Below are 62,668 nucleotides of genomic sequence, written 5' to 3'. Positions count from 1 at the left end.
ATTTTCCACCAAGGGACAAAATGGAAATTTTAGAAAAGATTTTTTTGACCCCATTTGACTTATTGGAGTATAATTTGACTTATTGGAATATGATTTGAGGTTTAGAAGTGAAAAAATTTTAATTTCGGTATAATTTGGAGTATAGGGGTAAAATGGTAATTTTGCCACTTCATGGGGAAAATTGTAATTGTCCACCACCAGGATATTTTTCCAGCACATGGTCTTCCTTTGTCTTCATCTTTGACCCTTGACTAAACATGTGGTGGAGATAAAATGTTTAAATTTTTAAAATTTTAAAAACGGGCCAATGACATGATGCCATGTGTCATGCCTTTATTAATTTATTATTTTCCTTTTTAAAAGGCACAAAATCAGCCCATCTTCCACCCCATGGCCGGCCAAACCAGCAAGAAGAGAGAGAAAACAAAAACAAAACCCTAGAGAGAGAAAATCAAAGAAAAAGTGTGAATTTTCAAGGAAATTAAGTGAAAAAGGTGAGATTTTTTCTATTAAGCTTGAGTTTTCTTATTCCCAAGCATTTCTCTTTATTTTCCATGATTAAATTACATGTTTTCATGATGAATTCAATTCTGAAAAAATGGGTTAGGAGAGAGAAAGTTGTTGGATTTATTTGATTTTAATTTATGTTAGTGTTTTTAGTTAGTTTAGCATATTTAGAAACAAAACAACAAGAAAAGAATTTATTTTCTCCCCCAACCATTAATGGCTGAATTTACCATGTAGTGAGTGAGGATGAGTTTGATTTTATTCTAGGAGAATTGGTTAAGGAATGATGAATTATGAGCCTAGAAAAATAATGGGAATTTTCGGAGCAAAAATACGAATTTTTACCCACTAGGGGTATTTTCGTAATTTGCTGTTGGGACTGATAATTTGCACCACACTGAGGGACATTAAGTTAATTTGGGTGCAATTGAGGTATAGAAACTGAAAAGAATTAAATTGGAGTTTAAACGGACCCGTTAGGAATTTAATCGGGTGATAAGACGAATTAGGCCAATACCGGGTTTAGATAGTTACCAGTGCATTTTTGCATTCCATATCATGCATTGGTAGTCTAAATTAGTTTAATTTTGATTTAGTACCAACTTGGTGAAACTCTCGATTTTGTACTGTGTCAAGGTGGTGAGTCCTCCGATAAAGGCAAGGAAATTGCATCCGAGGACCAGTAGACAGAGTGCTTCGAAAGTCTGCATTCTAGACATTGTGAGTAAACTTACTGTCATTTTAATTATCTAGGGTGGTTTTTAGATGCTTTCATGAATTCTATGGAAAAAGGAATTTAAAAAGATAAATTTTCATGTTTTATGAATAAATGAGTTTCAATGAAATTAAATTATAAATTGTTTTGAAATTAATAGTGATTTTGAAAAATAGAGTACACGGAGACTGTTAATTGTGGCAATTTGATTGTTTAAATTAACTGGCTTATGATAAATCGAGCATGATTGGCTAGTTGGCAATTGTATTGAAATGCGAATTGTTTGGTTACCTTGAAAAACTACGAATTACAAAATTGCCATATCATGTTATTGAGTTTTATTATATGGTGGATTATATATTAATTAATCACTGCAGTAGGGGGTTTCTGTGGACCAGCCTTTTAGAGGGGCACGGTAAACCCCATTATATTCTTACCTCGAACGGAGAGGCGCGTAGGGTATCTCCTGGGGTAAAGTTTAGGGTTCACTTCACGCTAAACCACCACGTGAGGGGGAACTCAGCCAACGCCAAGGAACGGCTATGTTTTCAAAACAAAAACATGATTTATGTGAAATGTGAATTTTAATAGCCTTGGCGGTCTCGGTAGGATGCCTCGGCCAAGGTGTCCCCGAGAATGGATTTATGGCACAAGCCTAGATTTTTATGAGATTCATAAGCCTTTTTACGTATTTTGAACGAGATGTGTTCTAATTGTATAACCCAGTTTATGATGATTTACTTTATTGTCTCCATGTACTCAACTCTAGATATTTATGATGATGTCTGTTTACTCATTGGGATTTTATAATCTCACCACCCTCCTTTCCACCCATTTCAGGTTCAGTATAGACTGTAGATAGCTGATCTCATCGAGGACTACCATTGGATCTGCATTTTCCAAACCGTAGGTTCACAGTCCTCTTTACTTTTGTTTATTCGGGGGCCCTCTTGTTATTGTAAATTAAATTAAATATTTTGGCTTACTGTATTTCAGTATGTATAAATTTATTTAGCTTTTACGCTATAAAAATTATTCACGTATAACTCTATAAATATTGTTTTATAAGAAAATAGAATATTTTCCTTAATATTTCTTTTATTTTCTTATTATATTCAAATAACCATAATTTCATTTTAAATGAAGATTTTAGACTTTTAAACTCATTTTGAATATGAATTATGTGTTTTGTACTTGTATATTACGTTTTAGCCAGTTTCAAAATTTTTGAGGAAAATGACCAAAATACCCTTGTGAGACGAAAAATTAATATTTTATTTGTTTAAAGTTGGAAATAGCTTAAAATCTTTTAGAACACGATATTTGACAATGGTTGCTCACAAGGGAACAGAGAAACTGATAGTAAAGCCTTGCGGGGTTTCGGGTTGACATTTCGGGTAATAAGTGTCTACCGGGACACCGCGGCGGTTGCCACGGGCTCGAGGGGAGTATCGGGTCATGACATAGTGTGTGATTTGTTCTCTATCTTTGTATTTCACAAAAATAAAAATTTTTAGAGTTAAAAATTTTCACGATAGAGATAAAAATTTAAAATCAAAAAAGAATTTGACAAGAAAGTGAAGATTTATTGAAAAATTATTCAACATCAATGTTATTGCTGAGATGAAATTGATTTGGATGAAAACATATTATCCAAAATCCTCTAATTTGAATAATTAGCTTTTAGGTTATTTTATTTGTTATATGTCCTGTAATCATGATAAGAAATGTATAGCATTTTTTTTTCAACATGACATGTAACAATATTTTTTTTTCAACACGTGAACTTGAATATGAAGAGGTTTCATTAAAAGTAATTTTGTTAAAAAATCTTTTCACTTGACTAAAATAGTTAAAATTAAAAAAAATTATTTTCAAAAACTCGAGTAAAAAAAAATATCGTCCCAAAAAGATATTAATTAAGACTACATTTATTATTGAGGTGAATAAGTCTAATTTGAGTATTTTAAGCTTGAATAAAAAATCAATTCTTGAATTATATCAATTTTTACGCAACTAAATTTTTATTTTTTTATTTTACTTCAACAAGTTTTTATATTTTTATTTATATTCATAAAAATTCTTGATCTTAACAAAAGTATAAAAGTCATTAACTAAAATCAATTGACATTTCTAATCCATGTGACATATAATATAATTGAAGTAATTAAAAATTTACAACTGAAATGATCCAACAAACCAATCATTATCTTTCTTGTTTTGATTAATTTGATGTCAATCGAATTTTGCTTAACTCTATGCATAATAATCTGCGGGCAAAATACTAATTTATTTAGTTTAAAACTACCATTTAGTGGAGGATACGATATGGTTCTCCTTCCAATTCGAAAGCTGGGACTCGACATATATTCAAAGTCTCAAAGCTTTCTCACTTCCTCATAATCTCTAAACACATGAAGAGTAGTTCTTGAATTTCTTCCCACTGGCATGGTTCTAACAGGTTTCAGAGTCATCTATTAATTCATTAACAGTGGCAGTGGGTTACATGTAGCGTTTGACAAGGTGCCTCCACAAAACTATCATCAAACCCAATAACAAGCATTCGTACTTTACTGCTAACACCTATCCTCCACCACATCCCAACCTCTAAAACCTTCCTAGCTGGTAGAATGCTACGGCACACACAAGAAGGGCATGCCCATGATTGCCCTGTCACACGGTGGATACACAAAATATATTTACCTGAAGAAGGAAAAGGAAATGACAAACATGTTTGGCTTGATAGTGGAAAGTTTTGGTGATGCATTTGGCTATTCAAAATTGGAGATCGGTCAAAATAGCGTGATGAAATTCTTTAGAAAGGTAATGGATTGAATTCTTCCATACACTATTTCTAATACGAGGCAAAATGCCACATGTTGAATCCCCCAAGCCGTTCCGATTGTTAAATATTATCTCAATGGCGCTGCAGTATTCTGAAATCTCTCGAACAACTTTCTATTCAATCTTAAGGATTAAGCATTATAAAATTAAATAAATTACGCGTTCCTTGGTAAAGTAGGTTTGTGCTTTCTCACACGGATTACCGAAATTTGCTAAAACGCTCGTATCAAAGTATCGTCCGCGGACAACTGACGCCACGAATGCTATCCGTTCATCACTCGAGGAATCCAAAGGTCGTCAAACTTTGATCTTATCGGACGGTTCGAAACTGAGAGTCAATCCGTGATTCAACCCATCTCCCGTCCTTTTTCCAGCGGCCCCCGCGTTAAGCTTTCCGTTTCCTCGTTAAACCTCATTTCAACATCCTCTCTTGAAAATTTTCTACCTCGATTCGCTGTAGATCCAACTCTGCACCACCGAGTCGAGCCATTCAACTCCTCGCGAGTTGGCGTCTCCGTTTCTTTTTCTCTTTTTTTTTTCCCCTTTACCGGTTTTCTTTCTTAATTTTTCAGTCTGCTATGTAAAAGCCTAGGGTTATTTGTTCGAATTTCTATATTGGATTTGGAAGATTCTTGAGATTCCATGGCTAGGGTTTTTAGAAACTGGGAGAGACTGGTGCGAGCTACCTTGGACAGAGAGCAGCTCAGAAATGTGGGTCAAGGTCATGAGAGAACACCGAGTGGAATCGCCGGTGCGGTCCCACTCCCACCCTCTCTCGGTCGCGCCACTAACATCGACGCCATCCTTCAGGCTGCCGATGAGATTCAAGTGGAGGACCCTAACATTGCTAGGATACGTAAGTCTTTTCCTTTTTTTCCTCCTCATTTTCTTGGCTTTAGTGCATCATTGAGGTTACTTAATCGTGTGTCTGATGGTAGTATAAGTTATATACTTATCGAGTGAAATGGCTTGAATGGGTTTTTGAGAATAAGCTTTTGGTGTTTGATTATGTTAAGTGCGGTAGATGTTTGAGAATGTTTGCTCGAGCTGTTAATTTGTTTGAATAGATAGTTAGGTACTGTACAAATGATCGAAACCTTCTTGACTTTCTTTAGCGGTTGTGTTGTTTCTTGCTTTGTGTGTTTGGTTAACGAAATACTAGTGAGCATAGACTATGTCTGGCCGAGCTAACTTCACGGGAACTTTTTTAATGGATGTTTTGTTGGTTCGAATGTTCTGATTGTACATGATTGCATATTTTGATTTAGAATCAGCAATAGCAGTACACTAGTACTACAGAACAAAAATAGTAGAAGCTTGCTTGTGATGGCAACTTCTGTGTCATAGAAATGGCTATTACAGGGCAATATGGTTCAGATTGAATGATCTTAGGGTCTTAGTAAGTTTTTATATATATTCAACACTGTGATATTTCTCCAGCTTTTTTTTTATAGAGTTTCTTATTTTCTTCCCCCTAAAAATGTTACTTAATAATTTTTCTCTTTATATTGGACTTTGGCTTATTTCATTTTCTAAGTGATAGGGATATTTGTGGCTACTCTGCACATTTGTTTTATTACATTTCTGAATCCAAATTTATTTTTGTATTGATGATATGTTTGTATTCTTTCAATTCCAGTTTGTGAGCAGGCATATGGTATGGCCCAAAATTTGGATCCAAACAGTGAAGGTAGAGGTGTACTTCAGTTCAAGACTGGTTTGATGTCTGTAATTAAGGTACTATTAAATAAGCTTTGGATGTTATGTGTATTTTCACATAGAATGGAGTTTTGTTTATAATTAATACATCTAGTTTACAATGATTTTCCACAATCAGTGGCTCTATCTTAGGCTTCTGAGCAGTGGTATTGTTATATGTTGGTATGAGTTATGTTTATCACTTATCAGTATAAGATCCTTCTTAGATAACATTTTTTTCAATTTGCCAATATGTTGACTTCCTTGGGGTTCTGAACCCCCCTCCTTTTTAACCTGAAGACTTTGCTTCTCATCAAAAGAGTAAAGTATCTTTGCCAAGTTGTTCTGATTCATTGCCATAATTCCATTTCTAATATCTATAGTAAATTGCATCTATCTTCATTTGGGGCAATTACTTGTTTGTCTAGAAATCATGAAAGGTCTAAAGTTGTTGAGATATAAGATTTTAACATTCTATGAAATAGGATCTAGGTGGTAAAACCTTATCATACGATATTCTCTAAAACTCTTCTCTGCTATTTTTACTCCATTTTATGTTTTGCAAATTGCTCTATCGTTGGTTCTTGTACATTAATTATTGTCTATTCTATTTGGGCTCTGATTATATCATATGTGATGTGCAATCATGTCTGAGTGTGAGTATGTCCGATTTGATGTTGATATGCATTTTCTTCATCTACAATTTAACAAATACTTCTAAATTTCTGAACCTTGGGTGTATTTCCAATCAATTTACTTTCAAATTCTTAATTCTGGTTCATATTCATTTTTCCTGCAGCAAAAACTGGCCAAAAGGGATGGTGGCCGAATAGATCGTAATCGTGATATTGAACATTTGTGGGAGTTCTACCAGCTCTATAAGAGACGGCATAGAGTGGATGATATCCAAAGAGAAGAACAAAGATGGCGGGAATCTGGAACCTTCTCCACTAGCGTGGGAGTATATGGGTAACTTATGCCACTCTATTAGTTTCCTTGTTATTTAATTTCCTCATGTCTGCATATATTTTTGGCAATATTTAAGTACTAGAATTGGGTACGGGATTCTCTTTTTTCAAACAACTGGTCATGAATTAGAATATCTTTGGTGTACCTTAATACTATTTTATGATTGTGTATCATATCTAATGATTGATCTCAGGGTTCAGTGTATGGAAACTATTGTCAATTAGTATTTAAACAAGGTCAGAGGGAAGGTTTAAAAACTGTGGAGTTGGTAATTCAACATAGGCTATTAAATAGTTACCTCCTTGTTTAAATAGAGTACGGGAGCTCAGCTCCCACATTCTAGTTGGTCTTATGTAGCATCTATCTGTCCATTAAATTTTTGTCATGGCTAGGTTTCTGCTTTTTCTGTTGAAATCTTTTCATTTCATGATTTTTATTATTGTAAATTTTCTGTTGTGAAATCTCTAGCGCTTTAGGAATGAAGAAGGTCTTTGCTACTTTGAGGGCCTTGGTGGAGGTCATGGAGGCACTTAGCAAAGATGCAGAACCTGATGGGGTTGGAAGGCTTATTAAGGAGGAGGTACATGTGATTAACAACCACTGAATGTGGGCTTCTAGTGAGCATCTTGGATATTTTCATTAATTGTCATTATGCCTTGCAACTATATTATGCAATTGCAGTTTATGTTTTCAGGACTCTCTACATGCAGCTTATAACGTGTCAAATGGAACTTCCTAGGCTATTTGGTTTTTATTTATTAGATGTTTGCCAGGAAACTGTTACTAACAACATGGCACTGGTTCTTTGCATTGACCTCACGTTTTAGACAAATTTATTCTTAGAATAAGGCGTGGTCTGTCTTTATTTTGTTGAAAAGTATATTATATTTTCTGTGTTTTTTTCAGCTGCGAAGAATTAGAAATGCTGATGCAACTATGTCCGGTGAACTGATGCCCTACAACATTGTTCCCTTAGAAGCACCCTCATTCACAAATGCTATTGGAATTTTCCCTGAAGTAAGTCTAATCTTTAATCAGTTAAGCTACTTCCTTTTCCCCCAATGTTCATTAGAATTTCCTATTAAATTGGTGATCTAGAAGTTTTATAGTTACAAATTTGTTGTTGCTTTATTTATGGTCTGAACTATATTTACATTCAAATATGTTTCCTGTGCTAATCTGTATTCTTCTGTGTGTATTGTTTGGTTAAATCTACAAATGGATCAATTTCTTTATGCTAATCGTACCAGGTTAGAGGTGCAATATCTGCAATCAGATACACTGAACATTTTCCTAGGCTTCCTTCAAATTTTGAGATTTCTGTACAGCGTGATCCAGACATGTTTGATCTTCTGGAGTATGTGTTTGGTTTTCAGGTTTGTGTCTTTGTATACACAACACACAAAGTATTTCAATGCATATTGAATTGTGGGTGAAAATTGCAATATCTGTAGAATTATTCTTGCTCTTTCTATTATTTGCATTCCCACTGTGGCTCGTTAGCATGTTATGTATTGTTTTTTACTTGTCTTCGTTAGTGTATTTCCCCCTTTCCCCCATTGTGTTTTTAATTGTTCATGAAAATCTTGCATGTATGCAAGTTGTCATGTTATTCTAAAGCTCTCATAAATCAAGAGTTGTAAATTTTTTTTTTTGGGGACATGGCATTCTTTATTTGCTGGGCCTTTGCAACAGTTGTCTGGAAGCTTATTTCTGACTTCTGACTGCTATTGTGGAATTGGCTGGTGGGATGCCCTTTGACATGACCAGTCGTGTCGGCAGTGTTTGGGGCCTTTGAGCCACATATGTCTGAAGTGGAAGTAGAAGGTTAACGTGATTATCTAGCTGATAATGTTATCACTTAATGCGGAGGATTGGCATGGCCACTTGATCTAATAATCTGTGCAGTTTTCACATAGACTCCTATATTTGATCCTTTATACTGTGTATGTTAAATTAACCATTCCAACATATTATGTTCTTTTTTGGGTACAAATTTCAACTTATTTTATTTGTATGATAAATCATGGTGATGAAGTAGATGACCAAATCGGCTTTATGATTTATCATTGGATTGGTAGAATGCAATACAAACTTAGTCTGTCTTTTGTAGAAGGATGTTCATGTTCATTATAACCTGGACTGTTAAGAAATATTGAAGTATTGACTGATATGTATTTATTATGCTATGAATTTTAATGAAGTGTTTGATATTTCATCTATTCCACCATCAGTTGATCACCATCTTTCCAATTCTTCTTTGATGATTAACTTGAATGTTTCATTTTTTTTTCCGCAGAAAGATAATGTACGGAACCAGCGTGAGAATGTTGTTCTTACTATAGCAAATGCACAATCTCGACTTGGCATACCTGTCCAAGCTGATCCGGTAAGTTCTTTAGATAATCTATGTCACTATTTGATTAGGTATCTTTCTGTCCCCTTTTTCTTTCAAAAGAATATAAAAGAGGCTTTTGGTTCTGTGTTTTTCCTTTCTTTGTTGGTCATGTCTCTTGGTCAAATATTGATTCATACAATCAGAATAGCATTGCCTTTATAGCACACAACACTTGCTGTTATTGGATTCTTGAAGGATACTCCTGATGTAGCTGCCTTTGCTCTAAAGCATCAAATTCTATTTGCATGTTATGGGCAATGGGATGCTTAGCTTTTCAATATCCTTGAAAACTGAACCTTAATAGGTTGACTTTCTATGGAAAGCGTTTTAACTCTTACTGCCTAATTATTGGAGATTGTTGAGCTGATTACATGTAAGCATGCTAATTTTTATGCATTGCAAAGGTTTTTTTTTTTTTAATCTGGATGGCTAGATTTATAGGGGTGTTATTTCACTGTTAATTGATCACTGTTGATTTTTTTTTAATGAAGTTATAGAATTTGTTAAATCCTTTTTTTGTGGATTGAGTGCCTTCGAAGCACTTAAGCTCACCCTAATTTACCAAAAAGCATCTTAAACAAGGGATTGGAAGAATTGGTTTAGATACTCTGTTAGGTTAGGTATTGCTTTACTCAGTTTGGATCTACTAATCTTGTTTGCGTTGTGTTCTTGCTATTGTTTTTAGTTGTGCATTTTAAAGAACCTGGAGTTAGCTGATGAAATCCTTTTTGTTATTAATTATGTTTCAATCTTTCCAGAAAATTGATGAGAAGGCAATTAATGAAGTTTTCTTGAAAGTGCTGGATAACTACATCAAATGGTGCAAATACTTGCGGATACGGCTGGCATGGAATAGGTTGCTGCTGCAACCTTGAAACAGTTCAATTTTTTGTGTACTGATACACTTGAGTACTTTTCATTTATGTTACTAGTTTGAATCTTACTTTGTGTCCTGCAGTTTGGAAGCAATTAATAGGGACAGGAAGCTCTTTCTGGTTTCATTATACTTTCTCATATGGGGTGAAGCTGCAAATGTCCGTTTTCTTCCTGAGTGCATTTGCTATATATTCCACCATGTGAGTTTGTTTTTCTTCCTGAGTGCATTTGCTATATATTCCACCATGTGAGTTTGTTCAGCCTCCATTGATGCTATTTAATTTGTATCTATCATGTGCTTTTTTTTGGCCATAATACAGAAAAAGATTTTATCTCCGCATGATAAACTAGTATTGCCATTTAATTAAGGAAGTTGTAATTTGCTATGCAGCTATTTATATTATTGTTTCTTACTGTACAAAATCACTGTTTCCATTTTTGGATTTGGAGTGGAACATCTCATGCATCAGTTTGTGATTCTGTCTACTTTCCTGAAAATTGAGTGGATTTGAATTCTGTTTACCTTCAGTTTGAAAATTTAGAAGAGTGCTTTGCTCTGTCTCTTTCTCTTGGTTCAAATGATATTAGAGAAAGTGAGGAGAATTTGTCAAAATTTTGAAGTAAATATTAATTTATGTATTCAAATTTTACTTTCTGATTGCTGATGGGGCAATGTTATTATTTTTGGTTTCCAGATGGCAAAAGAGTTGGATGCAATATTGGATCATGGAGAAGCTAATCCTGCTTCGAGCTGCACAGCTGAGGGTGGTTACGTGTCCTTCCTTGAGCAAATCATATGTCCTATATATGATACAATGGCAGCGGTCAGTTCTTTCTGTACTGTCTATCCATCCTCTTATTGTTATCGATCATGTTAATGTTTGCAGTGCATATATGCTAACCTGGTTCTGAAAGTTGTCTTTAGTGCTTCCATTGAGCCTGGCCAATGCTCTTTGCTTTTTACTATTTTCGTTTTCAATCATGTATGTGTGTTCTTTCTCTTTTATCTCTAGAATTAGTGCTGTTCCTGACTATGAATTATTCTGGGATTCTTGCTTGCTTAGAAAAATTCATCATGAGGTTACTCTTAACACTAGACCTGAGTACAATCTGATTTTCCTTTTGATATACATGCTCTAAATGTTTTTGTTAGTAATATTTAATATGATTTTATTGTTATTTGTTCAGGAGGCAGTTAGAAACGGTAATGGGAAAGCTGCACATTCATCATGGCGGAATTATGATGATTTTAATGAATACTTTTGGTTTGTTACTGTGTCTCTTGAAGGATATGAATTTCTATGAAGTTTGGCACATTGATATGCAGTTTTTCTAATTTTGTTCTCATTTATATAATATGTGTATATGTATTTATATGTACAGGTCACCTGCTTGCTTTGAATTGAACTGGCCCATGAGAAGGGATTCTCCATTTCTGATGAAGCCTAAAAAGTGGAAAAGGGTAAGTTCTGCTGATGATTTCTGACCGAAACTACTCTCTATATGTTTTGTTCTTTTAAACCTTTTATTTTACTTAAAATCTCTTATAAGTCTACATACTGGAATTTTAAATCTTAATATGGAACAAAATGAATTCATGACAGTTGTAGAGAGTAGGAGATGCATTATATGGAAACTATAGAAATTATAGTTGTATTTCTGGTATATAGGCTTAAGCTACTTACTGATAGTACTCAGAATATGGTTCTAAATGGAGTATAATGGTGAAATATGATTGATGTAGATTACCCCATGCACTAGGAAAAGTTATTGTTGTTGTTTGCTAATCTGATGAGGGATTGAATTTCTGTATTGAATTTACATTTTAAGGGGATGAATCTGTGAAAGCTGTTGTTCTCTGCATATTGAATTATTAAATTCAACTTGTTTTCTCAATTATGCTTGTAGGTTTAAAAAAATGAGATACTAATCTTTTAGTTGTAAACATTCTGATAATCCTTAGCATGCAGTAACTCTTTCTGCTCCTGCGGCTGCTTCATTGATTTATGTTGGATCTCGTATTGTCATCCTTTACTGTGACTATCCACTTATAATAGCCCTTTGCCTGTCATAGCATTTTGGTGCCGAATCCCCTTTGCTGTGCAAACAGAAGGTGAAGAAAAAACTAAAGAACTGCCAAAAACACTCTTTTTGTTTTCTAATCTTAGGGTTTTTTTTACCCCTACAGACCCATTATATCCGCATTGTGTACTGGATTATTGTCTCATTTGGCATTTTTTTCCCCCTTTACCATTTTATTACAAAATAGGCAATGCATGGGTGTTGGTTATATGATTTGTAAATGCTCTTTAATGGCTTTATAAATCTTTCTTGTTGGATGGTACGTATTTATGTTTTATTATCTTTTTATTTTTTTACATTGTATTTGGTGTGAGTTATGAGACTAAATTTAATTTTATATACATCTATTGTTTGTACTTTTGGTTCATTCTGATATATTGTGAACAATGCATATTTTAGCAATCAGATAGTTAATGTGCCTTTAGTTACCAACAATTATTTGACTAGATATTGATATTGTTGTTTCTTCTATTTTTCTTACTTTGAGTTTGCAGACCGGTAAAAGCACCTTTGTTGAGCATCGAACATTCCTTCACTTGTATCGAAGTTTCCATCGTCTTTGGATCTTTCTGGTTTTGATGTTCCAGGTAGGTTTTCTGCTTGCTTATATAACTTCTTGTTGATGTTGCATGTAGTTTGTTCATCTTGAGTAGAAAATTTTATTGGTTGCTTATTGCTGCAGGCATTGACAATTATAGCATTCAGAAGAGGGCATATTAATTTGGATACCTTTAAGATATTACTTAGTGTTGGACCTACATTTGCTATTATGAACTTCATAGAGAGTAAGTTGTTGGCTCTTATTGACGTGCATCCTGCAATTATTAGAAAATATCCGTGTTTGGTACCTCTTTTTTTTTTGTATAAATTCTCTTTTAATTTGGATTGTTTGCATGACCTGCTTATGTTTGGGCTTAACCATGTGTTCATTTGGTTATTTTTCTGCTTGATTAGGTTGTTTAGATGTCCTGCTCATGTTTGGGGCTTACACCACTGCAAGAGGCATGGCCATTTCCAGGCTGGTTATACGATTTTTTTGGTGTGGCTTGGCCTCTGTGTTTGTAACCTATGTTTATGTGTAAGTCCGTGATATCAATTCTTGATTGAAATGATCTCTCTTGTTGCTAGTATCAGTTATACGTTTGCATCCTACTTATATCTTCTTTTATTTACGTACATGCAGGAAAGTTTTGGAGGAAAGAAATGATCGAAACTCTAATTCATTCTATTTTCGGATATATATACTTGTATTGGGTGTGTACGCAGCCTTGCGTGTGGTTCTTGGCTTGTTACTGAAGTTTCCTGCATGTCATGCCCTCTCTGAAATGTCGGATCAATCATTCTTCCAGTTTTTTAAATGGATTTATCAGGTTTGTTCACTGTTTCTTACCTAGTTGATATGATCAAATGATTAAGGAATGGATGACTTATTTTATTTTATACAATAATTTTCACATTTCAGGAGCGATATTATGTTGGGCGTGGACTTTATGAAAGGATGTCTGACTATTTCAGGTTTATTTTTATGCTTTATTAAAATCAGGAGTTTTTTGCGTAATGTGATCATTTAACATGCTTGCTCTGTTAATTTTATCTATTACATCATCAGTTTGTTTTGTTTTGGGAACAAAAGATTTCATACAGCTCCTTGTCTTGATTTTTTGTGAGAGGTTTTTTACTTTTTGTTTTCTGTGGTGCCTCTAACAATGTAAATTTATCATTACTTTGGCTGAAACTGATGCGATGATTTTGTTTGCCCTGTTCATTTGGAGTTTATACTGATCACTATATGGCTGTGGTTGTCCTTAGTAGATTGCTGGTCAACAAAATTTTCGTCATTTATATATACTTTTTGCAATGTATGATGTTGGCCATGTTTTTTTGTCAATTTTTGATGTTGCTTTGATGACTTAAAGAAGGCCTCTAATAATTGTCTGTGTGAGTGCTTTCCCCCCCTTAATTTTGTTCTTCATTGCTGCAGATATGTCCTATTCTGGTTGGTAATATTTCTTTGTAAATTCACATTTGCTTACTTTCTCCAGGCAAGTAATTTAGTTGCTATCTCACCTTCTTTTGCAATAGAGTTTGTATAGTGTATGGTGGACAGCTTTCAAGTCTGTAGATCTGAATATCTGACACTAGTTATGTTTGATCTTTACTGAATTACAGATTAGGCCACTTGTCTCACCAACAAATACCATTCTCGATCTTCCAGATTTGCCGTACTCTTGGCATGATTTAGTCTCAAAGAGTATGTTCGTCATCCATTTGTTTTTTGGTGGCTTGGTTTTCTAAAGCACCAGCTTTAGATTACTGGAATCTTATTTCGCACTGTTTTTAAAGACTGTTTTGTATTAGGTAAAAGTTTTGCTATTACAGGTTAGGAAGATGAAAATTAAATTATCTCACAAACTTAATTGCCTAATTGTATAAATTAGAGAGTCTCATTTGGTGAATAAGTGGTTAAAATCACTGTAGGGATTGAGAATGTGATCTTTTTTGTTAAGCCTGTATGGAAATGGAAAATTGACTATATGCCTCAAAATTTTAAATCAGACTTGGCCTCTGCTACCGTGAGAAGATAAAATTTACATTTAATGTGTCCTCAAGATGCATATCTCATGCATTCAACCCATATATGTGTGGTCTACAACCAATGATTAGGTCCCATCCATAAATGTTTTATCATTATATATTTGGGTCATATCTTATCTAGGTTTAGCCACATGGTAACATATATGGTTGTATTTCATGGGCCTCTACGTTCTCTTTGGCTGTTCAGATTCCAGGTTATATATCAATATACGAATAGTTCTTATATGATCTTTTATTTTATTTAAAGTTCTAACTACTTTTCATGTTTCATTGGGGTGTACCTTCTTCAAATTAAAGTTTATATGTGTTATTAATCTGTCTTGTAATATTTTTCTACAGACAATAATAATGCCTTGACTCTTGCTAGCCTGTGGGGTCCTGTTATCGCTGTGAGTACATTTCTGTTTTAAGCTTATGCACCTGCCATTGGAACTTGGCATTGGCTGACTAAATACATTCTATACATATACCTAATTGAACATGGAACATTGTTAAAAACAAGTAGGTCAATGGTTCATGTTAAATGCTCTGTACTTGGGCTTGTGCCTGAGTTTTCTTGCTTGTCCCAGTCTATGGGCTTTCTCCTGTTCACCTGATTATTTTCAAAAAGCCTTATATATTATGAAAAAATTTGGACAAGTGTCATGTATTTAACTTGTCAACCATAAGGCATTCTTTTTTTCTCCACCTTGTCTCCAGATTTATATCATGGACATTCACATATGGTACACTTTATTGTCGGCAATTATTGGTGGTGTGATGGGTGCACGGGCTCGGTTAGGCGAGGTATTAAACTGGCATTTTTCTATTTTCTTTGGAATAATCTAAAAGTCTGATCTCTTTTCTTATTATTCTTACTATTGCTAAATGTTGCTTTTATCACAGATACGCTCAACTGAAATGATGCATAAACGTTTTGAGAGCTTCCCAGAAGAATTTGCCAAGAATCTTGTTACGCCTCAAACAAAGAGGTAGTTGTTTACAACTTGGCAATTTTAAATATAAGGCTTTAGGCTCAAATGTAGGAGTACCAGATTTGATGACCCTTTATTGAATCTCATCAGTCATGCCTTTAATTCTCTCTCTCTCTTTTTTCTTTCATTTTTGTTCCTTAAATGTATTTTTGGAGATAAGATATGGATATTTATTAATACTTATGTCCTGTGTCATATATGTTTAGAGATATGAATCTCTATGGATATGTGAATCACTATGGATATAAGATTCAGCTAAGTATGAAGTAAAAGGCATATTGGCTTGTTAAAAAACAGAAGGGGAGTAGACATAATGATATATGAAATATTGTTAGGTCTCTCCTAATTGTTTTGCAGACTATGTTCTGGAGTTAATAAACCAGAATTAAATGCTGAGAAATGAAGGGGCATAAAATAAAGAAGAAAAAAAGGGGCTAACCTCAATTTATTCTCTCTCTCTCTCTCTCTCTCTCTCTTTCCCCTTAACTTGCTGCTCCTTGTTTCTCTTGCTTGTCAACTTGGTGCTCATCTGGAATGGTTGAAAAATCACTAGATGTCATCTCTAGCCCTTCCAGCCTCCAGGCATTTATGCTGCATTCAACTTTCAAATTAACTATCTATAAAAATTGAACACCTTCCCCCCCCCCCCCCAAAAAAAAAAAAAAGAAAGTACTTAGCTTGACAATGAGAGAATATTTTCTGACTATTTTATGATTTCAGATATTTTTGTGTATTATATATGTGTATTCCCTGTAAATCTCTTTTTAAATTTTTTTCCCTTGTTTGTGCTTGTGCAGGATGCCATTTGACAGACAAGCACCTGAGGTGGGTCATGTATCTATATTTCTTCACTTATTCTAATTTTCTAAATTCATTAATGTAATTGTGTCTTCACAAATTTTTACTCTGGGCAGAATCTTGATTGATTAGATTGTCTTTGTGTGCAAATGAATCTTTTAGGGTGAGTTGATGAAGGTTTATCCATGAATGATAACTTAGATCAATTTAACTGGTCGATTGCTAATGTAGGAATAATTAAGTGGTTCCAGCATGATAACTTTGTAAATTTTGGATTTTGAGTCTATGTAAAACTTTCAAAGATCTTTTCCACGTCGTAAGCTTACAATATTGGCATTTGCTTAAACTGATCACTCCATATAAACCTTCATTGGAGCTGGACAAAAACTCACTAATTGAGGCCTCCTTATCTCTGGCCAACACAAAAAATTCTTGAAGTTGATATTGTGAAGGTCCATCCCTGCACTGAAAATCATGCCGAAATGGGAGAGTGTAACTCCCCACATGAAAAGACACATTAGCTGACTTTCACCAGCCTTTTCTAATTCACTTCCAACCACTAGCACTGTGAGTTTCTACCCTTCTCAGATTTCCAACCAATTTTTTTGTCTTCACATTGAGCAACAATCACAAAAACTTGAAAGATGGTCTTCTTTCACAATAAATCACCCAATATTTGCATATGCTTCCTTGGTCATATGGTCTGGTTGAAAAGTTTTTATAATTCTGACTGCTATACTATTTCTTCCTAGGGTTATGCTGTCTAAAAGTGTTAAGACTTTTTAAAAAATGAACTTTTTTGTGGTAAGAATGTCTTTATTATTGTTGGCTTTGTTCATTTTGTTTGAGCAGGTTTCTCAGGAAACGAACAAGACACATGCAGCTCTATTTTCTCCGTTTTGGAATGAGATAATCAAAAGCTTACGTGAAGAAGACTATATCAGCAACAGGTAAATTATTAAGTTGGGCTTTATTATTATCATGCTGGTTATGTTCATTTTGAGACTGGTACTAATTGGTCAATCTGCAACTTTTTATATTTTAAGGGAGATGGACTTGCTTTTAGTTCCCAGCAACAGAGGAAGTCTAAAATTAGTTCAGTGGCCTTTGTTTCTTCTAAGCAGTAAGGTGTGACCTGTTAAATATTTACTAAACAAATAACTCCTGAAAGACATTGGTTCTATACTAATTTCTCTCACGTTCGTGGGCAATAAATTTTCAGATCTTATTGGCTATCGATCTGGCTATTGACTGCAAGGATACACAGGCTGATCTTTGGAATAGAATATGCAAGGATGAATATATGGCATATGCAGTTCAGGAGTGCTATTACAGTATTGAAAAAATTTTACATTCCTTGGTTGATGGTGAAGGGAGACTCTGGTATGTCTTTGCAGCTGCATGCTTCTTTTAATATATTGATGTCTTATCTTATTAGGGATTACATTTAAGAGCTTACCCACAATTACTTAGCGTGCCCTTTACCTGCATCCTTGTTTATGATAGGGTTGAAAGGATATACCGTGAGATCAATAACAGCATCTCGGAAGGTTCACTTGTCATAACCTTGGTTCTGAAGAAGCTTCCTCTGGTTCTGCAAAAATTGACTGCATTGCTTGGGCTGGTAATACTAAAACCTATTTGCATCATTTTGTTATTCCAATCACTGGTGCTAAAATTTATGTTACAATATGTGAGCCATCTCTGTGTCTTTTGCATTTTATTCTTTTACTTCTCGTCCTGTTCCTTTTTCTTTGTCTTTCCCATCATTGAAGTGGTATTTTGGTGTTATTAATGTTTTTTTTTTAATTGTATTAATATATTTGCAATTTATCTGGTATTGCAGTATAATTTGTTTGATTGCTCTTTTAATTTTTATCTATTGGTATACCAGTCACAAGGCAATATTACAATGTCAATGTCCCTTCATAATCAGATATTGTGCATAATTAATTGATTTTCAATGTGCCTGTTACTAATATGTAGTGAAGTCTGTAAAGTTGTACATCATGCTCTTTTTCTAGTTTAACATATTCTGATGATAAACCTTTGTTTCATTTAGCTAAGGAATGAAAAACCTGTAGAAAAAGGTGCTGCAAATGCTGTGTATCAACTATATGATTCTGTTACGCATTACCTGCTATCAGATGATTTGAGGTAAATTGTCTGATGCACAATTTTTGATGGTATACATAAAGTAATAGTTAAATAGATTTTCATTTCTGAATCGTTTAGTGTTTAATGTGATACATCAGGGAGCAGCTTGATACATGGAACATTTTGGCAAGAGCAAGAAATGAAGGTCGTCTGTTTTCTAGAATAGAATGGCCCAAGGATCCAGAAATTGTAAGCATCCTTCAAACTTGATAATGGTCTCCCATTTTCGGCTTACTATTGTTGCTTTACTTGTACATTTTTTCTCTTACAGCGGGAGCAGGTGAAGCGACTGTACCTTCTTCTCACCGTAAAGGAGTCGGCAGCTAACATTCCTAAGAATCTGGAAGCAAGGAGAAGATTGGAGTTTTTCAGTAATTCATTATTTATGGACATGCCTTCAGCAAGGCCAGTTTGTGAAATGATACCATTTTGGTGTGTTGATGCTAATTTATCAGAAAAACGACTTAGATTTGTTTCTGGAGGATTATCTGTCTATCGAACTAATTAAATATTTGTTTGTTGCTTGAGGATAGTGTCTTCACCCCATACTACAGTGAGACTGTGCTTTATAGCTCCAAAGATTTGCGGGAGGAAAATGAGGATGGAATATCTACTCTTTTCTACCTTCAGAAAATCTTTCCAGGTATATTTCATTTCATTATTATCTGAAGTGATGTTATCTCTTCCTGTCATAATGTTGTTGTCTGTCAATATTTTAACATGTGAACTAAGTCAGACTCTTTCTACTTCCATCCCCCTTTTATTGCTTCTAGAATGAATCTTCAGCTGGTGTTCCCGTATCGTGCAAGAATATACATCGCTTTTCCAAATGTTCCTGTTGCATATCAGTTGTGTTACTGGAGATGTCTTCTAGACCTTCACATTCCATGTTATGTTACTTTTACGAGTCCTTTGTTGTGTACCAAATTGTTGATTATGTTTCAGTATCTGTATGGTTGACACACTGGGACTTAAGTGGCTATTTGAGAGTAAATTTTGGCAGTGTATGGTACCATGTGATGGTTATCATATTATGAACGTTGAATGCCTACAAATCTCGAGTCTGTTAGCTTTCTTGTTGGGTTCCATCTTAACTGTAGTATGGCTTAAGTCTAGGTGTAAAGGAATAGAAACTCTCTTTTTCCTTATTTGGTTACAATGTCATAAAAGGAGGCAAACAATCATTCTTCCCTTTGCCTCAAAACCCCATCTTTCTTAGTCCCCCAAATGGGGGGAAGCAAAAGGGAAAGGAAAGGGGCTAAAATTTTCGTTGTGAATCAAGATTTATACTCCTATCCATTCTTTCGTTTCCAAATACTTATACATTAGAAGGGCATAGTTGTAAATGTAAATATCAATGTATCCTTGCCATTTCTTTTCCTCTCCTTATTCACATAATAACATATGATTTTCTTTTCATTCCTTTCCCTTCCCCTTTCACCTTATCAAAACAAGGCTGTCATAAATCTTTTCTTTTTCTTTAAAATCCCTCCATTCTCTTTCTTTTCCTTCACTCATTCCTATATGAGCGTGGGGTTGGCTTTTTCTTTTTCTGGTTATATAGGTTGGAAATTATTATAGTGATCAAGGCATTTTGGCAAAACTATGAAGTTACCTATTTCTTTGTTCATTTTGGTCAGTTAGTTGATGGCAGGCTTGAAAGGCTTCATCTCTTAGTTATACAGTGTTTCAAATAAATACTAAGGTCTTTTTTTGCATCTGAACAGCATATGTGTTGTTTCCTACTCTTAACTGCTTGATGTTATTCAATATTTCCTTATTTCCCAGTCAAGTTTCTTAGCATGCCATGTTGGATATAAGATTAGAATAAACCATTCAAATGAACTTTAAAGATCACCCATACACAATTACTGTGGTCTGATGAATTTATTTTCTAAGATAGATGATTCTCTGCACTTTGAATTTGGGTTTGGAGATACGTTTCTGGTTTTGAAATTAATTTGACAGCAAATAGTGTGGAAGTTTCTTCAAAATTGGGAAAACAATTGAAAATTGGAATTCCTTGCACTGTTGTGGGAATCATAATTGGATTTTGTGAACCAAATTAGTTCCTGAGTGACAATGCAGGCAGGGGCTGAGTGGGGCAATAAATAGGGGTAGGAAATTATAAACCCTGCCCGTAACATACCCCATTGCCATCCCTAGCTGTGGTTCTAATTATAGTTGTGGAGTTATCAGGTTTGCTTGCTGAGCGACTTGTGCATGCAGTTGAGGGTTTTTTTAATTATATATATATATATATATATATATTTGGTGATGTCTTTATCTGATAACTGTCCATCTCCTCCTGATTTTAGATGAATGGGAGAATTATTTAGAGCGGGTTAATGAAGGTAAGTCTACCGGGAATGTAGAAGCTCAAGAAAGTACGAGTGAATTGGAGCTTCGGTTTTGGGCATCTTATCGAGGGCAGACTCTTGCTAGGACTGGTTAGCATTATTTTATTATTAATGCCCTTTATTTCGTTTTTATGGAATGCGTTCTGAATTTTCTTATCTCTCTAGTATTATGTGAGATTGTCAAAAGGCTGTTGTACTTTCAATATGTTACCTCTCTAATAATCCTAAGTGACATTTGAAATGCAGTTCGTGGCATGATGTATTACAGAAGGGCATTAATGCTACAAAGTTACCTAGAGCGGAGATCTTTGGGAGGTATTCTCTTCAAACTTTTTATAATGACCTGTACTATATAAGGGTAAGACATGATATGCTCACACTATTTCATCTTGTTTAATAGTGGATGATTATTCTCAAGCCGACTCACTGACAATTGAAGGATTTGAATTGTCTCCTGAAGCTCGAGCACAAGCAGATATAAAGTTCACTTATGTTGTTTCATGTCAAATTTATGGTCAACAAAAGCAGAACAAAAAAGCTGAGGCTGTTGATATTGCTCTTTTGCTACAGAGGTATAAATTTCTTAAACTAATGGTCTATTTTATCCAATCCGTAGCAACCTTGTCAACTATTTGTTAATTGGAAGCAGAGTAATAGTTCCTAATATAAATTAATATAAGGTTGATTCAAATGGCCCACTGGGCTGTGCAACTAAAATTCAGTTGCCAAGTAGTGAACAATGTTAGGTTCATTCAAAACTTGGGTGCAAAGTATCAGGCTTGCTTGTCTTTCAGATACTAAAAGAGATTTGTTGCTATTAGTATTGTCATCATGCCATTTCTTAATACCATGTCATCTTCATGCTGCTGTCTGCATGAATTTTAAATTCTATAATGTACTCAGGATCCTTGATTAAGTGTTACATGTCATGGCTTTTGTGACATTGTTGTTTTCTTTTTTTTCATTAGGAATGAAGCCCTTCGAGTTGCTTTCATACATGCAGAGGAGAATGTTGGAGCTGAAGGAAAAAGGGAATTTTATTCGAAGCTCGTCAAAGCTGATATAAATGGGAAAGATCAGGTTTGATGATGACTTCTTTAGTCTTGTCTTTGTTTAAAATCCTTGTTTGGAATGGGTTGACAGTACCACAGTAATGCATCATTCTTCTACATGAATATTTTGAAACCACTATTCTTCTACATGAATGTTTTGAGGCAAGATAGTGGATGACTTGAATTCAACGTGGAACATCTTTGTGTATGGTTTGATGTCCTTTTGCTTAATCTCTAATCATGTGGATTTCTCATTCATTCGTTGCACATTGGCAGAATTTATTTGAAAAAAAATCCTTTTTTTGAATTCTAATTTCAAATGATGGTGGAAATACAGTAAGCATGGTGCTAAACTGAAAATGCAATAATATTCTTTTCATAATGTGTTGAGGCTTTTCAAAATAGCTATTGTTGAGATTGGAGTTTGTGTCTTTCTGTTTGCTTCCAAGATTGCCGCTATCTTTGTCATATTTTGGCCTCAGAAGTCAGTAGGCTATTTTTCTTATCTTCATTTAAATTTGACATTATGCATATGTACAAAATTTGAATCTGTTTCAACTTTTTTGAGCTCGTTACTTCGAAAATGACAGCTTACATACTTGTAATGTTTTAGCATGTGTCTTTCTTTTTCTCTGTGCTCTTCTGTTTTGTGAATGTTTTCACACTTTTTTTTTGAACTGCTTCTGCCATAGAGTTGATTAACATGTTGTGGTATTAATAAATGCGTTCTTAATACAATGTGTTTTATTTTTCCCCCGCTAGCCATGATAGGTTTTTTTTAATGAGGCCTTTATAGTGCCTAGTCTAGGAATTCTTGTTGATATACTTCTTGCATTTAATTACTTCTGCTAGTTTATTGCCATATAGTTGTTTGCTGGTGCTTATAGTTTGTTCTGTTTATTTTTCTATTAATTATACAATTTTTTTACAGTTTTATTTTCTCTCCTAAAATATTATTGATGAGATTTGTTTTTCACTGCTATTTTGCTCATAGCTGTGGTAAAGTGTAATGAAAGAGCTCATCCCCTGTTCTTTTTTTCTTTATTCAGGAAGTGTATTCAATTAAACTTCCTGGAGACCCAAAGCTTGGAGAAGGGAAACCTGAAAACCAGAACCATGCTATAATTTTCACTCGTGGGGAAGCTATCCAAACTATTGACATGAATCAGGTAATTAAATGTTATGCGCATTCTTATGAGTTCTAGTTTTTTTATTTGCAATTAAAAAGATGTAATTTAATCTTCATCTTTGTGAGTTTCTTTGGAAGCTGTTATATATGCTTTTTCTGTCTTCTCCTGTTGGTTTTTAGCATTAGTGTAAAAAACAAAGAGTTTTTCTATAGTTTTGTTGTATCCAGAGAGCACTAGCTCCACTTCTCTATATATTCTTAATGTGATGGAATATGCAAAAAGGATTTGCACATGATCGTGTTGAGGACTTTTGATTGCTGAATTATTAAGGCGTGCTCGCTTGGGTACTTTATTAGCTTGATTGGGATTTTTGGTTAACTGATTAGTATGCATTATTGTGGGATTTGTCACTGGCTGTTGTTGTGGTTTTTATCATGATTATGAGTCCTTGGTGATGGCCAGGAATGTTGGACTTAATATAAAACTGGTGTCTGGCAATTTTAGATTGTGTGAATTACGGTTGGATTTGAGACTCGATCTACTTAAAATTAATCTCGTCAAGGTTGCATTTTATTTGAGGTGCTGGTAGATGATTTAATAATTTACAGCCCAAGGAAAAATGAACATCAATACCAATTTTTCTATTAATGTGGTATTAGTTTGTGCTCAATACAGTAGCTTTGATTTCCATGGCTGCCTGGTAGGATTTGGATCTCGGATTTGTCTGACATCAGGAACATGTTTTATTTTTGTGAATGTTTATATTTCATGGAAGCTATCCAGATAAGGTGCTGGTTATTATTAACGAAGGCTGAAGCTGAATTAAGCCAACATAAGGATTTCTAATTTTGTTGGATGTCCAGCATTTCATATATTTATATCATTTTTTCATTTGTTGTTTCTAGCATGCTTCAGTCCTCCTTCCTGTTAGTTGTTGCATTACTTTTCCGTGGATACCTTGCAGCACTTGGCTTTCATGTTGGTTTTATCCATCTTGTGGCATTGTAGAATGATTTAAGAAGTAATCTGTTTGCTGACCTGCCCTTGTCTTGTTCTGTAGGACAACTACCTGGAGGAGGCAATGAAAATGAGAAATCTTCTTGAGGAATTTCGAGGAAATCATGGTCTTCGACCTCCAACTATTCTTGGTGTTAGAGAGCATGTTTTTACAGGAAGGTTTGTGTTGCTTTTCCATTGAAATAAATTTTATTTTGCTGTTTATTTTCCTAACGCATCGTGATGTGGATGTGTACATGCAGTGTCTCATCTTTAGCCTGGTTCATGTCTAATCAGGAGACTAGCTTTGTTACTTTGGGCCAGCGCGTGTTAGCAAGTCCTCTAAAGTGAGTATATTTACCATAAAAGGCAACTCCTGATTTGCTTATATTTCTACTCTTGAACTTGTCATTTGTGTTTATTGCCCAAAACTGAATGGAAGAATCGAAAAGAATTGTTAGTAGTGGGAGCGTTGACAGTAAAGAGGAATTCAATGTGAACATGTCATGTTGCTAAGGTCCTTATATTCTACAGTCAAGGGGACCCTCTTTGCAAGCAAGGATTTAGTTTAAACGTTTTCAGTTTCCTCCACTATCTTTTTGCAGCTATAGGCTTTACTTTAAAATCTGTTTGGTCATATCAGTTGTAAGTGTATATTATTTTTTATTAAGACAGTAAATGATTCTTGTGCAACACTGGGGAGCTTAGAAGGATGGCTGCAATAGAGAGTGAAATTCGGCACTCATATGTTTGACATGGTGCTCCTATTATCTGGTAGTAGAAGAAGTAAAAATTCACCCATAGAATTTTTGAACATGAAAGATACTTTACCACTTTTTTTCTATTAGTACTGGTTCCATATCTAGTTTTGCTGATTTACTTATTGTTTGTTCCCCTTTTGGTATTTGAAATTGAGGAAATATACTCATTGTCACCTGGATATATGGACCTTTTGCCTGGCCTAGTGTTCAGCTTTGTTTATTTTGTCTTCTTAAATTTGTTACTCTTCTAGGAAAAAGTGTCTTAACACATGTTTCATTCTGTCTTTGTATTGTTATTCTTCAAGGAAAAGTGTCTTTACACTTATTTATATTATTGCTTTCATTATTTTAATGTATAATATCTTACTTGAGTGCTGGGCAGTGGCTTTTTGTTTTAATCATAAGAATTTTGTAATTTCCATTGATTTGCTTGAGCTTTCTTATGAGCCATTATGTTAGGTTCTAGCTTGTTTGTCACCCTGCACTTATCTGCTGTCTTAGAAGGAATTTTATAGCACGTTACTTATGTCCATTTTCATGTGGAAAAAAAATGCAGAGTTCGTATGCATTATGGGCATCCTGATGTATTTGATCGAATCTTTCATATAACTCGAGGAGGGATTAGTAAGGCATCACGTGTTATCAATATTAGTGAAGACATATATGCAGGTAAGCTTGGAGGATGGCAACTGTTGGTTTCCATTTTTAAAGTGTACAGTTTTTTCAACCAACTACTTCAGCTAGTTTCTTTTCTTCTGCATTTCTTTTTGCAGTTATGTTTTAAGGCCTAGCAGACCTGGTACAGAAGAAGTATATACAAAATACACACCTAAAACCATCTGAAAAATGCAAATAGGAACTTAGAGAAGATTATGCTATTTAAATGGAAATTAAATATTGGGATTTCATTCTTGGTGGCAAGTGTCTGTGGTACTGAAAAATAAACCCTCCCAATATTTCCTTTCTTCTTTTGTCAGAACTTCCTTTCCGGGTATTTGAGAATCAATCACTGTAACTGGAGTCACCCAAGCCACTCAGACAAAACAAAAACTAATGCCTGTAACAACTAAGTATGAATTAAAATTTCTTAGACCTGCAATGATAATTAACACATATCTGTAGTCTTAATGAGATTGTCAACGTGAAAAATTTACCTAGAGCCAGTACAAACCGAGAAAGGGAGTCTAACATTGTTGCTTAAAGCTTTTTTTTCAGCCAATTTATGATGTTTAAATAAAATTTGTCACAGGGTTCAACTCCACATTGAGGCAGGGTAACATCACCCATCATGAATACATTCAGGTTTGCTTTTCTTTTCATTATCTGTTTTTTGGCAGGGGGCTAGTACATCATATTTTTCTCTTGAACCCATCTTTATCTAGTTTCTTGAGATTCTGCATTTTAATGCAGGTTGGAAAGGGAAGAGATGTTGGATTGAACCAGATTGCTTTATTTGAGGGGAAAGTTGCTGGAGGAAATGGAGAGCAAGTCCTAAGTAGAGATGTATACCGGCTTGGACAACTTTTTGATTTCTTTAGAATGCTATCTTTCTTCTTCACGACTGTTGGTTATTATGTCTGCACAATGGTATGATCGCTCATGATATTATCTCTATGTCATTCTAAATTTGGATTACATTGCCACTCATCAGACTTGTCTGATAATAATTTTCATGAATGCAGATGACTGTCCTTACAGTTTATATATTCTTATATGGAAGAGTTTATCTGGTAATCAAAATTCTTCTTTTCCCTTTCAGCTCTTTTAATATGTTACTTTTCTTTTTAACTTTTTCTTCATAAAGAAGGCAAATTAGTTAATTAGTAATTAAGATGAAACTGTTCATTGAGTTTCTTTTAATTTTTATGTTGTGCAAAATTTTTAAAAATAAAGAAAAAAGCTTCTTCTCTTTTTTTTGAAAAGCAGAAGTAATTTTATTAATAAATAGCTGAAATACAGACATCAATGAAAATAGGTCCCAACACATAGCCAATATGAACCATCCCAAAAGGACAACTCCAAGTTTGTTACTCAATACCTTACAAAAAATTAACTAATCTAAGTCTAATAAGGCTAAACCGATCAGATAACAAGAAGACAATCCACAGGGCTTCCCAAGAAATTGAAGAGTCATTCTGTCAAACATCCTTAGCCCATAAACGACAACTCATTAAAGCACATACTATTGGAAATTGTCATCCCCCGAAAGCAGCCAACTTCATTCTTCATTATCAGCTTCGTTGCCTCCCAGTTAATGGAACAATAACCTACCTTCAAGGAAACACCATTATAGAGTCAAATCCAGGCTATAAAATTCTCAGTGTGATTCGCTTTGGCCTTAGCAAGCCCATCCCCATTAAAGAATCTTGACAGCCAATTAATTCCATTCTATAGGATGCATATGAAATATTGAAAATTTGGCTTGGTTCGCAAACAACTATCCCATGGATAGGGCATTCTGTCAAAATTTCTTGAAAATCTTGGTTGTATTGCATCTAGTGGTTGCTCTTGCAGCCGTTAGCTCTGGAGATCTATAGGGCACTGGGTAATCATTTATCCAACGAAAGCCACCATATAGAACAAAAAATCTATCCATCAGGGTGGAAAAGTATGCTTTTCAAATGAAAAGAATGTACTTCAATATGTTTAGGCACACAAATAACTTTTGTTTTTGGTTTTATCTGGTTTTATTTTGCAAGCCAGTGCTTCATACATACTTGTTTGTAACTGTATTTGGTCACATGAGTTGGTCCCTCAACTATAGAATGGGCTTAATTGGCACATGATACTGATGCAGCTGCTCTGTTAAGTACTGATGGTTTTGTCAACTTGTGTCCAATTCAACTAGGCTTTATCTGGACTTGACGAGGCAATCGCTAAGCAAGCAAGAATGTCGGGTAATACAGCATTGGATGCAGCTCTGAATGCTCAATTCTTGGTCCAGATTGGAGTTTTTACTGCAGTCCCTATGATAATGGGTTTTATACTTGAAATGGGATTGCTGAAGGTTTGTTGATCTGATTTTCATATGTATATTGATATTCTCAGTTTAGGAGTGTTGCCTTGCATACTTTATTATTCTGGATTATGCTATTTTTAATAAGTTATGCATTAAACTTTTTACATTTTTTATTTTCATTGTCCTTGTTAAGCTGCTCTATCTTTTTTTTTTGGTTCTAATATGTTCAGCACCGTATAGGTTTTGTTATTCTAATTGTCTTTTGGTTGGTTGATATGCAGGCTGTATTAAGTTTTATTACGATGCAACTTCAGTTATGTTCTGTCTTCTTCACATTCTCTTTAGGAACTAGAACTCATTATTTTGGACGTACTATTCTCCATGGTGGTGCAAAAGTATGGGTTTGCTTTTAGTCGTATATTTATCAATTGTATTTCTTGTCTTGCTAATTTAATTGATGTATTTTCATTTTTTGAAATTGCCCCAACAGTATAGAGCAACTGGTAGAGGCTTTGTGGTACGTCATATCAAGTTTGCTGAAAATTACAGGCTTTATTCAAGAAGCCATTTTGTTAAGGCGTAAGTGAATACTTTCTTGTTGAAAATCTGAAAGTATCAATTAATATCATTTGTCACAAGGAAAAGTTGAAGCGGCAGTGGGAACCGAGCCGGGTTGATGTTATTTATATTAAAGATCACATCTGCTTTTATTTTGAAGCTTTCAAACTTAATTTATCTCAGGCTTGAAGTGGCATTGCTTCTCATTGTATACATTGCATATGGTTACACAGAAGGGGGTGCTGTTTCTTTTGTTTTGCTTACTCTTAGCAGCTGGTTCCTTGTCATCTCATGGCTGTTTGCCCCTTACGTATTTAATCCATCCGGTTTCGAATGGCAAAAGTAAGTAGCATAGCACATAGGTTTTGCTGTTGTAGCTTTTATCTTCAACCTTTGCAGAATTAATTATAAGATGTCATTGGAGTATAATTACTGCAACTGTACTGTTGCCTTAGGTTTCTATTGTGTGGTTATACTTTTGTGATTTGATGAACAGGACTGTGGAAGATTTTGATGATTGGACCAGCTGGCTTCTGTATAAAGGTGGAGTTGGGGTGAAGGGAGATGATAGCTGGGAGTCTTGGTGGGATGAAGAACAGGTTTGTTGTGATGTCAATTAGTTCTTTAGTTCTCATTTAGTTTCTCAGCATTTGACATTTTTTTTTTTTGCAACACCTTGTGTGGAGTCTTTATTTTTTACTCAAAATTTTTACCTTTATTCACCTAAAGAGGATTTTTTTTTTGAAAAAAAGTTTAATTAAAATTGTTAGCAAGCTATTCTTGAATCATGTTGTACTTTTCATGCCCTGTTGAAGATGTTTAATTTTCTTTTAACCGTATGAAACAATTATTCTCAGAAGGAGCTTTTCTGTGCTAGATTCTCTTCTGTACCCACAATTATGTAATGAGGGACTTGAAAAGTTGCTTCAATGTTTTCTCTGTTCTAATTTTTACCTTCTCATTTTGAATTCAAAATAATTATTCCATAGCTCTCGCCTTTCATTTGTTGGCCAAGTGCCCTTTTTCCCACCTTTGTCCAATCCATTAGGTATAATATGAATCACTTTATGTGTAGGTTGGCATTGTTTGTCGACTGATAACTGCTGTTCTTCTTATGTTTCTTATTGTGGAAAGCGTTACATTTCTTCTGCAGATTCATATCCAAACACTGAGAGGCCGTATATTGGAGACAATATTAAGCTTAAGGTTCCTTGTGTTTCAGTATGGCATTGTGTACAAACTCCATCTTACAGGATCAAATACATCACTTGCAGTATGCAACTTGCCCTTTTGATTCTCTGGTTCACATATGTTGGCTTTGTTTCACAAATTCTATGAAGCGCGTTATTGAAACTGATTCCCTTTAACTTTCCTCCTACTGGCAATTTATTCCTCCCTTGTCATTTTATCATTTAACAAACCATTTCAAGTTGGGAATGCTTTTTTGACATGTGTGTATGAACTATAATCGAGGCACATTGAATGAACTAGCGAGATAAAAATGTGGGGAGAATGTGAGTTGAGTTCCAATACTACAGAATGCCTCCATCCCACTTGCGGGGCATGGAGGAAGTGGGCATCTATGTCTTTTCCTCCTTAAATACACATGAATTAGGAATTCAGCCTTATAATCCTTCTATTTTCTTCATCTGTTCTACCAAGCAAAGCATATATAAAATTGAACAATTCCTGAACGCCATTACAAAGAATATTTTCATGCACCTGCAAAATTGGTTATGAAGTACAGGTTTTCTTGGTACATTCGGATCCAGATATAGATGTTATTCTTCATTGCATTTCTGTTTACCAAAATGAGAACTTTCCAGTGGCAGGCTGAATAACTGTAAAAATCCTTCCATGCATACATATTGCTTGTCGAAGGCTTACCGTGCATCATCTACAATTCTCGATGATGTCCTATTTGCAAACCTAGGTCTTTTACTGGAATAAGAATTTAGATAATTCTTTTTTTATGGTTTCTTACATTTTGTTTTCTTTTCATCGAAGGGTCAAGCATGGCTAGAGCTAGATCCACTTCTCTTGAAATTGTGACTCAAAGAATTATGATGTTTTAAGGTTATTATAGGTTCTTTCTTCATTAGTGCTGTGTGGTCTCCTAGTGTGAATGTTGATGCCACTTTATAAATGTTAGAATCCCTACTTCATTTATTAAGTAAAGGTGTACTTAGATTACACAAAAGGAAAATAGTAAAAGTATTTTAAACACATTCATTAGAATGATGTCAGTAATAACTTTAATGGAGTGCCTAGGCAAGTTGAGTATGTTTAATGAATAGCCTGCATTGTTTCGCATAGTTTCTCTTGTGGAGGTGCCTGTTGGGGCACTGCTGTAATGAAACTAAATGGTTTTCATATTCTCCTTACAGATATTTTGTATATTAGCACAATGAAAGCATGCTTCTGTCGGTGAATATTTAGTGAACCAGTGAATGGATATAATCGATCAATGCTGTTGGAATTTGATCAAATGCTTAATGACGGTACCTAGAAATTAAATATAGTGAGAACAGTTTCATATGTTGATGAACAGTGTGTTTTTGTGTGTGTTTGTGCCCATATGGATATATGGACTTATCCACAAAATTTGATATGCTGGTGATCTTGATTATATAAATTGCATTGTCACTTTATTGCAGTACAAATTATGTCTTTTAGGATTTAGATAATATATTCTTGGGTTATTACCACTTGATTCTTGATGGTTATTTTTGCTATCCAGATATATGGATTTTCCTGGGTCGTGTTGGTTGGATTTGTCTTCTTGTTCAAGGTTAGTATAGGTTTCATTTAAGGGCATCACCCTTCCCGACCTTCCAAAGATGCCCATCCCTTTTGAAAAAAATTCTTGAATGTATTGGCCTTTTGGTTAAGGTAGCTTAATGATCGATTATCTATTGGCTCGCAGATATTTACCTACAGCCCTAAGAAGTCCACTGACTTCCAACTGGTGATGCGATTTATGCAAGGGGTTATATCCATAGGACTTGTTGCTGCCCTATGCCTTGTTGTTGCCTTCACTGACTTATCAATTGCAGACCTATTTGCAAGCATCCTTGCTTTCATTCCTACTGGATGGACCATATTATGTGTAAGTTATAATTTGCTCTATTGTCTGCATTGGATTTTGTTCTTTGGATTGCTTATTTTTGAATTGATAGGAAAGGAGTTTTTCTGATTATTTTGTTTTGATTTGGACTGTGGAAGCCATGGTCTTGCTAGTCTAATATTCCATGCGCCGTTATTTGTATTTTAAGTGGTGGTCTCCTAGATACGGGAACCTGTTTAACACGACAGTGTGCTTTTATCTGAGTAGAGTAGGAAGCTGGTTTTACATACTGATGCTTCATTTTGGTTTAAGTTCAAACCATTGTCTATGGTTATGTAATTGTTTTGTAACCTTCTCGAATCCATTTTTTGTTTGTGTTGATGTATATAGCTGGCTATAACATGGAAGAAGGTAGTTAGGAGTCTGGGCATGTGGGATTCAGTACGGGAATTTGCCAGATTTTATGATGCTGGAATGGGAGCTATCATATTTGCACCTTTAGCAGTGTTATCGTGGTTCCCATTCATTTCAACCTTCCAGTCTCGCCTTCTCTTTAACCAAGCATTTAGCCGTGGGCTGGAGATCTCCCTCATCCTTGCTGGAAACAAGGCCAATGCAGAGACATGAGCATGTGCTCACTCCGGATATATACACAGCTTTTGTACAGTGTAGATTTATTATTTATTGTTTTGTCTCTCAGCTCCAGCGTGGTTCTTTTATGTACAGATACGATAGATAATTGTAGAAAGTGTAGCTCCTATGAGATAAACATCTTTCCACTATTTTTGGGCATGGATGAGTTCTGATTGTATCCCTTTTTCCGCAGTTTCCATTAAGTGACCCAGAGCTCATCTAAGGAATGTCTCTATTGCATCCGTGAATGAGTGTTTTGGGTTTTTATGTTTCCGGATATATGCCTTGCGTTTGCGGGAACCACCTTTTAAGAATTTTTTTTTTTTTAAAAATATTTGTATGCTTCGAGACGGAGGGGAATCCATGTAAGCAAAGGGACAGACAAACGATTATATGCGTAGGTGATACTTTTTATAAGATGATGGGGGGAGAGGACGATGAACTTTTTGGAGTCGATTCAGCTTCTGAGTAGAGAACAATGACAGCAAATTAATCCCAAGAGGAATATCAGAAGCAGATTATTTAAGAGGTAAGCACAAACTATCTCAGTTGCCTCCATGATATCAGGTGAAGAGAGTATGATCTTAATAGAGTCGGACGGAAAGGAGAGTTTAGCTCTCGATTAGAAATAGGGGAAAAGGGAAGAAAACCCTGCTTGTCTACCAACTAAAACCCTGGTGTGATGGGGTGGTCAAGCAGGAAGAGGAAAATGAGGGAAACGAAGCTATTTGGACCTCATTGCCTTCCTCTGGTTATGGTTCAATAAGAAGCTTGTATACATAAGCAAAAGCCAAAGCCATGAACAGGGAGCAGGAAGTTTGCCAGTAAAAAGTGGGCTCGCCCTCGGGTCAGAAATATTTGAGCGTGGAAAACGTAACGGTGTATACTAAATAAGTAAGTAGTTCAATGCACAAACGAAATTAACAAACATTCCTGAATATCTTCTCCTCTTCTCTTCTCTTTTATTACTTTCTCCATCTCATTCGCTCTCTTTTTGTCCCCTCTCCGTCGGATCCCTCTCATTACGATACCTTTCCATTCATGGCGGTAATTAACATTCCTCATCTTTTTCTTCTTCCTCGCCATATATTCATACATTGACTTTTGCATTAACATTTGCAATTACGTGATCAAATTCATCTCTTTGCGTTTTTTTCCCTGTTGCATTAATAAAAAGAATATCTACGTTCACTTTTGAAAGGGTCATTGCTGTAATGTAGCATGATATAGATATCTGGGTTTCGAAGTTGGGGTCTTAAGTTCGATTGGATTTGTTTAGTTCTTGTTTTACATCATTCCTCATTCATTGTTCAAAGTATGGTTCCAGCAGGAAGCCAATATTGTCTCTCTCTCTCTCTCTTCTTTTTTTTTTTTTTTTATAAATCTATAAATGTGATCATAGAGAGATGTAACCAAGTCATTTTGCGGATTTATAAGCCTACTTCCAGTTGAAGCGATTTAACATTACAAGAAACTTTACGTTTGCTAATGCCTTTCTCATTTCATTTGACATGCAAAAATACAAAAGGTTGATTTATTAGTGATATTTGTTTGGGATTGGGTTTGAGCAGGAGAGAGGGAGACCGCTGCCTAAATTTGGAGAGTGGGATGTAAATAACCCAGCAACGGCGGAAGGGTTTACGGTGATATTCAACAAGGCTAGACATGAGAAGAAAACCAGAGGCAGTGCTGGCACAATCATGTCCCCGACCACTGATAAAATTGAAAATGTAACCTCCCCGTCTCCTCGAAAGGTATGCAAGGCATGCTATTACTATATATGCCCTTCTTTTCTTTGGTTTTGTTTGTTTATTCATTATACCCTTCTTTGTGTTTTGTCTTTTTTGGGTTCTCAGACTAAATGGTTTTGCTGTGTTCGAGTATGATAATGCTTTTGGGGCGATGGAATTGAATGGTTGGTGATGCCAGTTTGCCTATATATATATATATATATACATATATATATATATATACATATATATATATACATATATATATATNTATATATATATATATATACATATATATATATATATACATATATATATATACATATATATATATATGTATTATGTATTGGGTGGAAAAAGGCTCCCTTTCCCTTGTATATCTGCCTGGCTTCCTTTCTAGTCCTTGATTAGTTTATTATGGCTCTTCTTTTTCTCTTTCTCCTTTTTCCCTTTTTAAACCCCATTGGCTTGCTTTGTTCTTCTCTTTTGATATTCGTACCTTCGAGTGAAGAGACACAACTTTATTTGGTGGATGTAAAGACACAACTTTAGAGGTGGATCTAAAGACACAACTTTCTTATTGACATCCGTTGAGGAATGCATTGTATGGTATTATCATCATAATTTTATTGATCACTTCTGGGAAAAATGAAATTGTATTACTGTTCAATTAATTACCATATTTGGTTTTAGCAGCATGATAGGATGATTAAATGAGTTGTAGAGCAACAAAATATAGACAAAAGGCAGCGGGGTTTTAAAATCCAAATTCAGAAACTAGTGAAGAAGAGGTTGCCAAAGGACAAGTTTACAGTATATGCTTGGGACGACATGCCATAGATTTTCTACGCATATATTTCAGTTGAGGTTCGTACCCTATTTATTCTCAGATGCTTCTAAAATTAGTTGATTAAAATTTTACTTCGACAAGGTATTGTACCTATCTCCAGCACAGCATCGTCGTCACCCATTTGAATATACATATTGCAATTATAGAAGGAAAGATACCATAGCTTGCCTTGTTTATAACTCTTACCACCTTGGGTCACTGTTCAGAAATTTAATTTATTAGGAGTGGAACCACTTTTGGCTTGGGCTTGGCCTGTAAACCCTGTTTGGGTTGAACCCATCCCCTGCTTAAGACAATACAATGAAAGAAGTCAACCGATCCGATCCTGGTAGGGCTTCAAGGGCATGAAAAAGATAATCCCAATTTTCACTGGCATTACTACATGACATGACATGAAACTGAGATAATTTACATATCCTGATTTCGACTTGAGCTTTGTAGCACTAGCAACACAACACATGATAAGTATGTAATATCTATATATATAATGCCATCCCCTAAAAAGCTTGTGGCAATGGAAAAAGGTCAAAAAAAAAAAAAGTTAAATAGACTCTTCCAGTTTAAAAAGGAAAACTTAGAATCCTTGCTAATGTCAGATCTAAGAGCTAGGGAGCCTTTGATGAAAATCTTTTTACACAGACTGCTGAACTGCAGTATCAGTACCATTACTTCCAGCAATTCCACTTTCTTCTGTAGCTGCAGAATTGCTGAATGGTAGAGGCTGATCTAGTCCAGACACCACTGAAGGAGCTGCCTGTACTGAATGGTCAAATTTACAGGCTGGCCCAAACTTGCAAATGCCGTAGCGGCTGTAATGTGAGCAGATGCTTTGATCCTGGATTTCGAAAACAGAGGTCTATCACAATGAAAGCATTAAGTGTTAAATGTGATAAGAACTGAGAACTTAATTATTATCACTGAAAACACAAACCATAAACAGGAACCAAACGCTAAAAGAGAGATCTGTATAATATCCAGTGAGGGCTAATCTTGAATGCACAGAGGGTGACAAAGAGATAATGTGCAAGCCTTTCTCCAAAGGCTCTGTTTCTGTAGACATTCATTTGCCGAACAGAACATCTTGTTTCAATCATTACCCAGTTCAACAAATCAAGTACCAACTTCTCAAACATGCAAATTTTATTGATGTTTCACAACAAATTTGTTTTAAATTACTTGAGAAGAAAAGAAGGCCCATTGCACTAGCTAAGGTGACAAAGAGATATGAGGCAGAACAACCATGAGAACATTTAAAAAAGCTTTAAAACATCTACTGAGTTTATATATATTTCATAAGGAGCAGAAAGTAAAGGAACATAAACTTACAGGTCTCAGTGGTAAACCCTTGTCACTGAGAGTGCATGGGGATGGCTTTGCAACTCGATTTTTTGGATGATGATATTTGCAATTAGATTTAAACTTACAGTCCCCAGTTTTCATGAAGTAACTGCACTCGGGCTGGCCAGGCCGAACTGGGAATTCATCAACTAGCATTTGTGGCTGATGATGAGTATAGACAGCGGTTTCGGTTGATGGGTTGTTCATGACATATGCTGGAGTTGGATGCAAATTCCTTTCAGGGGCATATACAGTCGTCTTGACAAAGAACAACAAGATCAAGTCATCATGCAGAAACATATCAAATTACAAGTTCCCACAAGGCAAAGCTACTTTCTGACAGTAATTAATATGCAGAGCCAGAATTAAACCTACCAGGAAATTTAAAGCATAATCTTGTTTAAAAATTATTGCAGTAAAACAAATAAAAGGTAGAAAAGCAAATCCAGCAATAAATATGTGGTGGAATGAGGGATGGGGATGAGGGATGATTACACCTTGTCTGATTCTCCATTTTCATGTGCCTAATAACATCTTACACTATAGACTGTCAAGCAATTAGTATATCTAATCCACCAACTAATTTCCAATACTTTTTAATGCAAAAGCTACATAAATAAACCATATAAAAAAAATCCATTGTCCATGTAACTGAACCAACATCAAGGTTCTACTAAGTCTTCTTCGGTGTCTCAACATATTTTACTCTGCCAAAGCATGAATTTTAACAGTGTCTTTCAACTAAATAAGCATAAAAGTCGAATATTTGTCCACCTGTGCCCCCGTACAAGGCCTATACATTATTCTGCCTACATGTGCATGTGTTTAAGACCTTGAGATAACAAAGTAACCTCGCTTCACCCAGGCAAAGGTTGAAAGCCAGCACAATATTCCACAAAAAGTTCTAAAGCAGGCCAAATAGAATATAAGCACCTCTAGAAACTAGTTCTAACCAAACTATTGAAATATTCCATTCATTATCTGAATATGGCTGTCTGTCAATTGTTACCAGTAAGAATTGCATAATACTATGATTATTTCTCAATGCAGGGGATTATAACAACCTAAACCAAATTATCCATTTCATTACATGCAGTCTATATGTTCAAAGTGCAAGCAATTTTACACATTTAAGATATGATATATAGAGATACACACTGTACTACTTCAGGGGTACAAAAACAAGTAACAATCTGGGAAAACCATATACAACATCCGGGGGGGAAGGTAAGGGCCGTGTAATGCTAAGATAAACTCAATAGATGCTATTGATTAAAGTAACAGAACTTAAACAGCATAAGAGCAACGATAGTACCTGATACCCATTCCATTCTGGATTTGGAGGCGGAACACCTTGTGTTGGTGAAAACATCATTGGCATATAGGGAGTCTCATTCAATGTCCTTGGTGATGACCAGGACGCTATATTCACTTGTGATGCAGCTTGTGATGAAACAGGTCCACCATTACCGTATCCCGAAGGTGGGTCACAAGCTCCAGCAGTTGTAGGATCAGGATGATTAAATCTGCAGTTAGCCCCATACTTGCAGGACCCATTACGCATGTAATAGGGGCACTCTTTCTCTCCCTGTGACGATTTAAAACTTTCAAATTTCCAGAATGATTACTCCAATTAATCATGATTAATCACTAAAAATAAATCTCAAAACATTTGGCCAATTGTAGAAGAAATGCAATGGAACATCAGGACTCAAGTGATGGCATCCAGCAAAATTCCATTAAAACAGTGAAAACAGAAGTGATACCGGTCGGATAGGCAGCCCCAGAAAGTTAAGCTCTAAAATTGGAGCCACTGCAGTTTTTGCTCTTGAGTGGTTGTATCTACAAGCCTTCCCAAACTTACATCCACCAGTTCTTAGGTAATACTGCAAAAATTTCGAGCAAAATTTAACACCACAGAATGTTACTATTGACCTATGCACATTTCTTATAGACGTAGCTTAAAATATATAAAGAAGAGTTTCAGAACCATCTGAACAAACACTAATAGATATGTTATAGACCATAGTAAACCATAGCCTACTAATAGATCTGTTACTATCTTTGTCCTTCTACACTATTAGGAGAATGCTAGGCTTTATTGAGATAAAAAAAGAAACATCCACAAGTTCATTGATTAAATTTCCTGAAAAGAAATAGCACACTTTATAAGCTTCATATTCAAACTGTCAGACTTGTCAAATGCTTTCAAATACGCAAACTGAGACCAGAAAAACCTGTTTCCAAAACGAAAAACATAACATACAGAACCACTGCAAATCAAATTAGCAGCATTCATCATGATGTTGGCAGTTAAGATCATAAAGAGCACATTTTGCAAACAAAAATTAAGAATATTGACCTTGCATTCTGTCTGGCTTGGTTTCTCTGTTGATTCATCCTTTTCCTTGACCTTTTCCTTCACAGCCTTCAAACATCATAATTCGAAACACCCAGAATGAAAAAGTCAGCACAGGATGACTAATGTAGGTTTGTGCCAAAAAAAAAAACTGAGAAAACACCCAAAATCACCAGTTGTTATGGGATAGGGGAGGGTACCAATTGCAGCGCGGCCCAATATATACCCAAAAATATAAAATTTTATTTATATCCATTTATGAAGATTCCCAATATTTAATTAGATCTCAATTAATGAATAGCTACTTCAGCCAGAAAAGATGAATTGTATTCCCACAAGCAGACTGAAGCAGAAATGGTTACATTTTCCTCAGGGCATTACGCCAACAATCGTCTCACACGAATTAACAAAAGAAAGACGTGCATTTTTTTCATAAAATTTACCAATCACAGCATAAAAACAACTTGGAAAAAAATCAATAAAAAAAACCATCTTTAACAAATACCACATTAATATAGCCGCGCGAAATATAGACAACCAAAAACAGCTCCTTTCAGCTAAACGAAGAGCATTTTCAGCACAATTAAAGATGAAAAAATAAAAATAAAATAATAAGAATAAGGTGAGAAAAGGACCTGGTTCTTCCTTCGAACAGGGTGATTAAACTTGCAATTAGATCCAAATTTGCAAAGTCCAGTTTTCATATAATAAGCGCAATCCTCTGCTTCCGGTCTTACCGGATAATGCGACCTCCTTCCTTCATTCGTCACATTTTCATCATCATCCTCGTACTCGTTTTTCTCCTCCACCTCATCCTCGTCGTCTCCGGCAGCGTCCACGTCGGCTTCGTTGTCGCTCTCTCTCTCGCGGTCATCTTTCTTCTCAGCTTCTTCATCCCCCTCCTCCTCTTCCCCTTCCTCCTCCTTCAAATCGAGGTTCTGGAGCTGCTGCTCGAGATTGCTTTGGTCGTGGTCCGTTTCCTGAGCCGAGTGATTGAGATCAGAGGGTGAGGGGTCAGGATTCGGAGAAGGATCCGGATCGAGCGAGTGGAGCCCTAAGTGAAGGGCGGAATCGGTGGGAGTAGAGTCGGAGATCGGAGTTTCTTCAGATTGAGACATTGTTAATCCACATTTCAAAACCCTAAATTTGGCAGAAGAAAAAGGGGGGGGAGAGAGAGAAGGAAGTAAAAAGGTTAGAGCCTTTGTTATTGGGAAATGGAAGTGAAAGTGTGTGAACAAAAAGGCAAAGAAGGGAAGAGAGAAGGAAGGCCAAAAAAAAAAAAGAAAAGGATGTTACCACTTGTTGCAGCTGTATATTTCTACTTGGAAAAAATAATAATGGCGCATTCTTTTGTACTTTGTACGTTTCTCTTACTCCATATGTAACGTATACTTTCTTTTTTTTTTTAATTCTTTCTAGACCCTCCCTCCCTCCCTCCCTCCCTCCCTCCCTGTAACCCCTTTATTTTCCCCTTTTTCTCGTTGTATCTCTGGTAGAGCTTGTGTAAAGCAGTTATGTAAATAGAATGTAGGGAATGAGTTCCCTTTTATTACAATAATTTTTAGTTATCTGCCACTATTATTAGTTAATAGACATCTTCTTACCAAAGTTTATTAATTTGCATTCTCTTTGTCCTTTAGATTTCATCAAATATATCAACAGAGAAAAAAAATAGGAAAACAATTAAAAAAAAAAAGAGTAGAGGATAGGTCAAAGAAAACTAATGGATGTCTACAAGATCATAAAAGAATATTTAGGACAATATCCAAAATTTAAGACGCAAAGACAGACGGTTCAGTTTAAAAACATTATTTACGAAAAAAAAAAGAAAATGGGTTTCAAATTAAAGCTCGGCCCAAACTGTACGTTAGCCTCACTTACGAAGAGTTTGGAGGACTCGAAGAAAACAGTGGGGATAATAGGTTGGCCCAGAATTAAGGCTTATGATTTGAATGGATGGAAGGTACGAGGCCAGGGTGGTGAATTTTGGACGGAGATAACTTCCAAGGAAAAGTATGGAAGGAAACTTCACCACGTTTCTCACGAGTTTGATATTTGGTAGGAGGGCATAGAGCCACCAAATGCGGTGCAAATTGCAATGAACGAGCATCTGAACAGGGAGCACGGTAGGCAGGGCTAAGGCAGGAATCTGATTCAATATCCAAGCAATTGCTCTGATTACGGTAAATGAATGGGCACAATGGAAACCCCAGGACAAAACATGATTAACAGTTTCCTGAATGACAACAATGGGGAAATTCTAATCCTTTCGTTGAACCTAGCCTACCCTGCCAATTGAACAACAGGTTCATTAGAAATGTTAAATTACACTTTTCTTCCTTCAAATTATCCCCTACCTTTCTTTGCTGAATGACCAGTCTTTCGTTTGTGACGACTGAAATCTGACACAAAACGAAATGTCTGCCCACAGCCTTCTTCTGCACACACGTAAGGACGAGCACCTGTGTGAACCCTAATGTGTTCTGTTCGGGCCCATGCCCACTTGAATGTCATCTTGCAGCCCTTCCAAGGGCATTTAAGAGGTCGGTCATCCAAATGAACTCGGCGATGCTGCACCAGATACTTGTGTGAGAAGAACTTCTTCCCACACCCCTTGACCGGACAAATGTTTCTTTTGTGCAGGAGCAGCTCTTGTTTCAAGCCAAAACTCATGGTGCATCCTTCCATGTCACACTGGTATTCTGCTTCCTCATCCCTTACTTTTGAAGTATTGTGACCAGCTAGAGTTTTCACATTTGAAGCATTCTTCACTTTCTTCTTACTGGCCTGCTTCTTCTCTTTTGGTTTTGTTTCTGACTCTTTCAGAGGCTTTCGGACTCTTTTCCTAAGGCGTGTGCTGGGTCCACCTTCTAGCTCATCTTCACCATATGAATTGCACTGTCTAGCACTTTGCTCAATTTTGGTGTTCCGATTCCGAGGAGTCTCTTGTTTTATTTGCTGAGAGACTACTTGTTTTGTTGTCCGACGTTTCCCTTGTTTAACATTCCGAGGGGTTTCTTGTTTTATTTGCCGCGGTGTCTGGGCTTTCTTCTTTCTGCTTCTAAGAGTCCTCCTATTTGGTTGGTGATAATTCTCATCCAACGAATCATATGAAACTGCATCTTCCCTCTCAATAAATTTCCCTTGTCTGCTTCTAGGAGTCTTTCTAAGCCGCTGCTGAGAAGTATCATCCAGTGAATCATCTGAAACTGCATCTTCCCTCTCAAGAATCTTGGTTTGCTTACTTCTCGGAATCCTCCTAAGCTGCTGAAGAGAACTATCATCTGGAGAATCAGACGAAACCGCATCTTCCCTCTCAATAAACTTGGTTAGCTGGCTTCTAGAAACCCTCCTACGCTGTTGATGAGAACTACCCTTCAATGAATCAAAGGAAACTACATCTTCTCTATCAGTAAACTTGGCCACTTTGCTTCTAGGAATCCTATGCTGCTGTTGAAGATTATCCTCAAGTGAATCATCTGAAAATGCATCATCTCTTTCCATGCACTTCATTTGCTTGCCTTTAGGAATCCTCCTAAGCTGATGTTGAGAATCATCTTCTGATGCATCATCTGACATTGTATCATCTCTCTCAACAAAGTTTGCTTGCCTGCCTTTAGGCATTCTTCTATACTGCTTAAGAGAATTATCTGCTCGTGAATCATCTGATATAGCATCATTCTTCTCACATGACTTGATTTGCCTGCATCTAGGAATCCTCCTATGCAGCCGATGAGAAATTTCCTCTAGTTCATCCTCTGATACAATATCTTCTCTCTCCCTAAATTTGGCCTGCCAACTTCGAGGAATCCTCCTATACTGCTTAAGAGAACTTTCATCAAGTGAATCACCCGAAACTGCATCATCTTCTTCAATATATTTGCCTTGCTTGCCTCTGAGATTCCTCCAATGCTGCTGATGAGTAAATTCCTCTTCTGCATCTTCTGATTCAGCACCTTCTCTTTCAATAAATTTTGCCAATTTTTTCCTGGAGAGATTCCTTTGCTGCAGAAGAGAATCATCCTCAAGCAAATCATATGAAATTGCCTCTTCTTTCTGAATCAGTCTAGGCTGCTTGCCTCTAAAAAAAATCTGTTGCTGCCTAAGAGAACCACCATCCAATGAATCATCTGAAACTGCACCCTCTGTCTCAATGCATTTCACTTTCTTGCTTGATGCAATCTCAGGCCTCATTTTTCTCTTTCTATTAAACTTTTTAGCCACCTTGGTTGTTTCAGCTTTGTGAACATTTTCTGGTTTTCTCTCAAGATTTTCATCTGAAGTTGCCCAAGCATGAAAGCCTCTTTCTTGTTCTTGTTCCTCAGGATCCCTTTGTGCCAAAAATGGATGAACCTGATTTGACATCCAAACTTTACCACACCATTTTCCTGCCACCACTTTTTTCTGCTTGCCAGACCTCCTCCCATACACATTCAATTTTGTGGGTGAGCTACCAGGAGAGTTACGGCCAAATGCACTGTATATAACATAATTGTATGGCATCTGTTTACTGTACAGGGTAGAGCGGCTGAGATTGGCACTATAAAATAGGTTGACACCCAACTTTACAGCCCAGTCTCCGTTCCCAGGTATAGCATCCTCACTATCAAGAGCTGACTGGATCCTCTCCTCATCCTCCTTAGTAGCATCCCCAAATAAAATGTCATTCCAGGGATAATCAATTCCTAGTTCTTCGGTCACCAACTTTGCTTCTGCTTCTATCTTGGGATACTCTGCATTGTTCAACAGATAATGTTAATGACTGGAGAGAAAAGAACCTAAAATAGTTATTTGGTAGAACTATTAATTAGTTTTTTAGAAGATGCAAAACATGCAAATAATAATAGACGGTCACTGGATACTTTTCCCAGCCAAAAGAAACAAAGAAAAATTGTTGAAATTAGAAGAAACATGTTAATAGACAAGTTGGCTGGTGCATGCTGCCTGTCATCTATTATCTATATTATCTATAATGAGTTTTGAGTTCAAGTGACCTGGTTGGAATTTTGTAATTCTTAAGGGCATTTTTGCCCGTCTATTTGTATGGCATTTTGTGTTTGTCATTTTTTTTCCTATTTTCGTAAGAGAGAGAAAGATGGAGATGGAGCCATAAAGGCTGGAAGAGAGAGGAGAATGAAGAGGCAGACGTGGGCTAGAAGGGAAGGAGCCGACTGAGGCCAGCTAGGGGCTTGATGGCCAGTGGCAGGCCGGAGGATAGAAAGCAAGGGCAAAGAGGAAAATGAAGAGAAAGAAAGGGGTAGAGAGAGATCAGGGTGGAAGAGAGGAAGAGTCAAGGAGGGGCCAGATCTGGTCTCTGCCACCGAACTGGCTCCTTGCCACCAGTGAGGGAGGGAAAGAGAATTAAAAAAAAAGGAAAGGAAATAGGGAAAAAAAAAGAGAGAAAAAAGGGAAGAAAAGGAGAAAAATAGGGAAAAAAAAGTATAAAGAGCCAACATGAGAGAATAACAAAAGTTCAAAGAAAAAAGATTAAAAATTAAATAGAAATATAAGTAAAATAAATTAAAAAGTTCAAGGAAATAAATATAAAAAAAAAGGTGTAGTAAAAAACTAAAAGTATTGCAAAATACTATTAAAAGTAACAATCATAATACTGAGTAAAAGTATAAAAGAAAAAAATAGAAAGAATAAAAAATTTAAGAGACAAGGGAAAATAAAACAACTATATAATTGAACTAAAAAACCTATTTACAACAATATAATTAAAGAAAAACTATAACATAGAAAAAATGAAGAGAGAGGAGGATATAGATAAAAGAAAAGAAAAGAAAAGGAAGGAGGATAATAAATAAAAAATTATTGAAAGTATGAATAGTATTGAGCATTAAAAATGATAAATAGCATTGCAGTATTGTGTATAAATAGTATTAATTTGAAAATTCATAATTCAAATATAAATGCAAAAATAAAAATGAAGAGAAAGGACATAGAAAACCACAAAAGGAAAACGAAAAAATGTAGAAAAAGTAAAAACAAAGAAAAGGGAAGAAAGAATAAACTTGAAGTATAAGTGTGGTGGATACAAAATAAAAGTGAAATAAAATGAATGAAAAAAAATAAAAAAGTATACATAGCATAAGATATTATTAAAAGTTAAAAAATAACCATTGATCATTGAGAAAGAAAAGAAAGAGAAAGACAAATCATCTTTGATAATTAAAAATACTTTTTATAACACAAATTATACCAATAATATCTTTAAATTATTTGATAAAAAGTTTTACCCCACAGCAATGCAAGGGTATTAAACTAGCTGATTATAAAAAATAGAGATCAAACCTTACCCTCAGACTTCACCTTTAGGGCATCATTCCCCTTCCATGTATTAATAATCACAAGCACAAAAATGTGGGAAATGGGAAGGTTAAAATACGGGAACCCTCACCTACTCAACTTCTTTACTCACATGCTCACATGCAGTATCATCCAAAAACAAGTTGCATAAGATAACAGAAACATAAGGCAATGCGCATTACTACAGCAAATAATATCTCCTGTTTTTTTTTTCTTTTGTGGAAGGGTTAGGAAAAGGAGTGCCCATTTATGTGTAAATATTCATTTGGGTAAAAACCGAATGCCAAAATGTACCTGGATGACAAAGGAGAAATACATGCACTCCTCCTATTTGACGAAGTTGCTGGTCTACTTCTACAGCATGCTCAAGACAGAAGACATGCATTCGAGAAGAATCTTCATCAGACCTCGGAGCAAATGGAATATCCGCATTCTCCATTGGTACCATGGTCTTGCTAAACCTCATTTTCTCTGCGCCATGAGTGGCCGGGGAGTAACTTGGATTAGCATGTGATGTTGTGATTGGATCTCTAAATTTATCCTCCAAACCGATTGATCTTCTTGAAGCAAGATTATCAGTTTCAAACTCAACAGTGTGGTCAAATGCTTGAGGGCTCGTAGACTTGATGTCAACATGCACAGGAGCTTCTTCCTCAGATTCAAGCCTTAATAATGAGGGATTATTACTCCCATTTGCATCACCAGGAGAGAAACCAGAACCATTATACTGAAATTTCCTTTCTAATGAACGGTTTGCTGAATTTGTCTCATCACCAGAGACAGTAACATTTGGTTCAACATGATCTTCTTCAGAATCAGATGAATTTCCATATGTGGAAGCTAATAGACCAAGAGCAGAAGTATCTCCCCCTTTTTCAGTATCTTCCACCACTTGGTTACTTTGATCTGCCATATGAAACTTGTCCTCAACAGACTGAACAGGGACATCATATAAAGCATTTGGAGCTCTTTTGTTCATCCACCCTGTATCAAAAAAAAAAACAAAAGAAAAGCTCATTAAGTGTTCAGAATAACGAAAAGAATATGAAGAGAAAATCTTCAGAAAAAGAACAGAACACTATTTAGATAAAATATTAATTACAGAAACTTGCATAAGCATGCTGATCCATAGACAAGCATATTATCAAGACATCATGCAGCATAAATAGTTTAACGCAAACATGACACCTATTGCATCCTATTTAGGTGTAAGTATGTGAGAAACCAATTGTTTCGCTGGCCCAAACAAAAGCCAATTGCATGACACTAACATAAAACTCCTTATTTGAGTTATCCTATCTCTATTACATTTTGGAAATGACATTTCATTGGAGCTCAAAGACATCCAGCCAAATTCCAGACTAGTTTACTTAAGATCACATACATGACTGCTTCTATTTTAGTTGACTGACCTTTACAAAAACTACATGTATCATAAGGAAATTGCTACTGCCCCACAAGCACAAGGAATGCATTAAACAGAATGAAAGAAAGAAAATGTTTAGTTTGACTAACACGTAAATCACACAAAGAAGATCAGCTAATGAAAGAAAATTTCCATATGTAACCTACTTGTACAGGAATTTTGCTCAGAAGTAATTACATCCCCATGAGTAGTGGTGAACCCATCACGAGTTACTCCAGAACCAACAGTCCAATCATTAAAAAAGCTACAATCAGCTGACATGAGGTATCTAGCCGCTTGTTCAGTTGGTTGAAGAACAGCAATGCAAGAAAAGCACAATATTCCACATGTGACGCATGAAAACAGTCCCTGATCTGACAATGCATCACCTTGAACAGCATTTTCTCCTTCTGCGCTCATGTTCAAGGTCTGCAACGGCAGTCTACACAAATGATCAGTTCCATTAAAAGCAGAATCCCGGTTACCCTCATACATTGAAGCAAATTTTCCTTTCACTGAATAGAAACCTTTTACTCCCTTGATTTCTTCATTCCCACCTACCATGATCTCATCAGAAGCTAAGTCTTTGGATAATTTCACAACATCTTTGTAGTTGCATAAGCCACGTGACATCCTAGGGTTTATTCTTAATTGGGATGCAACACGTAAATCTGAACAAGGAGAAATATCAGAAGAACTTTTGGGGAGTAGTACCACTGAAGATCCTTTTCCAAGAATATGAAGTAGTTCATTGTTCTGCATAAGGTTCTGCACAAATAATTCTTTAACCAAGGTTTCTCCTTCACTTTTTTTCTTATCCTTTAGTCGAGAACTCTTTGGTTTAGCATTGATGCTCATAGGTACCCTGCAAGGAGAAACCTAACAAAAATGAGGAAAAGATAAATAATATAAGTTATCGCTCTTTTTATTTTTGTACTTTCAGCTTCCTACAAACAACTTTTGGTATAAATTTTGAGCATGTGAATAAAAATTTACAGATTTCTGTCCTTTAGATTGTTGGGACATCAACTTTGTAATAACAAGAAGCAAAACTAAAGGGAGATGTACTTAGACTCTTCAGTAATCTAATGAGCCAATGTTGGGCACATATAGGACATTTCAAAAGTAAACATGGCATGCAATATGGCCCTCTATACTTTACTAGGAAAAACTTGCAAAAGTGAAACATACTCGTCTCCAGCATTTGAACCCAAGTCAGGGCAACAAGGAAGCAGGACAGCATGAAATGAGCAAGTGTAAAACGTTTTTCTAAGCCAAAAAACCTATCCCCAGAAATTTCACAAGCAGTGTGGAACTGTGCGATTAAATTTCATATGCATATTTAAATGAATTGCAATAATTTTAAGAGCAGCAAACTATAACAAAAATTGCAATGACTCAGAGTTTTCAGCTATATTAGGTTGAGAAGGCAGAATGCAGCAAGAAATTAAAAATCCAAAGCATTAGATGGAATCATATTGCTTCCATAGTAGACATGAGTCATACCTTGAACATAACTCAAGTGCAAGATCATAGAGTAACTGGAAATGAGAGACCATCGGAGGGTAATTAATTGAAGCTCTTCGAATAGCAGCATCTCTGGCCACTCTCAACCATTCTGGTGTTGCAATATTAGCTGCCTCTCCAAAATTAAATCCTAATAGCAAAAACATACGGATGAAATTAGCTCCTTCCTATGATAGTAACTAATAGAAATTCCAAAGTATCTCACCATGACTGAACCCTGAATGATAGGCTCTTGGAAAAGTGACAACAAACTCCCCAGCATTTTGCACTAACCTGATTTCAGAATAATGATAACGTAAGAAAGAGACAGATAATCATCCCTCACCAAGACACTTAAATCATTTTATACGACACTAAGAAAATAAGTTTCCAGTATAAAAGTATTTCAAGGAAACTTCTTAGAATATCATCTTTGCTGAGATAAGGAGAAAAGGATGGACCCTAAATTTGATTAAAAGAACAACAATAGAGTTTAAACACTTTCTTATTGAATGAGAGAAAAATGAAATGCAAGCCAAAAACAAGAACAATGCAGAGATCATAAGTAGTAATTTACGATTTGATTTGAACCTAATAAACTTTGCATAACGCCAAAGAACACTCCAGGGTGCAAAAGATTAGAGAGGTAAAGTTACCTGCAGCATGGAATCCCAGCATGAACAAATACTTCAGGAGACATCACTGTGGTCTTCTCACCAAGAGTGGAAAAGGTAACTGATAGATGACAAATTAAAATAAATTTGCTCAATTAGCATTTTTGTATAGATATAATATCAGCACCATCACTCAAATATAAGAGATTCAATTGCTTTTCTAGTTAAACCAAAATAACATCAATGCATAGTAACTTCATTGGATTAAAATTAACCTGATCCAAAATGGCAAGTCAAAAACCATGGATACACTAGATAGTCAATAAGTTCTATTTTGATCATGAGCCACACACCAAGTCTTTAATCTAATTGCTTTGCAGGCACTACAGCTTCAAAGGGATACAAATCACATACACAAGGGGACAAGAAAAAATAAGCACAAGACTCGCACAAGCACAATGATATGAAGATACATATAAATCTATAAAATGCCATAACCTCTGTTCTTCACTACTCAACCAAAATACATTTTAAGAAAAATTTTCACGGCAGATATCGATGAGACAAGCATCCACAAGATCAAATAACACTAGTCTTTCTCATAACTACTCAATACCCCGTAGAAAGGACATAGATGACACAGCTTTTTTATTAGATGAAAAAGGAGGAATCTCTGATATAATACTCCAGCTCCTAGAAACTCAAAATCTAAAATCCTTCAAACCCAACGTCTAAATCAACAGAGAATTGAAGAGCAAATGATAAATACTTCACATAGAGATAAAACTTGCGATTAAACTTATCATCATAGAATTAACGTTATCCTGCAGCCATGTCCAACATAATTCAACCTAACAAAATAGTATAGGCGAGAAACAGAGTAGGCTCACTTACTACAATGCCAACAGATAACTAACACCTATTAAAAACCTCAATCTTCACCATTCAAAAAAGGTAAAATTCAACCACCAAGTCTATGAAGTTTATTCTTCCTCAAACTAGTCAATCTCACCCATGTTATCCTATATAGGCTACTGCTCGCATACACAGAGTAAACAGAAAGTATTTAACATGTAGGTAACTAAGAAACAGAGGAGACACAATTGATAGTTCAGTAAACTCACCAAGAGGATTGAACTCTCCTCCATAGCCATCAAGCCTGACCACCTCCTCGAAAGCAACCGCGGCATCCCTTGGAACACCGTACCATGTCTTCCCTGCTCCCATATGCAAATAATTCAAGCTATGCAAGTCGTGATCCTCTACATGCCAAGCGAACCAACTGAACAACATTGCAATGTACACCATAGGGGAAGTAACACCCGGAATCTCGTCCTTCATGAACCTTAACAATGACCCTTTTGCCCTCGAGACTGCCCTCATATTCCACGGTGTCTCCCCAACCGTAACTCCTTCCCCTGCTTCTCTCCCTCCACCACTGCTCTTCTTTGAGCTCAGAGGCACAAAAGCTGAACCAGGCATGTCGTTAGCGTACTCAACGGAAAAGGGTTTGTCAACCGTCGCTTTCCAAAAAAGGGTTTCGACTTCCAAAGCTGAAAGGGAACCCTTTCTGCTGTATCTTTTCAAGTAACCCCTTTCGAAATTCTTCGCTTTTGCTTCGAATTCTTGGAAAGTGTAGTACTCCCCACTCTGCCAGACGGGTTTCTGAACGGGCCGTGGTTTTCTGGGGCAAAACCCGATCTGCTGTTGGCGGGTAGTGAATGTGGGTGCCGGCTTCGAATCGGAGCTAGTATTAGCTGCGGCACGAGCCAAAAGGGAGCGATTGAGGTTCCCAATTGCTGTCTTTTTAGGAGCAGGAGGCACTGGAGGTATGATTTTGCAGATTCCATACTGGGAAGCCTCTTTTTCGATCTTGAAAATGTAGGCAATTGGATCTTGAAACTCTGCCAAAGTAGGCCGGTACTCTGGAGCTAAAGGCAGAGATTTCAGCCAGGAAAACACTTCTTGACTTGGCTCTGGTGAAAGGCTTGAAGCAGCCATGAAAGAAAGAATAAAATTTTCTGGGTAAGAATCGGGGTAATCATTGAGAGTTCATTTTATGAAAGAAAAACAAAAACAGAGAAGAAAGTTTTCAGATTCTTCTGAGCTTCCATTTTCTTTGTTTTTATATTCTAAGAAAGGGATTTCTTTTTTTTTTGTGTTTTTCCTCTGTTTTTTTTGTGTAGTTACAGAGGAAATGGGGGAAACGGTGAAATTTTATGAGGGCAGAGGAAGGGGCAGCAGGCAAAAACTATGGGAAGAGTAGTAGGCATGTGACTAGTGGGGTTTTATTCTGGGTTTGGAGGTAGCTTATGAAAATGACGACCACTTTTCTGCTATTTACTTTTTTTGCCATTGTCTCTTCTTTTCCGGTTATCTAATTTCTGGATAATGGACAATAAATTTTTGGGGGCTTGTGTCCTCCTACAATTTCTGGTTAAATAGTAACTAGTTTTTCTTACCATTCTCTTTTCCATAAAAGGACAGTGCTCCGATGACTGATGTCATCTTTTAATTTTATTACCATTTAATTTTCACTTAAAATGCAGTAAAAATTACTATTATTTGTTATCGAACGAACGAATCAACCAAATGGCTTCGTAATTGAAGGCAGCGCGTTTTACTTTGATTTTGACTTGACAGTCGTCAAAAGGGTGTCCGTAAGAAAACCAACCACATGAGATTTTTTGATCTGACTCTCCCAAACCCCATAGATTTGCGTGTCATAAAATGATTGGTTGCCTTGCTTGATTACTGTACGTCCATTCTAGCAAAGTTTTGTTTTTCTTTTTACTTATTTCTTAATTTTATTCGTTTTACCTTTTTTTAGATGACTGGTTGGCGGCAATATTGGCTCGTATACACATATTAATATAATACCATTTGATCAAAGAGAAGGCATCTCAACATGAGATTCCATTGTACACGCACGCACCCACATAAATAAATACTAGCATTAAACTTTAATAACAAATGCCATCGTACCTTTTTCTTTCCTTCCCTCCTTCATTTATTTATTCAATTTTGTGTCATGAATTAATGATTTTATTTGAGAATGAATCAAACTTGCATATAATAATATGAAGAATAAAATAATGAGTTGTGACATGACATATAGCTTTCTTATAATATTAAAAAAAATAAGTAGCACTTTCTTCATTTTATAATTAACTTTTTGTCCACAAAATAATAAAAACATAATATTTAAAATTTTTTTAAAAAAATAAAATAAACTTTTATTCTTTAATTAAGTCTTTAAATTTTTATTTTGAATTAAATAAACTTTTATTCTTAATGATTGATTAACTATTATTAATTTAAATATCACTATATTATTTTATACCACATAACATTAACATGTCATATTTGATGATAATGTGATGTAATAATAATCTTGTAATAAGCATTATGTGAGTATAAAAAGACATATAGCATTTTGATTAATGGTAAGTAATTAATCATCTTATTTGATCCAAAATAAAATGCAAAGACTTGATTAAATAGAATAAAAATTTATTTACATTCTTTTTAAATAATTCAACAATTTTTTCAAGCATTATCGTTCATACAAACTGTTTAAAGTTAATCTAAAAAATAAAAACGAGATGATATTTGAACAGAAATCTTAAATTCGAGGGGTGATATTGAATATCATCAAAATCAACTTAGAATCAATGGATAATACACACACGGAGATGGTTTTACTGGTTTAAAAAATAAGATTATTATATAACAGGAGTTTAGGCTATATACGGTGGATTCCCTTTAATGGTCCTCGGCGTACTTATTGTGGGGGGAGGGCAATCAGAAAATGATTGAGAGGAAAAAGAAGTAGTAGCGGTCCTTTTTAGTGTGTTAGCAAATGAAAAATTTTGATTGATTGACAGTTGGCTAAGCATTAAACAGGTCAGTGTGTGGTTGAAACTGCTGAAAACCATGACATTTTCCTATCAATATCATTGTGCATGATCTCAAATCCGTATGCTTTTTCGTTTTTGCTTTGATTTGCAATGTGCCGAAACAAATACAATAAGCTGGGTATTTATTTATTTATATAATTTACACCTTCATATTTAATAAAAAAATAATAATTTATATATTCAAAATATCAGTAACAATTACAAGTCAAAAGTTGTTAATTTAAGTGAAAACGATTAATTTAGAAAGATATTTGTCACTATCGAAATTCTAAATTGTAAATAAAAAGATAGATCGAATTAATAATATCATCATTCTATCCTTTCTTTTATTTTATCTTAGTTATTAATTGATGTAAAAGTAAGATATTTTTGGTTTGCTTGAGTAACAAATTAAATTGGAGATAATATATGATTTAGTGCTAGCGTATAAGATTTACAAACTAAGGAAGCATTTGGCTTGAGCCATACCTTGTACTGGGAAAACTCCAAAGATGAGAAATCGTAGCTAACACGAACACATGTTAAGTAGTAGTAAGTAGCCAAAAGAAGAAAAGATATTCGTCACCAAAAAAGGCTTGAAAACACCATGAGCGTATTAGTTAACTTATCATTCAACCCACATGCTCCAGGTGAGGCAGTCAACAAAAGTAAGAAACAACAAGGTTTACCCTAATAAGCATCAAGATGGATCAATTTGACAGTGAGAGCTCGGGTTTGACTTTCTGGATGGTCAGCATGGAGCAAGAGGGTTACGAAAGAAACAACTGCTGTATTCCTAGAGAGTGTAAAAAGAGAGCATCGGAATCCTTTTACGGAAGACAATTTTCCAATAGCAAAAGGACTTTGATTTTGAACGTATCTTGTATTTTGGGTATTACCTTGGGGAGTTTTGTAAATGCATGCTGATTATGAAATGGAGGAGCATGTGTCAAACTTCGTGTCAAAAGGGTTATGTGCGGACCACCACCTTCGTTTGTTCTGTTTGGCAGAGCTATAATTAATGTGCCTGCGATCGTAGTAGTAGGATCATTGCTCATATGAACATTTTGCTAACAAAATTTTCTTCTGTTTTTTTCTTTATTTTTTTGGTGGGTATAGGGCTATTTGCTACCCTAGAGTATTTTAATTAATATATATATATATATATATATATATATATTTATCTAGTGCATTGTTCTCAAAATTGAGGAGGGATTCAGTATATAATAATATAGTCCTACTAAATAGTAATTAATGGTCCAAAATTGTTATAATTTGACATTTAAAAGAAAAAAAAAAAGAGGGAACTGGTTAGCTGCAACTCCATCAATCCAGTCAAAGTAAAGTTGAGTTGGTAATGCTTCAACTGATGGAGCAGCAGAGGAGAAACAAGGAGCTAGGCGGTGGTAAAAATGAATCTTTAAATGACCAGAAACTACTTAAAAAGGGATTCAAATTGAAAACAGGTATTGTTAAATATGACAATTAATACCACTACATCATCACCATGTCAATTGGTTGCTTTGCACTCCTCTGAAAGGTGCAGGGAAACCGGGCAATGGTCACTTCCATAAAAACCTGCAAAATTTCATGATCCATGCATTAAAATATGATATTTAATGTTTCACAAAGTTACAAGAATTCTTTTTTCTATTAGTGCCTCCAAAATTTAAATGCGTCCATTTGTCTTTATCTTACTTACATATTGCATACTAGTGGGTTTGATAAACAAGACCAATGGATCTAAGTATGAATGCATGATGATGGTGCTGCGGGATTGATAGTTCACAGTAACCTAGCAAAACATACTGAGCAAATGCGGGCATGTGGACTCACTTACAGTGTAAATTTTAAAGATTGCTTTGAGGATTCTAGCACCATCATCAATTATAAAAGATTTCAACAGCACCTTTTGTATTGCCTTTCAAAGACAGCAAGAAGAAAACTCAGGGAAGAAACCAACAGGATCACTGAGTATAGCAACTAACAACGTTCCACATTTTAAGTTGACAATCCTATATTGCATTCCCTAGGTTGGTATTTTGTCTGTGGTTCACATCTAAATCTGAACTCATGGAGTTATCCTTAAAAAAGATATGAAATAGCACAAACTTTGAGCAGCAGAGCCCTGCTCATTCCCCACACGAGCAGTCAAGCACCCCTCCCCCAAGAAGAAGAAGGAGTAAAGTCGTATAAATGGTTATAATAATCAAATTGGTTTGCTCTTCTCTCATGGTTTATCTATAAGATGACTAAATAGAGAAACGACTACAACTAGCTTCAGCCTTCAAGTTTTATCATGGAAAAAAAGGTAAGTACTATAAAAAATCCCAAAAAATTGCACCTTCTAATTCAATTCCTTGCCCATGCATTTCACATGCAGCAATCCGATCCTTGAGCTTATCTGAAACTATGAAATAGTCTATTCTCATTCTTTTTCCTCGATACCTGCAATAAAATCACCCAGCAGTACATCCCAACCTAAATTTAGTCAACTATTTCTTTTGTAAAGTTTGATAGGGAAACAAATTAAATCAAGTTCATAATCTTTGTCACAAAAAAACTTAACGGTCACTCTGCCTTTGAATAATGTCAATAACAAGAAGAAAAATAATATAATCCACGACAATTATGTAGGCACAATAACTACTTACTTCCCAATAGGATGTCCAGACCATGAAAACCCACGCTCCATGTCCTTCTCCTTGTGCAGGTATCTATATGCATCTACTAGCCTTCCCCTAAGCATAATCCACAAGATTCTTTGATGTTTATGGAAATGAAAATAAGAAAAGACTAAATCTTATTATATGCAGATAAGTGAAAGATGTTAGCTCAAGCTTTCCATAATCATAAGTTTCAACTTATGTTCAACACATATGAACGGCTGATTAAAACCAAAGAAGTAAGGAGTGTCTGAAGAAATGACACACTCTTTTAAAATCGCCCCAAAGCGCTTCCTCTCAGCTAAGGTAAATCCAGGCTGCCCCCAGTCCTGCACATCATTGTGAGCTATCTTGTCAGTTATTCTCTAAATATGCAGAACTACACTACAGGAATTAGTCCATCTCTGGATGTTAAGGGAACTATAACAGTTTAGTGGATTTAAAGTTCAACACATACATTCATTATCATGAGTAAGGTCTCCATCGATAAATTGAAGTGATATTTCTACCAGCAGTTTTCACTTCTAAAATTATCCCAAGCCATCAAATCTTGAGCTAGATCAAATATCGCTAGTGGACCACCTAAGATGATCAATTTGCACCTTCCAATGTGATCCAACTAACTCCACTGATTTTTTTGCAATTTGTCTTCTGGTTTTGATATCCATCACAATTTTGGTGTTGGAGGTGAAGTTTATAATGAATATATAAGCAACAAAATTGATGTGAAACTTAAACACATCATACTTACATCAAGAAAGGGTTCAAATCAAAGTTAACCCTCAGTTAAATGGAAAAGGCAGAAGGCATGATAACCTCTTTATTTGGTGGAACATAACCATTCATCTTTGCTGCACTGAAGAATTCTGGATGAGTCACATCAATATCCTCATGGCTGTATAAGCAAAGGATATTCATAAGAACACTGCTCATTCCAGAAAGGGATAGTGTATTGTATAAACTGAACAAGATTTGTAAGTCCATCCACCCTTTCAACACCCCAAGAACTCACCTAACATTCAGATCTCCACACCAAATAAGAGGTTTATCTGATGATTGCACAACAAAATCTAGAAGCCTTTTATCCCATTTTCTTCTCCGTTGAAACGAATTTTCCTCCTCTTTCCAACCATTGTTTGGTGCATATGTATTCAGTATACGAACTGTCTCAAATTCAGCTAAAATAACCCGGCCATCTGGTTCATGCTTTGAAACTAACAAAAAAGAGTAGGCATATAAATTAACTAGCTTTGCATTGGCATTCAAAGAAACACTGAAGATCATAACACAATAAATGTCTCTCGTTGGAAATGAGATTGTTCCAATGTACATTGAAATATGTTTTATGAAGTTCAGAAAAGCATAGAAGTGCAGGCTGTTTTCCATTTAGGCCCCATCCCAATATGAAAGGTGCATTGTTTCAAATTGCATTGAAGAATGAATGTTTGTGAACAAAAATACCTGTTTTATCAAGAGAAAAAGAAACCTTCACTGGTTGAAGACACTTCTTTACTAACAATGCAGTGCCTGCATATTTCGAATCTGCCAGAGACCACCATACATGATAATTTTCAAATGGTGGACTGGAAAGAGCACGCAACAATATCTGCAGGGTTTGAACAATTATGAGTAGATAGTAGAAATTCAACAAACCACATGCATTACACTGATATAAAACTATTCTTCTAATGGGCTGTTTAGGCCCTTTGTCTTTTTTCTCTTTTGAAAAAAACCGTTCTTCAATGTAGCGTATAAAAAATTGATAGAATAGTTTAGTTGGGAAAAAGTGATGGTAACATACCATTATGTGATACACTCTTCATTCATGCACACATGTACGTAAAACACTAAGACCATATATTTTACAATACCCATGCAACCGCAAAGAATCCTTACAGATTGTACAGGATTTTTAACAGACTGTAATTTGTAACTTTTGCAATTAAAAACAGACACTGTTGCATGTTTAAAACAAAGTCTAAATTGCATGTATAAAAATAATAGACCTATGCTACAATGAAAATGATGATAAAGAATTTCCAAACTCTCTTGCGGAGAAAAATGTAATTCTGCCCATCAAAGTACAACCAGAGATTTTAATCCAGTCAATTTAGTGCGAAATATCCAAATGTCTTTGCATAAGATTGTCATGGAGGAGATAAAAATGTGCTAAGGTAATAAACAAAGATAAGTGATGAGACTGAACAGAACAAAAGAGTAAACTCATTTTTACTACAATGCCCAAGGTGAACTCTACTGCAAACTACAACAAACAATAACAGTGCCCATGATTTTAGGAAACTCAGGTTTATGCAAAAATATATATGGGTGTTGGATGGTAGCAAGAGAAATAGTTACCTGCTTTTCTTCTCTGGAAGAGCTTGTATCATCTTTTAACTCTCTTGGGTTTTTAGGTGCACCCTTTGGACCAGCAGCTGGCATCCTTACTTCCTACCATTAACATACTATTAGATAGTTTCTTGACATGCACCAATATATAATCAATTCGACGCAATGCGATTAAAAGAAAAATCCAAGGAATTAACCAAATAAAGGGAGCATATTAAAGAACTTCAAGATAATCGGGTAAATTATCTTGCACAAATAAATGAACCCTTGAGAAAACTGCATTATTATTAACATCTTCAAATAAAACTAAACAGGAAAATGCCTTCCACCAAAGAATTTAACCGGACAAAAGATTTTGTTCAAATTTTGCAACAAGACAAACGTGCTGCTGGGCCAGAAGTATAAGCTCATTTTCAGCCAATAGGCAGTTCATAATCAGTAATCGCATTACCATTAAACTGCATTTAACTCCATTGTCAAATATTCATAGTGGATCCATCCACTTGCAAAACAACCGCTTCGCCATCTCACAAACATTTTAAATTACAGAAAATGGAGACAGCTACAATAAACGATAAGAAGGAAAGAGTGATCAGAAGTAAAAATAACCCTCTTAATAGCTTCAAATACAGCAACAACATCTGCTTCAATCAAAGAATTAAAGACCCAAACCGAAAAATAAAAAATACCCAGCTCTTGTCACACTCATTGATAAAAGAAAAGAATCATCAAATTCCCACATTTAAAATAAAAAGAAATTTTATGAGAGAGGGAAGAAGTGAAAGAAAATTCACCTGTATAGCAATGATATCAGGGTCAAGATTGGAAATGAAATCGGAGAACTGGGGCCAATTGTTCTTGACTCGAAGAAGCAAACTGTTAGCGTTCCATGTCACGAACTTCAATGGCTCTTTCTTGATGTCCTCCTCGCCTTTCTCACCACCTTGCTTCGAAGGAGAAAGTGAGGGCTTCTTGGCCGAGCCTTCCTTCTCTATTGGCTTGAAGAATCGCTTCATTGTCTTGCTCACAGTTCAGAGTTCGTACATTCTGAGGAGTCCAAAGTTTCTTTTGATGTTGTTTTCCAAGGAAGGGCCAATTGTCCGGCGGAGCTGCTTCCGCTAAAAATCTAGGAATTAAAATAAAAAAAAAAGGAACATTTAAAAATTTGGGCGCTTCGGCCCAAAAACATTTGAGCTTAAATTCTGTGGGATTAGCTCGTGACTGGGCCTATTTCTAATTAGGAGAAGAATATAAGCAATTCTTTTTTAATGGTGTCCATATTTTATCGGTACGGTCCAGATTCTAAATAGGATCCAACCCGGTTCCGTGGTGACCAATCGGTATTTGTGGCGGATAAGTGGGAACAGGCGACCGTTAAAAGGGCACCAATCACAACCAACGGAATCAATCTTCTCGTGTTGAGAGAAGGAGAAAAGGACAGCCTAAGAAGCTAGCCGAACGAAAAATGGGTTCAAGCACCATCTCCCTTTCCTTACCAACATTTTCTTCTTCTTCAACTAATTCCTTCACTCAAACCAAGCCTTCTATTTGCAGCCATCATCAACTTACTAGAAAGAGCTTACCGTCTTCATTCTTTACTTCAACAACATTCCTTTACAACAAAACGTCGGCAAGAACGAAACAAGTCTGCACCTCCTTCAAAATCAAATGCTCGGCTGCTTCCTCTTCTTCCTCTTCTACTCTTCCAGCAGCTCTTCTTTTTGACTGTGATGGTGTCCTTGTCGATACTGAGAAGGATGGCCACAGGATTTCCTTCAATGACACTTTCAAAGAAGTAACTCAAAACTTTCTACCTTCTTCTTCTTCTTCTTCTTCTTTTCCCTCTCCTGTAAATTATTGGAATATTAGATATTTTGATGAATGGTTGGATTAAAGATAATCAACTTGAATTGATGGAACAGAAAGAATTGGGTGTTACATGGGATGTGGATTTATATGGGGAATTGCTCAAAATTGGAGGTGGAAAAGAAAGGTAATCTCTTTTCATACCTTTTCTTTTTGCTTTTTTCAAATTACTAATAAATTGAAGTAGTTTTCAGTTAATTCTGTGTTTGTAGGATGACAGCTTACTTTAACAAGACAGGCTGGCCAGATAAAGCTCCAAAGAGTGAAGAAGCAAGAAAGGAATTCATTGCTTCACTTCACAAGCGAAAGACTGAGTTGTTCATGGCCCTCATTGAAAATAGATTGCTACCTCTTCGTCCCGGTGTTGCAAAGTTAGTCACTTTCTCTTACTTCTTCTAATCTATGCAGTCCTTATTACTCTATTTTTGTGTTTAGCATCACTTTTTTCCGGAGGGTTCAAAGTTAATCATAAATGGGATTCTTTGTATGTTTCTAAAGAATAGCAAGAAAAATGAAGAATTCAATCACATATGTGACTAAAACGTGTTTCCAGAGTTGGCTATGAGATACTTCTGCACTGGAATTCCTTTACCTATGATTGTACTTTAATACTAGTTTTGTTTTCAGATATTACATTTCCAGATTCTGGTCTGCTAAGTTATCATATCATGTTAAACAGGTTGGTTGATCAAGCCTTGGAGAAAGGAGTGAAAGTTGCTGTCTGCAGCACATCCAATGAGAAGGCGGTATGCTAATCAGGTTCTACAACTGTGATTGACTGTATGATTGGGTAGTGACTTAATTTGCTAATGATGATTTGCAGCAAATCTAAAATTGCATTTATGCTATTCAAAAAGTTAAGCAAGACAGAATAATAGACCAAGTTCCAGTATGTCACATTTTTTAAGATCTCTAATAAACCTGACGTTTTAAACGGAGGGTTCATATTGAATTCTCATGTGATCTATTCTTCTTTAGTCAAATCCTCCACAGATTGAAGTTTGTAAATATTGTACCTTAGGATTGGGATAAAGAGTTTGTAATCATCTTAGTCACTATTGAATTATATGATAGCAAGCGTTGAATCCTTTTTTCGAATTTGATAGCTGAAATAGGAATGCTACTTTCAGGTCTCTGCAGTAGTTTCATGTTTGCTGGGACCAGAGCGAGCAGAAAAGATCAAGATATTTGCTGGAGATGTGGTTCCTCGTAAAAAACCTGATCCAGTAAGTATTGCATCCATCTTAAAGTTAATTATAGAATGGAAATGAAACCACATGGATATAATATCATTTATTTTTTCTCTCAGAACCTTCAAAAATGGAAATCTAACTTCACTGATTGCCAGGGCCTTCTGTCCTTATGTATGTAAAGTAAGAAAATGAACTACTTTGACTGTTAGGAACAGAAGAGGCTCCCTCTAAATCCCATGCTTAAACTACGCATGCTTTATTTTATGTGGTTCGCAAGTGGCCCCTTATAGTTCTTAGTTAAAGTTCATTCATATCCTTGTACAGATGGAAGATGTATTATCTACTACTAAAATGTGAATATTCTATCTGGCAGGCCATCTACACATTAGCAGCAAACACTCTAGGTGTTGATCCTTCAAGGTATGGCATCATAATAGACCCTTACTGATGTTTGATGTAATCATTAACAAATTAATCACATGTACAATGTGCTTGGTCAATAGTGCAAAATCAGTTAAATATCCTAGAATATTCCAACTGTTTTCAACTTACTGACTCCTCGACCTGCTGGCAGTTGGTTCCATGCAAATTCCTATTGGAATGCTTATATTTTCTATTATTAACTTCCATTTGTTTTATAAAAAAGTTAATATTTGTTTAAGATTTGGATCTGGTTTTTTCCAATTTGTTCCTCAGTTGTGTTGTGGTAGAAGACAGTGCCATAGGACTAGCAGCTGCCAAAGCTGCAGGAATGACATGCATAGTCACAAAGAGCAGGTAACTATTTTTACCGTATAAATGAAAATTCTTTACTAACTAGTCCATTTAAGTGAAAATTCTTTCCTGACTACTTTATTCTGTTTTTGTATCTTTGTGGGAACTTTTAGTTATCATATTCCAGTTTGTGGAAGTGAACAATTGTGAGGATGTTAATTAGTTGGGCAGGTGCTTTGAACAGTACTTTTCCAGACTGGAGGATGCTAAAAACTTTTGATTGCCGATGATTGTAACGCTCATTTGCTCAATCAGATTAATTGTATGTTTCTCACAAAAGATAAAACCTGTACGTTGGATTAGTTGATTAATATGGGTGGGAAAGCCTCTGATAAATGATTAACTTGCATTAAACGAATCGTGGCTGACCTCTGCAATCTCTGGCACTGCTACGTTCTCTCACTTAGAGGTCAGCTGGGTGTGAAATTTACCGGTTAGACTTGCTGATACGGGGATTTGTCAAGCAACTAGCTTAAGGAGTGTCCCAACTTTATGATGCTTTCAGATGGGACAAACTAGAAGCAAATCTTAAATTGTGGATTTGGTACTTGAAACTGAAGAAGATCCATTGAAACATTTCTGTTTTTTACAGACAATTCTAAGTTTTCTCATTCTCTGGAATTTGCATAGGCTTCTCTCTAGCTTCTTAAGTACTGTGCTTGTTGCCCAAACATGAAAAGTTCTCTTCCCATTCCCTACCCCTCCCCCCTCTCTTCCTTTTCCTTTGCATGAAAGCAATTTCTAGGTCTTCATCGTCCTGTAAGAGAGCAAGACTATGAAAAATGTCCTGGATCTTTATGCCAATCTGGCTACTTTGAAAGTTTCCTTTCATACCATCCATTAGCAATTCATGTTGACATTGACTTACCTATGGCTGCAGTTACACAGCCGATGAAGACTTCTTAAATGCTGATGCAGTCTTTGACTGCATTGGAGATCCACCAGAAGAGCGGTTCGACTTGGCGTTCTGTGGAAGCCTTCTTGAGAAGCAGTATGTTGGTTAAAGTCATTTTGTTTCTTAATTGATTGTTGAGATCCAGACTTAGATGCCTACACTTTTAAGGCCAATTATTTTCAATGATGATTTATGAATAATTTCTGTATCGGCTGCTGTTACAGCCTGTAATGGCATGTACCGACTTTACCTTACAAGGGACTGCATTTCTGAAATATGTCTTTCGTGATAGTATACATGTTGACTGACTCCTTGGATGCCCTACTCTTATTAGTTCTCCTTGTGAAAAGCTAGCTGATGTAACAGTTTAACACGAGATCCTTCAAGCTTAGTTGATGTTATGACGAGGCCTTATCTATCACCTCTCTCAATGATAGATGACAACAGCCCACGATACTACTCCAGGGGGAAAATGAATATCATTAGTACTTTAATCTCTCTTTTTACTTTTTTTTACAGAATCTTTAATACATTAATTAATGAAAGTTGCATAACGTAATGCAAAACTGGTGAGGGGTCACTCACCCCGATCAGAGTCTTTTACTTGGCGGGTGTTTAATTTGGTACAGAGGGAGGAGACAAAAAACGTAGGTATAACTGTATAAGCCATTTCTATTTTCTGCTCCTACCAAATCCTTTCATTGTGTGATTGTTTTAGCCATGAAAAACAGAAAAACTAGTGAGTACCCAGTTCAGAACTCACCTCATCCATTCCGTTTGAAG

At 35.7% G+C, this 62,668-nt stretch overlaps 5 protein-coding genes across 9 annotated transcripts; 2 read left to right on the top strand and 3 right to left on the bottom strand.

Moving 5' to 3' along the window:
* LOC18605030 (callose synthase 10) lies at window positions 4,319–32,400 on the top strand. 3 transcript variants are annotated; one of them, XM_007037799.2, is made up of 51 exons: window positions 4,335–4,922; window positions 5,706–5,803; window positions 6,564–6,733; window positions 7,202–7,313; window positions 7,640–7,750; window positions 7,984–8,109; window positions 9,033–9,122; window positions 9,890–9,987; window positions 10,090–10,207; window positions 10,703–10,831; window positions 11,196–11,272; window positions 11,391–11,469; window positions 12,584–12,676; window positions 12,772–12,874; window positions 13,044–13,167; window positions 13,273–13,459; window positions 13,552–13,604; window positions 14,071–14,131; window positions 14,259–14,340; window positions 15,024–15,073; window positions 15,384–15,470; window positions 15,570–15,655; window positions 16,456–16,483; window positions 17,309–17,406; window positions 17,503–17,584; window positions 17,679–17,839; window positions 17,963–18,080; window positions 18,519–18,613; window positions 18,712–18,802; window positions 18,885–19,045; window positions 19,147–19,256; window positions 20,932–21,063; window positions 21,220–21,288; window positions 21,374–21,545; window positions 21,942–22,053; window positions 23,075–23,194; window positions 24,216–24,331; window positions 24,415–24,498; window positions 25,469–25,581; window positions 26,162–26,214; window positions 26,323–26,499; window positions 26,595–26,642; window positions 27,761–27,919; window positions 28,153–28,266; window positions 28,362–28,450; window positions 28,613–28,771; window positions 28,926–29,028; window positions 29,583–29,702; window positions 31,170–31,220; window positions 31,356–31,538; window positions 31,887–32,400. In XM_007037799.2, the coding sequence occupies exons 1-51, from the start codon at window positions 4,709–4,711 to the stop codon at window positions 32,121–32,123; spliced, it is 5,703 nt and encodes a 1,900-aa protein (XP_007037861.2). In that variant the 5' UTR covers window positions 4,335–4,708; the 3' UTR covers window positions 32,124–32,400. The 3 variants fall into 3 exon arrangements, with proteins under 3 accessions (XP_007037863.2, XP_007037861.2, XP_017972828.1); XM_007037801.2 differs by lacking the exon at window positions 29,583–29,702 and having other exon boundaries at window positions 4,319–4,922; XM_018117339.1 differs by lacking the exons at window positions 4,335–4,922; window positions 5,706–5,803; window positions 6,564–6,733; ... (4 more) ...; window positions 9,890–9,987; window positions 10,090–10,207 and adding an exon at window positions 10,224–10,254.
* Window positions 35,055–39,687, bottom strand: LOC18605028 (zinc finger CCCH domain-containing protein 43). 2 transcript variants are annotated; one of them, XM_018117340.1, is made up of 6 exons: window positions 39,042–39,687; window positions 38,410–38,475; window positions 37,814–37,933; window positions 37,363–37,635; window positions 36,036–36,305; window positions 35,055–35,565 (listed from the first exon to the last, which is right to left on the bottom strand). In XM_018117340.1, the coding sequence occupies exons 1-6, from the start codon at window positions 39,522–39,524 to the stop codon at window positions 35,341–35,343; spliced, it is 1,437 nt and encodes a 478-aa protein (XP_017972829.1). In that variant the 5' UTR covers window positions 39,525–39,687; the 3' UTR covers window positions 35,055–35,340. The 2 variants fall into 2 exon arrangements, with proteins under 2 accessions (XP_017972829.1, XP_017972830.1); XM_018117341.1 differs by having other exon boundaries at window positions 35,055–35,544.
* On the bottom strand, window positions 40,544–50,508 carry LOC18605027 (lysine-specific demethylase REF6). The gene is made up of 7 exons (XM_007037793.2): window positions 49,368–50,508; window positions 48,286–48,364; window positions 47,856–47,923; window positions 47,630–47,780; window positions 46,291–46,988; window positions 45,013–45,702; window positions 40,544–43,139 (listed from the first exon to the last, which is right to left on the bottom strand). Exons 1-7 carry the CDS (start codon window positions 50,242–50,244, stop codon window positions 40,753–40,755), a joined length of 4,950 nt encoding a protein of 1,649 aa, XP_007037855.2. The 5' UTR covers window positions 50,245–50,508; the 3' UTR covers window positions 40,544–40,752.
* On the bottom strand, window positions 53,365–58,368 carry LOC18605026 (DNA-(apurinic or apyrimidinic site) lyase). 2 transcript variants are annotated; one of them, XM_018117625.1, is made up of 9 exons: window positions 57,952–58,362; window positions 57,167–57,259; window positions 56,270–56,414; window positions 55,821–56,022; window positions 55,625–55,703; window positions 55,076–55,137; window positions 54,797–54,883; window positions 54,487–54,590; window positions 53,365–53,720 (listed from the first exon to the last, which is right to left on the bottom strand). In XM_018117625.1, the coding sequence occupies exons 1-9, from the start codon at window positions 58,171–58,173 to the stop codon at window positions 53,653–53,655; spliced, it is 1,062 nt and encodes a 353-aa protein (XP_017973114.1). In that variant the 5' UTR covers window positions 58,174–58,362; the 3' UTR covers window positions 53,365–53,652. The 2 variants fall into 2 exon arrangements, with proteins under 2 accessions (XP_017973114.1, XP_007037854.1); XM_007037792.2 differs by lacking the exon at window positions 54,487–54,590 and having other exon boundaries at window positions 57,952–58,368.
* LOC18605025 (haloacid dehalogenase-like hydrolase domain-containing protein At3g48420) lies at window positions 58,535–62,193 on the top strand. Its single transcript, XM_007037788.2, has 8 exons — window positions 58,535–58,952; window positions 59,080–59,150; window positions 59,236–59,394; window positions 59,703–59,769; window positions 60,154–60,249; window positions 60,590–60,636; window positions 60,913–60,993; window positions 61,871–62,193. The coding sequence occupies exons 1-8, from the start codon at window positions 58,623–58,625 to the stop codon at window positions 61,992–61,994; spliced, it is 975 nt and encodes a 324-aa protein (XP_007037850.2). The 5' UTR covers window positions 58,535–58,622; the 3' UTR covers window positions 61,995–62,193.

This window comes from Theobroma cacao, chromosome 3 (assembly GCF_000208745.1).
Source record: "Theobroma cacao cultivar B97-61/B2 chromosome 3, Criollo_cocoa_genome_V2, whole genome shotgun sequence".
Lineage (NCBI taxonomy): Eukaryota > Viridiplantae > Streptophyta > Magnoliopsida > Malvales > Malvaceae > Theobroma > Theobroma cacao.
The sequence above is the reverse complement of the archived record's forward strand: the minus strand, read 5'-3'. Positions and strand labels throughout refer to the sequence as shown.

Excerpts from the sequence above, each read along its gene's own strand:
- LOC18605030 (XM_007037799.2), top strand. The coding sequence starts at position 4,709 with ATGGCTAGGGTTTTTAGAAACTGGGAGAGACTGGTGCGAGCTACCTTG. Across the intron at positions 8,110-9,032 it reads AGTATGTGTTTGGTTTTCAG|AAAGATAATGTACGGAACCA; the intron begins GTTTGTGTCTTT and ends TTTTTTCCGCAG. Across the intron at positions 11,470-12,583 it reads AGCCTAAAAAGTGGAAAAGG|ACCGGTAAAAGCACCTTTGT; the intron begins GTAAGTTCTGCT and ends TTGAGTTTGCAG.
- LOC18605025 (XM_007037788.2), top strand. The coding sequence starts at position 58,623 with ATGGGTTCAAGCACCATCTCCCTTTCCTTACCAACATTTTCTTCTTCT. Across the intron at positions 59,151-59,235 it reads ATTGGAGGTGGAAAAGAAAG|GATGACAGCTTACTTTAACA; the intron begins GTAATCTCTTTT and ends CTGTGTTTGTAG. Across the intron at positions 60,994-61,870 it reads TGCATAGTCACAAAGAGCAG|TTACACAGCCGATGAAGACT; the intron begins GTAACTATTTTT and ends CTATGGCTGCAG.
- LOC18605027 (XM_007037793.2), bottom strand. The coding sequence starts at position 50,244 with ATGGCTGCTTCAAGCCTTTCACCAGAGCCAAGTCAAGAAGTGTTTTCC. Across the intron at positions 47,924-48,285 it reads GCTGGGATTCCATGCTGCAG|GTTAGTGCAAAATGCTGGGG; the intron begins GTAACTTTACCT and ends TTCTGAAATCAG. Across the intron at positions 45,703-46,290 it reads TGAGCAAAATTCCTGTACAA|GGTGGATGAACAAAAGAGCT; the intron begins GTAGGTTACATA and ends TTTTTGATACAG.
- LOC18605026 (XM_018117625.1), bottom strand. The coding sequence starts at position 58,173 with ATGAAGCGATTCTTCAAGCCAATAGAGAAGGAAGGCTCGGCCAAGAAG. Across the intron at positions 55,704-55,820 it reads TGTGGAGATCTGAATGTTAG|CCATGAGGATATTGATGTGA; the intron begins GTGAGTTCTTGG and ends TTGCTTATACAG. Across the intron at positions 53,721-54,486 it reads GCAAGGAATTGAATTAGAAG|GTTTTTATGGAAGTGACCAT; the intron begins GTGCAATTTTTT and ends GAAATTTTGCAG.
- LOC18605028 (XM_018117340.1), bottom strand. The coding sequence starts at position 39,524 with ATGTCTCAATCTGAAGAAACTCCGATCTCCGACTCTACTCCCACCGAT. Across the intron at positions 37,636-37,813 it reads TGGGGCTGCCTATCCGACCG|GGAGAGAAAGAGTGCCCCTA; the intron begins GTATCACTTCTG and ends AAATCGTCACAG. Across the intron at positions 36,306-37,362 it reads CAGAATGGAATGGGTATCAG|ACGACTGTATATGCCCCTGA; the intron begins GTACTATCGTTG and ends TTCTTTGTCAAG.